General features: G+C 39.7%; 1 protein-coding gene across 1 annotated transcript; it reads left to right on the plus strand.

Moving 5' to 3' along the window:
* Nucleotides 1-39,414: 39,414 nt before the first annotated feature.
* CAV2 (caveolin 2) lies at nucleotides 39,415-47,713 on the plus strand. The gene is made up of 3 exons (XM_080666449.1): nucleotides 39,415-39,755; nucleotides 40,101-40,288; nucleotides 45,145-47,713. The coding sequence occupies exons 1-3, from the start codon at nucleotides 39,606-39,608 to the stop codon at nucleotides 45,293-45,295; spliced, it is 489 nt and encodes a 162-aa protein (XP_080522575.1). The 5' UTR covers nucleotides 39,415-39,605; the 3' UTR covers nucleotides 45,296-47,713.
* Nucleotides 47,714-61,232: the final 13,519 nt, after the last annotated feature.

Below are 61,232 nucleotides of genomic sequence, written 5' to 3' on the forward strand. Positions count from 1 at the left end.
TACCAACCACTCTCAAATTCATATCACAAGCACAGATCTCTGGCCTGAGTGTCTGCTCTTATATCAAAGTCCATATTTTTTATCCCCTTGCAGTTAGGTAATACCATGTGACTGGCTTTGATCAATTGGCAATTAGAAGAAGTGAATGGTGTCATTGGGATAATAGATTAGGAACCAAAGCATGACTCTCCAGTTCTTCTCTTCCCCTGTTCTATGACTCTGGAAGCCATGTATTTCCAATTCAGTTACAATATGGCAGTGCTTCCATAAGCTTTGGTCCCTGAGTATTATATGTGAAGCAGAGACTTCACTACCCATGTTTTATGTGTAACATGAGTGAGAAGTAACCCTTTAATGTGTTAGGCCACTAAGACATATTGAGTCTTAGTTTCAACTTCAGCATAATTTAGATTGTCCTAAATAAGATGTCAAATAGACATCTCAATCTTAACATAAACAATACTCAATTTTTGATGTTCCTCCTTAAAACTTACTCCATCTGTAGGTTTGCCATGTGAGTTAATGTCAGGTCCATCATCCTAGTTGCTGAGGTGAAATTATTTGAGCCATCCTGACTCTTCACTTCCTCTCACATCTCACATCCAATCTATCAGGAAATTCTATTGGTTCTGCTTTCAAAACATATTTACGATTCAAGCACTTTACAGCCCCTCCAAGTCCTAGCATTCCAGTCTGTTGGTTAGCATTATCTCTCTCAGATCACTATAATAAGCCTTCTAATGGTCTCCTTTCTTCCATTCTTGCCCTCTATAATATGCTCTAAGAGAGTCATTAGAATGGTCCTTTTAAAACCTAATTTAAATCATATTATTCATTATCAAACCCTTCCAATTCTTGACATGTCCAATTAGAATCAAAGCAAAATCCTATAAGACTTTACGTAATCAATCTATACTCTGATCCTCCTTATCTCTTTGATTTCTACTACTTTGTTCTCCATTCTAGTCACAGTGTGCTCCTTGCTATTCTGCCAACTCACCACATATACCTTACTGCCTTTGCCCTAGTGAATCCCCCAGACTGGAGTTGTTCGCTGATGACTGACTTCCTTATATCATTTGAGTCTTCTCAGATGCCACCTTCTCAATGAAGCCTACCCTGAAAACTCTATTTTAAATTGCAGTGAGCCCATCCCTCCCACCGGGAACTTTCTGTCCTGCTCTATTTTTTTCCATATTGTTTCCCATCTGCTGACTTGCCAATTTATTGTGGTTATTGTGTGTCTCTTACTCATTTGTGACTCTTTTATTAAGTAACATAAGTGCTTGACACTCCCAGGAACAAACTGGAATTACAACTAAAATATAGAAAAACTTTCTGAATAATCAACGGACAGCTTGCTAGAGAGAACCCTGATGCCCAAGGACCGAAAGTGGAGACTGCATAGAGACTGGCAGGAGGGGCAGAGGAGCAAAAGGGCTGGCCAAACGCCCACTTTAGACAGCAACTAAAGTTCTGGAGAGATATCTCAGCTGTGGGGGGTTGCCACTGAGAATTCTGGGATCTAATCCTCAAGCTGGGCCCCCCAGCAGAGAGCACCAGAACTGAGAAGGGTACCCACATAACAGCTGGCTTTGAAAAACAGCAGGGTTGCTGTCTGCCAAGGAGAGACAGCTGGAAATTCAGGCACCCTTTTAAAGGGCCAATGCACAAAATTCCCTGTGGAGCCACCCACCTTGTGCTCTGACAGAGGGAGGGCAGAGTGGACTGGAACTGTGTGAGCAGAAGCCAGGATTGGGGACTCAGGAGTTAGAGCTCAGAAGGCAGACATCCCCAGTTCCCTGTGCTGAGTCATTCCCCCATGCAGCAGAGGACATCTTTCCCATACAGACATTTATTATACAGGTGGCCTTGCCTGGGCGGAAGATAGTTGACCCACCCTATTGGAAAAGACCTTGCCCCACACTGCAGAGTTTCTGAGGCCACTTAAGAGACTAAAAATAACAATTAGCCTCCATGCAGAAGCAACTGCCCCACCCTGTTGAAAAAAAACCTTTCAGCACACCTGAGGATAATTGCCTGAGGGCAATTCAAGTCTGAATCCTATCAGTCTGTAGGTAGAGGTAGTCTCTGAAGGCTCTGAGTCTTTGCCTGATCTACTACTAGGTGTACCAGTTAATAATTCGGATTTTTTTCAATAGATGGAGTTACACATATGTTGATATATATGCGATTTGATATGTATGCTATTTTGTTGCATTGACAACAATCTTCAAAACTTCATATGTCACATTTGCTGAAGCTGTTAACATCATAGATATTTTTACACTTAAAAATGTCAAATTTCATACCAAAAAAAAAAAAGAGCATTTGCAGGAAGTTTTAATTCTTTATTTTGAAGAAAAGTGCTGCTAAATACTTCAGGAAGCTTATGGTGAACATACTCCATCTCAAGATACTGGTGAATGCTGGTTTAAATGCTTTAAAAGTGATGATTTTGATGTGAAAGACAAAGAACATCCAGGTCAACTGAAAAAGTTTGAAGACCAACAATTACAAGCATTATTGGATGAAGATGCGTGTCAAACTCAAAAACAATTTGCAGAAAAATTAAATGTTGCTCAGCAAACCATTTCCAAGCAATGGGAAAGATTTTAAAGGAAGGAAAATGGGTGCCACATCAACTAAATGAAAGACAAATGGAAAACCAAAAAGTCATCAGTAAAATGTTGCTTCAACAGCATGAAAGAAAGTCTTTTTTGCATCGAATTGTGACTGGTGATGAAAAGTGGATTTATTTTGAGAATCCCAAGTGCACAAAATCATGGGTTGATCCAGGTCAACCATCAACATTGACTGCAAGGCCAAATTGCTTCGGAAAGAAGACAATGCTCTGCGTTTAGGGGGATCAGAAAGATGTGGTGTATTATGAGCTTCTAGAACCAGGTGAAACCATTAATATTGATCACTACCAACCACAAATAATTAATCTGAACCATGCTTTGATCGTGAAATGACCAGAATGTGCCAGAAGACACAGTAATTTTGCTTCATGATGATGCACCATCACACACTTCAAAACCAGTTAAAGACATGTTAAAAGATCTTGCCTGGGAAGTACTAACCCACCCGCTACATTCACCAGACCTTGCTCCTCCAGATTACCACTTGTTCCAATCGATGGCACAGGTACTTTCTGAGCAGCACTTTAAAACATACGAAGAAGTGGAAAATTGGGTCTCTGAATGGTTTGCTTCAAAACAAGAAAAGTTCTATTGGGACGGTATCCACAAATTACCTGAAAGATGGGGAAATGTGAAGGTAACCATAGACATTACTATGAATAAAGCACTTTTGATGTTTTTCTTGAAATTATCGTGTTTTCTTTGATTACAAAATCTGCTATTATTAATTGGTACACCTAGTAATTAGTCAGAAACAGCTTTTGACACTGTCCTGCACTAGAGACTGAGAGGCATAGCACATCTATCTAATACATAGTCACAAACCCAAACAGGCAGCCAAAATGAGGAGACAAAGAAATGACCCCAAAATGAAAGAACAAGAGAATTCTCCAGAAGAGATAAATGAAAAGTAACATAAATGCTTAAAACAGTGTATGTCCCATAATAGAAGTTAAATAAATATTTACTGGATTAAAGTAGGTGAGGCAGACATATTTTTACATTTCACAGGTAAAAATTATAGACTCAGAAACAATGTAGAGATGTGTCCAAAATTCTTCAGTTAATAAATGTATCCAGACAAAAAGATATAAAACCACAATATCACAAATATAACAGAGGTGTCTCTAAATGTTAATACTCTAAATTTACTACATAGTTTAAACCTTGAAACTACAATTTTTAAACTACCTAATTTTCTAGCTTATACTCTGTATTAAAATGCCAATTTAGCATGCGCTAGTGGTTCCATTTTACTTGAATTAACAATTGATTTCATAAAAAACAATTCTGATGTAAACAGACAACAATTTCAAGACAAAGCTAGTATAAAGATGTGCCTTAAATCAATTTGCATATTCATTTCTTGTACCATAATACAAATTGCTTATTTTTAGGAATGCTACAATTTGTTCATAATCTAACTTTCTATTCTTCAAAGTTTCCACCAGGGATGGAAATAATAAACAAGCCAGTATTAGTCATTTGTGGTCTATGCTCATAAACCACATGTGAAGATCATGCATCACTTAAGATTTTTATTTAATGATGCCTTTCTTATAGCCAAGATTAAAAAGAAAACAAATTTTTTAAAATATGCTAGCCATATGCAAAATGTAATTCAAATTCATTAAAATTTTCTCCACCCAGCAGCCTTAAATGACTTACTAGATCAGATGGATTTAATTGATATCATCAGAGAATTCCACCCCAAAGCAGCAAAATAGATATCCTTTTCAACTGCACATGGAACTTTTTGTAGGATATACCACATGTTAGGACACAAAACAAGTCTCAACAAATTAAAAAAAAACAAAACTGAAATCATATCAAGCATCTTCTCTGACCATTATAGTGTGAAACTAAAAATTAATCACAAGAAAAAAAAACAAAGACATGGAGGCTAAATAACATGTTATTAAACAATGAATGTGTTAACAATCAGATCAAGGAAGAAATCAAAAGACACCTGAAAACAAATGAAAAAGGACATGCAACAACTAAAAATCTATGGGACAGAGCTAAAATGGTCCTGAGAGAAAAGTTCATAACATTACAGGCCTACTTCAAGAAATGAGAAAAATCTCAAATAACAAATCTAACCCTACACCTAAAAGAACTAGAAAAAGAACAGAGTAAGTAGAAGGAAGTAATAAACAGCAGAGCAGAAATGAATGACATAGAAACTAACAAAAAAATACAAAAGATCAATAAAACCAAGAGCTGTTTCTCTGAAAAGAAAAATGAGATTGACAAAACTTGAACCAGACTCATCAAGAAAAAAGAGAGAGAACCCAAATAAATAAAATCAGAAAATAAAGAGAAGATACAACTGACATCACAGAAATACAAAGGAATGTAAGAAAATATTATAAACAACTATATGCCAACAAATTGAACAACCTCAGTAAAATGAATAAATTCCTAGAAACATAAAATCTTCCAAAACTGAATCGGGACGAATCTGTTGTTTTCTAAACAACAGATCAAGGAATCAGATAGTGTATGACAACACCCTCATGTTGCTATTTTAAACATACCATATATCTCTTGGTTTTCATTACCATCAGGAGCACTGTGGAGATTTCTATATTTAGGGATTCTTTTTACTTATACAGCACAGGTTTTCTTCATGTCCTCTTCAATGCTTAACAAAGCAACTCTATATGTTCAAAAACTTTAGATTGCAATGTACATTTTAGTGATTATTTCAGAGACAGAGAAATGCACTGAAATTCACTCAAATATTACTTGTTAGACATATCTCTTTTCCCATGCCCTTCAACTATCAGCAGCTAATATTTCTTTCAATCTCAGTTTCCTACCCTCCCCAAACACCAACCTCCCTCTCTCTCCGTTCATTTTTCCCATCAACCACTCCTTCTCACTGCTGGTCTCTTTTCTTTACTACTTTTCTCTCTCAGTTTTCCTCATGCAGAACCTTTTTATAACCATTCGCACTCAATCTTGAACATCCCACCTTTTACCTAACCCTTCCTTCCTTCCTTCCTTCCTTCCTTCCTTCCTTCCTTCCTTCCTTCCTTCCTTCCTGCCTTTCTCCCTTCAGTAAGTAATGTAATACAAAAGAAATAAAAGATGTGCTGTTGGGTCTTCACAGGAAATAACACATGCCTATATAAATCTAAAGAATTCTAAAATAATTTTTGTACAAAAGACATCTAAAGGAGGGGGGAAAGCATACTAATTGGGGTCTTGTTTCCATTGTACTATGAAAAGTAACAAGTTGTTATTTAAGACCTTGTGTTTTACTGGATAATTTTTTAATGAATGTATTGACTGAGGGTGAGTTTTTGATAATAAAGTCAATTGTACAATTCAAACACAGATATTCAATTTAAGTACATTTGTTTTATAATCATAGAGCAATGCCTAAACTCAGGCTTCATAAATCTCAGGTCAAACCAACAAATAATTCCAATTTGCACTAGAAATGCCAATGGACACTAAATAATGAACTTCTAAAAGCATTATTTTATATATAGTTTATGATATAACTGCCCATAAAAAAAAAACAAAAGCAAATAAACCACAATAAATTACAAAACAGAAAATAAAGATAAAGAAAACACTAAGCGTGGGTTAGGTATATTTTTCTTGAAGTAGATGAATTCTAAGAAAGTGCTCAAAAAGAATTATATTAGTCCAGTAGGGCTAGTGTAACAAAATATCACAAACTGCGTGACTTAAACAGAAATTTATTTTCTCACAGTTCTGAAGGCTGGTAATCAAAGATCAAGATCCTAGAAGGGGAAAAAAAATGGCGGCAGAATAGACAGACGTGTTCCGAGCCTTGTCCCGGAGCAGAAAGAAAGAACAGCTGAGGGTCGCACTAGGAGTGTTTGTTGGCAAGTTCTGGGACAGCTGAACTCCAGAAGAAGGTGGGAGACTGCTAGACAGGGTTCCCCTGACCTGGCAGCTCCCACTGCTGCTGGGTCCCCTCACGGAGCTGCAGGCTTGGACACAGAGTCTGCGCCATCTGGAACCGGAAAGTGGAGCTTATCAGAAGCCTGAGAATCCACAACTGCGGCGCCCACGGAACAACTGCGAGCCCCAGAACAACGCTCCCCAATTGGCGCAAACACACGGGTTCAGAGGAGCTCTACACTCCACCAGGGAAAGGTCAGATTTCGCCTGGGATAAGGCGAGGTCTCTGGTCCCAGCGCGAGAGAGGAACGCGCATTTTGCGGGAGCTGGAGGACCAGGGAAGTCTGTGCCTAGAAAAATCCCTGGCTGTTTGGGCTGGCACGATCTGTGAATGTGGAAAGGGGTCCTCAGAGCTGCTAACAGAAGGGATCTCTAAAAAGCAACCCATTTTGATCTGACGTGCAGGGACACCCTAAGAATTTCAGGGGTGTGCTAGACTTACGCGCAGCCACGGAGTGCACACACTTGGGCTTTTCCCTCTTGAAATTCTTGCTTCTGATTACTAAGCCCAATACATAGGATCACCCAGTTGGGGACACCCTGGGAGACTGCAGGGGAAAGTTGTTTTTCTGGAACCTGGGGATTGGAGCGGGGAGTGACCATCGGAGAGCCAACTCTGAGGCAGCCCACTCCCACAAACCGGTAGTGAGTGCCACAGGGAAAGAAGGCTCTAACACTGCCTACAGAGGCCATAGATAAACCCGGAAGTCAATCCAGAAACATTGCCACCCAGGGGCTGAATCACAAATTGACTCTTGTGTAATCAAAAATAAAGGAATACGAATTAAGACACACCGCCTGCTTAAAATCAGGACTGGCTTACATCACTGAAGAGCAGTGGAACGCAGGGAACTGCAATACTGTCCGGACTGAGAAACAGGCGTGCCAAACAGAACAACAGAGGAAGTGAATGACCTTCACTACTCCACATTTTATTTTTATTTTTTATTTTTTTATTTTCATTTTTTGCATCTTTTACTCAAGAAACTAATTTTTTTTTCCTCACTTGAGTTTACCTTTTTAAATATTACATTTTTATTTTCAATTCGTATTATTACTACTGCTATTTCATCTTAAGTGTCATTTTATTTTCTCTTCATTTTGTTTTGGGATTAATGTTCTACATTCTATTTTTATCTTTCCTTTAGCATCATTTTACTCTATCTCAACTCTACCTTTATGCCATCACTCTCTTCCTCACTTTTCCTTTTTCGGTGTCCTGTTTATCTTACCCCTTTCCTTCTTTAGATTTTCCCTATTCTTTCTGTTTACCCCCTGTTAAAATTTCACCCTACTTATATATCTAATCTCCAATCCCCTGCTCCAAGTCCATACACACCTCTCTCTTTGCTGTCTTAACTACCCAAAAAATTGTTTTTCTCTCTGTCCTTTTGTTGTTGTTCGCTTGAATGTAGATTATATGGAATTTTTATGCTTTTTTGTGAGATTGTTTTGCTTATTCTTCTTTTGTTTATTTTTTTGTTTGTTTAGTGCTTCTGTTTTCCCTTGCCTCACTCAATATTAGTTGGTGTTGTAGTTTGTATTAATCCCCAGGTACTTGTTGCTGGCATTGCTGGGATAAGTGATTGTTCTATTGGAATTTTATCCCCAATATATATAGTCTGTTTCCCTTTCTCTCTTAGTCTCTTTCTTGTCTCTCTTACTTTTTTTTTCTTCTTTTTTTCCCTTTTCCCAATTTCATTTTGACACTCCTTTTTTTCTTCTTCTTTTTTCTTTCTTTTTCCACTTCTTTCTCTCCTATCCCCTAATTTGCTTTTCTCTGGTGGTCACCTTTATTGGAGGTTATTAATATCGTGAATACATTTCTGTTCAGTGCCTTGTGTGTTGTACCTGGTAGTGCTGTATTTTGTGCCTTTAAATCAACACAGGAGAGAGAGAACTACATAACCAGACACCCAGAGAAGAGAGACCATGGGGAGACAAAGAAACAGCCCACATATGAAAGAAAAGCAGGCATCACCAGAAAAGGAAGTAAACGAAATGGAGGCAAGCAACCTTCCAGAAAAAGAATTCAGAGAAATGGTCATAAGGTGGATGAAAAGAATGGAAGACAAATTCAACAATATGAGCAAGAACCAAGAGGAAATGAAGAAGAACCAAGAAGAAATGAAAAATTACATTACTGCTGTAAAGAACTCAATAGAAAGCATCAAGAGTAGACTAGAAGAAGCAGAGGACCGCATCAGTGAGCTAGAAGACAAGATGGAAAAAAATACCCAAGTAGAGCAACTTCTGGAAAAAAAAATTAAAAGGCAGGAGGAGAGCCTAAGGGAACTTTGGGACAACATGAAACAAAACAACATCCGCATAATAGGGGTTCCAGAAGGAAAGGAAGCTGAGCAAGGAATAGAAAACCTCTTTGAAGAAATAATGACAGAAAATTTCCCTGATATAGAGAAGAAAAAACCCACACAAATCCAAGAAGCTCACAGAGTCCCAAGCAAAATGAACCCCAAAAGACCGACTCCAAGGCACATCATAATTAAATTGGCAAACACCAACGACAAAGTAAGAATCTTAAAAGCGGCAAGAGAGAGACAGAAAGTTAAATACAAAGGAACCCCCATCAGACTAGCAACTGATTTCTCAACAGAAACTCATCAGGCCAGAAGGGATGGAGTGAAATATACAAAGTCATGCAAAGGAAGGGTCTGAATCCAAGAATACTGTACCCAGCAAGGCTGTCAATCAAAATTGAAGGAGAAATCAGGAGCTTCACAGACAAAAAAGGACTAAGGGAATTTATTACCAACAAAATAGCAATGCAAGAAATGTTAAAGGGTCTGCTGTAAAAAAAAAAAAAAAATAGGAAGCGAAGAAGGAACACAGTTGTAAAGAATAGGAATGGTGACAAATAAGTACCTATCAATAATAACTTTAAATGTAAACGGATTAAATACCCCAATCAAAAGACATAGGGTAACAGATTGGTTAAGAAAACATGACCCATATATCTGCTGTCTACAAGAAACCCACCTCAGAAAAAAAGACGCACACAGACTGAGGGTGAAGGGATGGAAAAAGGTTTTCCAGCAAATGGAACTGAAAAAAAAGCTGGGGTAGCAATACTTATATCTGACAAATTAGATCTCAAACTGAAGGACATAACAAGAGATAAGGAAGGCCACTTCATAATACTAAAGGGAGCAATCCAACAAGAAGAAATAACTCTGGTAAACATATATGCACCCAATACAGGAGCACCCAAATACATAAAAAAAACTCCTGGAGGATATCAAGGGAGACATTGACAGCAATACAATCATAGTAGGAGACTTTAATACCCCACTATCACCAATGGACAAATCCTCTAAACAAAAAATCAGCAAAGAAACATCAATCCTAAATGACTCACTAGACCAGATGGAATTAATTGATATCTTCAGAACATTTCACCCCAAAGCCACAGAATATACATTCTTCTCAAGTGCACATGGGTCATTTTCAAAGATAGACCATATGTTGGGACATAGGCAAAGTCTCTTCAAATTCAAGAAGATAGAAATCATATCAAGCATCTTCTCACACCACAGTGGCATAAAACTGGAAATCAACTACAATAAAAACAACCCAAAGAAATCAAACACATGGAGGCTAAACAGCATGCTATTAAACCATGACTGGGTTACCAGAGAGATCAAAGAAGAAATAAAAGACATCATGGCAACAAATGACAATGAAAACACTACAATCCAAAATCTATGGGACACAGCAAAAGCAGTCTTGAGAGAAAAGTTCATAGCTCTACAAGCCTACTGCAAAAAACAAGAAACAATGGTAATAAATTACCTAACCCAACAACTCAAAGAGTTAGAAAAAGAGCAACAAGAAAAGCCCAGTGTAAGCAGAAGAAAGGAAATAATAAAGATCAGAGCAGAGATAAACGACATAGAGACCAAAGAAACAATACAAAAGATCAACAAAACCAAGAGCTGGTTCTTTGAAAGGATAAACAAGATTGATGAACCTCTAGCCAGGCTCACCAAGAAGCAAAGAGAGAGGACCCAAATAAACAAAATCAGAAATGAAAGAGGTGAAATAACAACAGAACCCGCCGAAATACAAAGGATTGTTCAAAAAATACTACGAACAACTCTATTCCAATAAACTGGACAACCTGGAGGAAATGGACATATTCCTAGAAAAATATAACCTTCCAAAACTCAATCAAGAAGAATCTAAACAGCTCAATATGCCAGTAACTATGGAAGAAATTGAAGCAGTCATCAAAGAGCTTCCGGCAAACAAAAGCCCGGGGCCAGACGGCTTCACAGGAGAGTTTTACCAAACATTCAAGGAAGAACTAAAACCTATCCTCTTCAGACTATTCCAAAAAATTCAAGAGGAAGGAACACTTCCAAGCTCCTTCTATGAAGCCAGCATCACCCTAATACCAAAAACAGATAAAGACAACACAATGAAAGAGAATTACAGGCCAATATCCCTCATGAACATAGATGCCAAAATCCTCAACAAAATTCTAGCAAATACGATCCAGCAGTACATCAGAAAGATCATACACCATGACCAAGTAGGGTTTATCCCAGGAATGCAAGGATGGTACAATATCCGCAAATCAATAAATGTGATACGTCACATAAACAAATTGAGAGATAAAAACCACATAGTCACATCAATTGATGCAGAAAAAGCATTTGACAAAATCCAACACCCTTTCTTGATAAAAACTCTCAACAAGGTGGGAATAGAAGGATCATACCTCAACATAATAAAAGCTATATATGATAAACCCACAGCTAACATCATACTCAATGGGCAAAAACTAAAACCATTTCCCCTAAGAACAGGAACAAGACAGGGATGCCCACTCTCACCACTCCTGTTTGACATAGTACTGGAAGTATTATCCATTGAAATAAGACAAGAAGAAGAAATAAAAGGCATCCAAATTGGAAAAGAAGAAGTAAAGCTGTCCTTATTTGCAGATGACATGATATTGTACATAAAAACCCCGAAATACTCCATCAAAAAACTAACAGACTTAATAAATGAATTCGGCAATGTAGCAGGATACAAAATTAATGCCAAGAAATCTATGGCATTTCTATACACCAACAGTGAACTTACAGAAAGAGAGACTAAAAAAGCAATCCCATTTTCCATCGCTCCAAAAAAATTAAGATACTTAGGAATAAACCTAACCAAGGAGGTAAAAGACCTATATGCTGAAAACTACAGGACACTGAAAAAAGAGATAGAGGAAGATGTAAACAGATGGAAGAACATACCATGTTCATGGATTGGTAGAATCAACATCATCAAAATGTCCATACTACCCAAAGCAATCTATAGATTCAATGCACTCCCCATTAAAATACCAACAGCATATTTCACAGACCTAGAAAAAACTCTCCAAAAATTCATCTGGAATAAAAAAAGACCCCGAATAGCCACAGCAATCCTGAAAAAGAAGAATAAAGTAGGAAGGATCTCAATACCAGATTTCAAGCTGTATTACAAAGCCACTGTCCTCAAAACAGCCTGGTACTGGCACAAGAACAGACATATAGATCAATGGAATAGAATAGAGTATCCTGATATCGACCCAAACCAATATGCACAATTAATATTTGACAAAGGAGGCATGAGCATACAATGGAGTCAAGACAGTCTCTTCAATAAATGGTGTTGGAAAAATTGGACAGACACATGCAAAAAAATGAAACTAGATCACCAACTTACACCATACACAAAAATAAACTCATAATGGATACAGGACTTAAATATAAGACGGGAAACCATAAAAATACTAGAGGAATCCACAGGCAGCAAAATCTCAGACATATGCCAAAAGAACTTTTTCACTGATACTGCCCCTAGGGCAATGGAAGCCAAAGAGAAAATAAACAAATGGGACCACATCAAAATAAAAAGCTTTTGCACAGCAAAAGAAACCATCAACAAAACAACAAGAAACCCCACTGTATGGGAGAACATATTTTCAAATGTTATCACTGATAAAGTTTTAATTTCCAACATCTACAGGCAGCTTATACAACTTAATAAAAGGAAGATAAATGATCCAATAAAAAAATGGGCAAAGGACCTAAATAGAATCTTTTCGAAAGAAGACAGAAGGAAGGCCAAGAGACACATGAAAACATGCTCAAAGTCACTAATTATCCGAGAGATGCAAATCAAAACAACAATGCGATACCATCTCACACCTGTCAGAATGGCTATCATCAACAAATCAACAACGACAAGTGTTGGCGAGGATGCGGAGGAAAAGGAACCCTCGTGCACTGCTGGTGGGAATGCAGACTGGTGCAGCCACTGTGGAGAACAGTATGGAGTTTCCTCAAAAAACTGAAAATGGAACTCCCATTTGACCCAGTAATCCCACTCCTAGGAATATATCCTAAGAAACCAGAAACACCAATCAGAAAGGATATATGCACCCCTATGTTCATAGCAGCACAATTTACAATAGCTAAGATTTGGAAACAGCCTAAGTGCCCGTCAGCAGATGACTGGATCAGAAAAACATGGTACATCTACACAATGGAATACTATGCTGCCATAAAAAAGAAGGAATTACTACCATTTGTAGGCACCTGGATGGAATTAGAGAACATTATGCTAAGTGAAATAAGCCAGTCAATGAAAGAAAAATACCACATGATCACACTCATTTGGGGATAATGGAAAACATTATAAACTGATTAACAAAAAGATAGATACAGAGGCAGTAAAGCATCAAACAGACTGTCAAATTACAGCGGTAAGGTTAGGGAGAGGTGGGGGAAATAAGAGATCAACTGAAGGACTTATTTGCATGCATATAAGAGTAACCAATGGATGCAAAACATTGGGGGTGAGGGCATGTATGGGACTGGGGTGGGGGGGGCAATGGTAAGATATGTACACATATAATACCTTAATAAAAAAATTTAAAAAAAAATAAAAATAAAATAAAAAATAAAAAGATCCTAGAAGGGTTGGTTCTCCTAAGGTCTCTCTTGTTGGCTTGCAGATGGCCTTTTCTCCATGCATGCGCACTCCTGGTGCCTTCCTCTTCTTATAAGGGCACTAGTTCTATTGGATTAGGGCCCCCTACTTATGATTTAATGTGACTCAATCACCTCGTTTAAGTTCCTATATCCATATTCAATCATGTTGAAGGATAGGGCTTTAACATACACATTTTGGAGGAACACAATTTAGTCCATAACATGAAAAATGGACAATGATTTAGATGAAATTAATACAGGTGAATGTATTTTATTAAATATATCAATATATTTTTATTAAGAAAGAGAAACATTATGGCAACTTTTCTTCACCATCTGTATTTGCTGAGAATCAAAAGGGTATTCCAGATGAGGGAGTAATATAAACAAAGGCAGAGGTGAGAGCAGGGCAAACAGGCAAAAGAAAGGCAAGAAGCCCCATCTAGACAAGAGCAGAATGGACAAGGACAGAGTAAGAAGAAGCAGGAATAAAGGATTATATTTTTAAGTTCAATATTAATTAAAAGCAGACATTTTAGCTTAAAAATCAAGGCTTTGCCTTTCACTAGTTTTATGACTTTGGACAGTAATTTTATCTTCTGTGGCCTCAGATACTAGGAAAAGTAATTTCTATGTGTTTAGTGTTCTAAGATTTTGTTACTTAATTATCCTACTATTCAATGGTATGCTTATGTTCACATACTATTTTTATTTCACAGAATAATTGTTTTAATTCAGATGATTGCTTAAGTTACACTTCAGTTACAACAAACTGCAAAAGACTGGACCTGTTTCCAAGATGAGCAAGACCATGCCAAGTTAATTCAAGGATGCTTTCACTTCAAACCAGAAATAAATACTATTAGTATATGCAAGATCAAGAATAAAATTAGTGAATGAGTGCAATTACTTTCTCACCATAGTTACATATTTCTGTACTCTGCTTCTTGCATTAAACAAGTTTAAGGCAGTCCTGGCCATGTTTTCTATCAGACTCTTCAAAATTCTTCCATTCCTTAGCTAAATAGAACTAAATTACCTTCCTTTCTGTTTTACTGATGACATATTTTCAATCAACTTTATGGAAGTGTAATTTACATATGTAAAATACACCCATTTTAAATGTGCATTTCAATGAATTTTGACAAACATATATACCATATAACCACTGTTGTCAACATACAGTATATATCCATTGTCCCTGAAAGTTCCTTGGGTCCCAAGTGCTGAATCCCAGGCCACCCAAGCAGGCCACTCCCCCCATCTTGTTCTCAGGTACTCATTGATCTTTATCTTGTCACTTTAAATTAATATTGTCTTTTCTATAGTTTTATATAAATGGAATCTTATAGTATGTACTCTTTGGAATTTTGTTCTTGTAACTCAGCTTAATATTTTTGAGATTTATCAATGTTGTCGCATGTACCAGTACTTCATTTCCTTTTTATTAATGAGTAACACTCTATGTTATAAATATAGTATCACTTATTTATTTATCACATTTTCATGGACACCAGGGTTATTTTCAGGCTATCCTATCTAATAAAAGAGTAATATGCAGATTGACCATCACTCCAACACACAAGATGGCTGCCCCCATGTGGACAAAGATGGCTGCCCCCATGTGGACACAAGATGGCCGCCACAAGATGGCCAGCAAGGGAGGGCAGTTGGGAGGGATCAGCCCAGCAGGGGAGGGCAGTTGTGGGAGATCAGGCCAGCAGGGGAGGGCAGTTGGGGGCGATTAAGCCTATAGGGGAGGGCACTTAGGGGTGACCAGGCTAGCAGAGGAGGGAAGTTGGGGGTGACCGGGCCTGCAGGGAAGGGCAGTTGCGGGGGGACACAGGCCTGCAGGGGAGAGCAGTTGTGGGGGGACCAGGCCTGCAGGGGAGGGCAGTTAGGGGTGACCAGGCCTGCAGGGGAGGGAAGTTAGGGGCAATCAGGCTGGCAGGGGAGTGGTTAGGGGGTGATCAGGCTGGCAGGCAGAAGCGGTTAGGGGCAATCAGGAAGGCAGGCAGGCGAGCAGTTGGGAGCCAGCAGTCCTGGATTGTGAGAGGGATGTCCCACTGCTGGTTTAGGCCCAGTAGGATCGGACCTAAACGGGCAGTCGGACATCCCTCGAGGGGTCCCAGATTGGAGAGGGTGCAGCCTGGGCTGAGGGACACCCTCCCCCCCCAACCCCGTGCACGAATTTCATGCACCGGGCCTCTAGTTGTATGTAAATAACGTTGCTAAAAACATTCATGTGCAAGTCTTTGGGAACTTAACTTTTCATTATTCTTGGGTAAAAAGCTAGAAGTAAAATTCTTAAATCACTTTATAAGAAACTGTCAAACTACTTTCTAAAATTACTGTACCATTTTTATTGCCCAAAGCAATGCATGATACTTCCAATTGTTCTACATCCTGGCCAGCACTTGGCATTGTCAGTCTTTTTAAATGTAGATAATCAAGTAGGCATGTGGTGACATTTCATAATGGTTTAATGTTGTATTTCCACATTGATTAATGATGTTAAACTTATTTTCATGTGTTTATTGGTCATCTGTATACCTTCTTTTGCTTCTCCCTCCTCTCCTTTCTGCTGCTATTGTTATAAATTTTATTTCCACATATTGATCCTCCCCCAAAATACATGGCATTATTTTTATTTTAAGCAATTAAATACTTTTAAAATATGAAAGTTAAAGGGAAGGTTCCTTATATTTAAGTATATATTTAGCTTTACTACTGCTCTTTATTTCTTTCTATTGATCCATATTTCCATCTGGTATCATTTCTTCTCCACCTGAAGAACTTCCTTTAACTTTTATTGTGTTCAGGTCTGTGGAAAACAAATGTTCTCTTTTTTTTTTCTTTCTGAAAATGTCATTATTTGGCTTTATTTGGGGGAGCAATGTTGCTGCTTATAAGTTTTTAGATCAAAAGCTTTTTGTTTTCATTCAGCACTTTAAAAATGTATTTCCACTATCCTCTGGTTTATACAATTACTAGAGGCCCGGGGGTGGGGGGTGGGGGGAGGGGGGTCCCTTAGCCCGGCCTACACCCTCTCACAATTTGGGACCCCTCGGGTAGGGTCCCTAGGCCTGGCCTGAGATCAGGGCCTATCGGGGCTTTCCTTCCCTGGACTGCAGGCAGCTGGCCCCACCCCCGCCGCTGCCACTGCTTGACATCTGTGCAGCGCTGCCACCCTCCCCTGCCACCAGTGGCCTCCCTCTGCAGGCGACAGGCTGGGGTGCAGTGGCTTGGCTGGCCTGGGCCTCCCTTTTTCTTTGCTGGGGGGAGGGGCCAGCCCTGCAAGAGGCCGTCTGCCTACCTGATCACCCCTAACAGCTGGTCTGCTACCTGATCACCCCTAACCATTCTGCCTGCCTGCCTGCCTGATTGCCCCTAACTGCTTGCTTGGGGGCGGGGCCAGCCTGGCAAGGGGCCATCTGCCTACCTGATCTCCCCTAACCACTTGCCTGCCTACTTGATCACCCCTAACCGCTGGCCTGCCTACCTGATCTCCCCTAACCACTTGCCTGCCTAACTGATCACCCTTAACCACTGGTATGCCTACCTGATCACCCCTAACCCCTCTGCCTGCTTGCCTGATTGCTCCTTACTGCTTGCTTGGGGGCAGGGCCAGCACTGACTTCCAGTTGGTCAGCCTCCAGTCATTATTGGTCATTACAACCCAGGGTTTTTATATATTAGGATAGATGAGAAATCTGCTATAATTTCTGTCTTTATTTCTTTGTATATCATGTCTTCTTTTTGGTTGCCTTTAAAATATTATTTTTCATGTTTCAATATTTCTGTATCTTTTTTGTTCATTTGTTTCCTCTTCTTGGGCCACATTTTCCTTCTTTTTGGATTTATTAATTTTTTATTGTATACTGGATATTGTGAAAGATATGTTAAGTGCTTGTATGTTGTTTTCTTCCTTTACAGAGTTAAATAAGTTAAGTTAGAGATCAGTTTCATCACCTTTGAGGTATATTTATACTTTTTTTTTCAAATCCTCACAGAGGATATTTTTCCCATTGATTTTTGTTAGAGAGAGTGGAGGAAGGGAGAGAAGGGGGAAAGAGAGAGAAACATCGATATGAGAGAGATACATCAATTGCTTGCCTCCTGCCCTGACTGGGGCCGGGGATCAAACCAACAACCAAGTTACCATGCCCTTGGCTGGGAATTGAATCAGTGACCCTTTGGTCCCTGGGCCAATGCTCTAACCACTGAGCACTGGCCGAGGCTATTTATACATTTTGCTAGAGTGGGTGTAGAATAGACTCTATTCAGGGTGTTAGTTCACCCCTGCTTCTAAGGCAGAACTCCTGGGGTCTTCATTACATTTTCCAGATGGTCATCAAGAGCTCTCCATACTGGTGGTCCAAACTCAAAAGTCTTCCTGTCCTTTATGAACTCTGGGAATATTTCCATTTATAGTTCCACTAGAGGCCTGGTGCATGAAATTCATGCACCGGGGGGGGGGGGTGTCCCTCAGCCCAGCCTGTACCCTCTCAAATCTAGGACCCTCGAGAGATGTCCAACTGCCTGTTTAGGCCCTGTAGGATCGGGCCTAAACGGGCAATCAGACATCCCTCTCACAATCCAGGACTGCTGGCTCCCAACTGTTCACCTGCCTGCCTTCCTGATTGCCCCTAACCACTTCTGCCTGCCAGCCTGATCACCCCCTAACCACTCCCCTGCCAGCCTGATTGATGCCTAACTGCTACCCTGCCAGCCTGTTTGCCCCTAACTGCCCTCCCCTGCAGACCTGGACACCCCTAACTGCCCTCCCATGCAGGCCTGGTCCCCTCCAACTGCCCTCCTCTGCCAACCCAGTCACCCCTAACTGCTCTCCCCTACAGGCCTGGGCCCTTCCCAAGTGCCCTCCCCTGCTGGCCATCTTGTGGTGGCCATCTTGTGTCCACATGGGGGCAGGATGTTTGACCACATGGGGGCAGCCATCTTGTGTGTTGGAGTGATGGTCAATCTGCATATTACTCTTTTATTAGATAGGATAGAGGCCTGGTGCACAGGTGGGGCCCAGCTGGTTTGCCCTGAAGGGTGTCCCGGATCAGGGTGAGGGTTTCCTTGGGGCATAGGGCAGCCTGGGTGAGGGGCCTGTGTTGGTGTGCAGGCCGGCCACGCCCCCTGGCAACCCAAGGGGAGGCCCTGATATCTGGGATTTATTTATCTTCTACAATTGAAACTTTGTAGCCTGGAGTGGAGCCAAGCCTTCTGCTCACTCCATGGCAGCAGCCATTTCTGTTGGGATTTATCTTCTATAATTGAAACTTCGTAGCCTTAAGCGGAGGCCTGGGCCAGCCAGGGTGTGTGGAAACTTGGCTTCCTCCATAGTTGGGGGCAACCCTAGCCTCCTTCCTGCTCTCTCCATGGCCGCAGCCATCTTGGTTGGGTTAATTTGCATACTTGTGGGCATGGCTTGTGGGTGTAACTGAGTGATGGTTAATTTGCATATTACTCTTTTATTAGATAGGATGGTCATTCTTTGCCCATCTTTGTGAAGCTCTATTCTACTCATGGACAGCCTAGCACTTAATAAAGACTGGATCCCATGCATTTCTATGGAACTCTTTTCTTATAGAGTGCCTCCCTTTCCAAAACTCTGCCCTGTAGCTTGCAGCTGCCTCAGCCTCCCCAGACAGATTTCCATCTTCTCAAGCCAGCAAGGCTTCCAGGAGTTGTGTGGGTTTCCCTTTCTCTGCCACAGTTGGAAATTGACTCTGGGTAGAAAGCCAAAAAGATCATAAGATTTATAGCTGCTTTCTTTCTCACAAGGATCACAGTTCTGTGCTCCTTGTTCTCCAACCACTAAAAAGAGTTGTTTCACTATTTTGTTCAGTAGTCTTATTGTTTACTATGTATGGGAGGTTAGAGCTGGTCTTTGACAATTTGTTTTTTAATATAGTCCTGGTACAGGATTTAATCCTGGGTGGGACTAAATAGTGAGTATAGAATAATACTAGATGGAGTTTATGTGGCAACTTCTTCCAGAAATTGCTCCCTGAAGCAATGTGTTGTAATTACAACTTGAATGTCTCAACACAGACTTTTACTGTCATGTCATAACTTGTTGTCAGCAATCACCTCTAACTAAACACTAAGCTCAAAAGTCCCATACATCCTAAACAAAAAATAGGACGATTTAAAATTAATTCAATTAATTTAAAAGTCATTTTATAAGAAATGTATTATTCCAAAGAAATTTCCAATTTCACACACACACACATACATATGTATTTATTATTATGGTACAAATGAATTGTCACTTTGTTTCACCAGTGTGTATATGTATATACCCAAATTGTGATGGCTCCATTAAGAATGCTAACCCACTCAAAGGTGTTATCTGGTTATTTCTAACTAGAGGCCCGGTGCACGAAATTCGTGCACGGGTGTGTGTGTGTGTCCCTCAGCCCAGCCTGCACCCTCTCCAATCTGGGACCCCTCGAGGGATGTCTGACTGCCCGTTTAGGCCCGATCCCACTGGGCCTCACAATCCTGGACTGCTGGCTCCCAACTGCTCGCCTGCATACCTTCCTGATTGCTCCTAACCGCTTCTGCCTGCCAGCATGGTCACCCCTAACTGCCCTCCCCTGCCAGCCTGGTCACCCCTAACTGTCCTCCCCTGCAGGCTTGATCCCCCCCAACTTCCCTCCTCTGCCAGTTGGGTCACCCCTAACTGCCCTCCCCTCCTGGCCTAATCGCCCACAACTGCCCTCCCTCCCTTGGAGACCTGGTCCCTCCCAACTGCCCTCCCCTGCTGGCCATCTTGTGGTGGCCATCTTGGTCCACATGGGGGCAGCCATCTTGTGTGTTGGAGTGATGGTCAATCTGCATATTACTCTTTTATTAGATAGGATAGAGGCCTGGTGCATGGGTGGGGGCCAGCTGGTTTGCCCTGAAGGGTGTCCCGGATCAGGGTGGGGGTTCCCTTGGGGCGTGGGGCGGCCTGGGCGAGGGGCCTGTGTTGGTGTGCAGGCCGGCCACGCCCCCTGGTGACCCAACTGGAGGCCCTGGTATCTGGGGTTTATTTATCTTCTACAATTGAAACTTTGTAGCCTGGAGCAGAGCCAAGCCTTCTGCTTGCTCCGTGGCAGCAGCCATTTTTTTTTGGATTTATGTATCTTCTATAATTGAAACTTTGCAGCCTTAAGCGGAGGCCTGGGCCGGCCAGGGGGTGCAGAAAGCTTGGCTTCCTCCATCACCGCGGGCAACCCTACCCTCCTGCTCTTTCCAGCTCCGTGGTTGCCACCATTTCTGTTTGGGTTTATGTATCTTCTATCATTGAAACTTTGTAGCCTTGAGTGGAAGCCTAGGCCGGCAAGTGCAGGCGGAAAGCTTGGTTTCCTCCATTGCCGGGGAAACCCAAGCCTCCCTCCTGCTCTCTGTGGCCGTAGCCATCTTGGTTGGGTTTATTTGCATATTTGCTCTGATTGGCTGGTGGGCGTGGCTGGTGGCGTGGCTGGTGGGTGTAGCGGAGTGATGGTTAATTTGCATATTACTCTTTTATTAGATAGGATACTCCCAAATAGATGGCACCAATATTTTCACTTGACTAATCTTCATTAGTTATAGTCATCTCGTGGCAACATCCTCTTCCCCACCATTTCAATGAACCTTACTGAAGAATCTTAAAATTGTTCCTGCTGGTGATGCCCACCAACCCTAAATCTATGCAAAATGTGCTGATTTCTGCAGTTCTCAAAGACATTAAACTTTGGGTTGCCAAGCAGAACTGAACTTCACAAAAAGTCAAGGAGAATGGTTCCCAAAAGAGGTCTAATATGTCCAGAATTTTATAAAGATTGTCATGAAAGCAGCTTGTCCAACTTCTAGCTCTTCCCTTCTCACCCCAAGGGCCCAATTCTAGTCCAAAAAGCCAAGCTGTGACATCCTGCCATCCTCCTGCTTGCTCTATTTCTTATGATCCCTTCCTTCAACCAAACTAAGAGCTTGGCAGCAAAATAAAAGCTCCATAAATGCCAACAGATCATAGACACACTGGTGTGTTTGTGTGTGTGTGTGTGTGTGTGTGTTGACTGAGGAGTGTTACGGATGTTTTATACTGCAGAAATATCTGCATCCCAATCCAGACAGTGAAAAATATCACTTATTGTGCATTAAATACTCATTGAAATTTCAGAGACCATCAAAGTGGTGCCTACATATTTTAATGTATACATTTTCTTTTCAAATCCTTTTAACATTGTTAAAATCCCAAGGACTCTAAAATGTCCTAAAATAATTATCATTCTAAGACATTATTTAGAGTAAAAATCTGCTCAATAAGATGTCATCTTAATACAAAGGATTATAATGGATTACAGAATGGGCAAGTTAGAAGACAGCAAAAATTTGAAAAATACATCAGAGAAAATGACTTTTGGAGAACACTATAATAAATTCTACAGTGCCATAATTAAAGTAAATAAATACCAAAATTTATCATTCTGTGTAAAAGATGGAGAACATCTAACATTTGTTTTGCAAAGCATTTACACTGCTTACAGAAAATTTATAATTCATAAGAATCTTTTTAATAAAGTTTAATTAAATTAAAGTTATTTTATAATAAATGTATTTTTCCAAAAATACTAATTTTAAATTACACACACATATACATATATACAAATGTACACTTAATGTTAGTGTTATATTACTGCTAGTTAGCCACAATTTGATAAGTAGAAACTCCAGAAAAACTATAGTCATTTATTCACTGACAGATTTAAGTAAATCAAAAAAATGGGAATTTATGATAATATGTATTATCATAAATATAAGCAAGCTTAGTACATTCATACTGAAAAACAAGATAATTTAATTGATACAATCAGGTTGTGACAAGAAAGGTCATCACACAATTACTCTAAGATCACTGAAGAACTGGGAGGACAAGAACACAAGTACAAACTCCCCTGTTCTGGATTTCTCTACTCCACTTCTCATAATCAGCTTGGTAGATACCAGGTGTGCTTCATCCCATTGACAATGGAGTTTGGAATACTGCCTCTAATCCAATCCACACCAAAAGCTCACTATGGCCACAAAAATACACCACTCAGATCTCCTGCTTCTTACACTATCTTCATATTTTTAGATTCTTTTTGCTTTTTGCTTTTCCAGTTGGGTGTTTTTTGCTTCTTCGTATTTCAAATCTTTGACTTGATTCTTGGGATCCTCTAGTCTTTTGTTGGATCTCTGTATATTATTCTTTATTTCAGTCAGTGTATGCTTAATTTCTAGTTGGTTCTTTTTCATATCTCACTAAATTTCTCAGAGTTTTCTAGAAGATTCTTGAGTAACCTTATAACTGTGGTTTTGAACTCTATATCCAGTAGTTTGCTTTCCTCCATTTCTTTCATTAGTGATCTGTCTCTGCATTTTGGCTGTTTCCCTGTGTTGATAGAGTGGCTTTGTGTGCTAGGTGTCTTAAAAGTCCCAGTGGCTCAGCCTCCCTAATCACCTGAAGTAGATACTCTTGGTGTACCCCTTTGTGGGCTGTGTGCACAGTCTTGTTGTAGTTAAGTCTTGATTGCTGTTGGTATCACTGAGAGGAATTGACCTCCAGGCCAATTGGCTGTGAGGATCAGTTGTGTCTATGATGGGAGAACTTCTGTGCTGGAGACACCCTTATGGGGCAAGACTTGCTTCAGTGGGGCTTTGGCGCTCACTGAGTCAGCCCCCTGAGTGTGTCTCTTATGGATGTGAAGAGTTGTAATCTGGATGGTCTCACTCTGACCACTGGGTACACTGGCTCTTGGATCTCCAAGAAGGTGCAAAGTCAGCCACTGCCTGAGGCCACCCAGCAGGAGCTACAGAGAGATCTGCAGATTCCTCCTCTTTGTTTGGGGTTTGGAGGTGCCCAGATGAGGGCCAGCTGTGATGCAATGCAAGCTGCTGTCCAGCTTTGGGCCTTCTTTTGAAGGCTCTGGGGCTCTCTGACCCAGCTGCAGCATGTTAGGTTTTAGATTGCAAAAGGACAGGCCATTCATATGCAAAAGCCTCTGCACACAGCTTGTGTGGGGTTATAAATTGGGTGGGGCAGAGTCTCAGGAAATCACCAGGGCGGACTGGCTGACAGTCAGCCCTGCCCTGAAGAGGTCCCCAGGTCTCTGTGTCCCATGGCACTGTGCAGGAACAATGATCACTGCAAGCACCTCTGAGAGAAAGCCACCCTCGCGTTCTGGCCCGATGCCAGACAATCCAATTTCTCCCCGTATGAGTCTGAGTCCCCAGAGTCTTGCCCAGAACTGGAGTTCAGAGCAGTCAGGAGCTTGTGTCTCCCTCCCAATTGAAAAAGACAACAGCGTACTCAGTTGCCAGCCCTTTTCCACACACGCCTCCATACCTCCGCACTTCACTTCCACTCCTCCACACCTCCTCCGAGTCTCAGTGTGCTTTTCTTTTTCCTTCTAGTTGTAGAATTTCCACTCAGCCAGCCTTCCCATGATTCTGGATGATATCCGTTTTGTCTTTTAGTTGTAGTTTTAAAGTGGTTGTGCTAGGCAGCAAGTTCAGGTGTTTACCTATGCTGCCATCTTCAGAATTTCGATGCTAAACTCCAAAGTTTTCTTATAACTCTGCTGCAGTCTGATACTTCCTAACCAACTCTTCTTCCCATCCTGTTTCCTTCATATTGCTCTGTGATCTGACCACTCTCACCACCACCTCTAGGCTTCCTTCCCTTATTTTCTTAGAGGCATCCTTTCTCCATTCTCTCTTCCCCAGAGGCTTAAAAGCACTGAGCTCAGCAGCATAATGAATTCAGGATGGTTGAGAAGTCTTCATTTCTTTGCTGTAAAATGGAAAGGGGGCAACTTTGAAAGGGGAGGTGGGAAAGGAAGACGACAGATGAGTTATCAAGCAAATTGATTTTGTTAGAGGACATACGGAGGTGGAACAAATGAAAACTGATTCCCTTCAAACTACTTTTACTCATGTCCCGCTTGGTAAGCCCCCAAATATCCCCAGTACAACCATGAATGTGATTATATTTTTCCTATAAGAGAGATGAGAAAAATTCCCCACTTAACTCTACGAAAACCTGTGCACACCCTCCCTTGCAGGGACTCACCCCAATCTCCTTATCATAGGGGTGCTGTTTTATGTAATCATCAAGCTCTGTTAAGTTATGAATTTAAAAAATTAATTTGGAAAACTCCGTTACCCAATAGTTGATGACATTTGTTTTTTGTGGATATTGATTCAGTTACTTTCTTTTGAACTTTACGACAATTTAAACCAGCCTAGCAAAAATGAGCAATCAACTGAAATAGTCAATAAACAAATTCTTAGTTAGACCCAATCACATGCTCAACTTTCTATTTGGTCTTAAAGGATCTCAAAATAAATACAAGGCAAATCCTTGTCCTCCGAGAGTTGCAGTCTTCCTCAAAAAAATAATATATTGCCCCAGAAAATATATAACTAATAAGACAGTACACTATAACTTAATATAATATACAGGGTGGGACAAAAGTAGGTTTACAGTTGTGAGTATGCAAAACACAGGGTTTATTCTTGTATTATTATTTATTAATTATTGTATTATTTTCCATACAAACAACTGTATACCTACTTTTGCCCCACCCTGTATATAAATGCAATACGATCTATTATGATATAATAAATACACTATAACTTAATGGTTACATGACAGATCCAGGAGAAAGACATAATTATAAAATATGAGTTATATGAAATAAACAAAGAATTTTTATAGTTTAGTTGAGAAAATATTTTGGAATAATATTATTCAAATTTGTATTTTAGAAATCTAATATTGCACCTTAAGGGCATATATGTTGGCTAACATTCTGGACAAAAAGTGACATCTATAATCAGAGATCAGAAAAATTATAATTAATGAGTGCTATTATCTAAATGTTTGTGTCCCCTGAAAGTTCATATATTGAAATCCCAATGCTCAATGTGCTGGTAGTAACTGGAATTTGGGGAGATCCTTAGGTCATGAGAGTGGAGCCTTCATGAATGGGATTGTTGCTCCTATAAAAGAGGTCCCATAGAGCTCCCTAACCCTTTCCACCATGGAAGATAAAGCAAAAAGAAGCATGTCTATGAACCAGGGAGCCCTCAGTAAACATTGACTCTATCGGTGATCCTGGACTTCCCAGCTTCCAGAAATGTGAGAAATAAATTTTGTTGTTTATAAGCCACCCAGTGTATGGTATTTTGTTATAGCATTCCAAAAGGACTAAGACAATGAGATACCACTTATCATCCACTATTCAAAAATATAAATAACAAGCATTGATGAGGATATGGAGAAGCTGGAATACTCAGACACTGCAGGTGGGAATGTAAAATATGCAGCCACTTTGGGAAAGTTTCGCAGCTCCTCCAAAGACCAAACATAGTTTTATGATGGAACCCAGCAATTCTACCCCTAGGTACACACGCAAGAATGAAAACACATCTCTATAAAAACCTGTGTGCAAATGTTCATAGCAGCATTATTTATTATAGCTAAATAGTAGAAACAGCCCAAATGTCCACCAATTAATGAATAAATAACATTACTAAAAGGAAATATTATTCAGCAATAAAAAAAGAAAAAATACTGATTTGTAATGCAACATGGATAACCTTAAAAATATTATTCTAAGTGAAAGAAGCCAGACACACACACACACACACACACACACACACACACACACACACACACACAAAATAGAGATTGTACAAATTCAATTATATGAAACACCCAGAATAGACAAATCTACAGAGACAAAGTGGTTGTCCAGGGCTAGGGAGATGAAAGGATTGTGGGATGATAGCTAATGTGCAAAGAGTTTCTTTCGGGGTGATGAAAATGTTCTACAATTTATTGTGGTGATGGTTGCACAACTATGTGAATATACTGAATTGTAAACTTTAAATTTGTAAATTGTATGGTATGTGCATTATAGCTCAATAAAGCTATTACTTTTAAAAATAAACCTAAAAATATGTCTAAATTTTTTCCAGATGAATTTCATATTCATTAGACCATTCTCCCAAATCCTGCAAGTACATGTATTTTCTTCTCTCCTTTTAGTCCAGTGTTTTCTGAGGCACTTCAAAGCTATTTGGGCTGAACCTGCAACAATGTGGGTGGTCCCTTCCCTCCCTGTGCTCAGGGTCAGTCCATCACCTTAGAGAGGCATGAGCCACTCCCATTGACTTGGAACATTGTCCACCTTTTTCCCCTACTTTCCTTTGTTGTTGAATATCTAGCAAAGTTCTGACTACTAAGCTCCAAAGGTTTTAGGATTAATTCTCACTTTTTCCTGCTATCAATTAAAGAAGGCACTAAACAATAGTTGACCCATGATTTACCTTTTATTTGCCTTTGAAATAATTTATGTGCTTTTTATCACAGATAGAAATTATTAATTCTATTTTGGATGTAATATCAGAATTCTCAGAGCATAACTGCTCTGACTGGGTAGAGGGTTGAAGGAAAACTATATGAGGTATATCTAGCATTCAGGTAAAAGCAGCTGCAGAAATGCAGATTCTGAAAGGATTATGGTTTTATCCTTTAGCTACTTCCAGAATTATAATCAACACCTCAGTTGTGTCAAAAAATAAATTAAAGCATGTCATACAAACAAATACACCTTAAACATTTTATTAAAATTTTATTTAAATTTTTATTCAAATCAGGGTATTATCTCAAGCCTGGAGACCAAAGTTAATTCACCAGAGTCAGGTAGAACCAGGCATATTAGAAAAAACCCTCGACCAAGACTCAAGAGACTCGGATTTACATCCTGGACCTAACATTTAACCATGGAAAGTTTCTCTGAGCCTCACTTTCTTTGTCTCTAATATGGGTTTAATAATAATTGTCCTGCCTAATGCACAGGATAGCTCTTAGCAACAAATGTAAATGTATCAAGAAAGAAGGTATAGAGAAAATATAAAAGAAGTATACAATATTAAAAATTATGAGTTGGGTCAGAGAATTGGACTTTAATCAGTATGAGGTCACACCCCCTTCCTTCAGTTATCTTCTTATCTGCGGATGATAAAATGCATTGAGTATCCTTTCTGGTAATAGCAGAGCTAAACACTTTCTCCTGCATTCTATTTCATTCTTACGTCATTACCACCTTACAAAGAAGAACCCAAAGATAAGAGAGGTTGAGTAGCAGTTAGTGATTTTTAGGACAGGAATTAAAACTTAACTCTAAACTTATGTTTTTTTCTACTACATGATACTTTGGAGGGGTGATTTTTCTTTCCTCAGTCTTCTTAACAACCCCCATTTCTTTAAGGTAAACAAATTATAGTGTCCATCATTCATAGTCCCTGAAAATTAGGAAAGATGGTCTGAGGACTGTAACCAAGCTTTATGACAATAGGTCCCAATTTCCCCAAGACAATCTCTGTCTTTGCTGGTTGTCCTAATGTAATATCAACAGAAGCCTCCTTTCATTCTCAAAACTATTTTTATTTGAACCTAAGATGCTAACACTGGCTTTACATCATGAAGATTAATCAGAACCATCAAGAAATTAGAGCAGTACTTCTCAACTGTCAGCAATAGACATCAAAATGGTAAATTTGTGCCTGGGCAGTGTGGCTCAGTGGTTGAATGTCGACCCATGATCCAGCTTCTCAATTAAGAAAAAGCTAAAGGAGTTCATCACCTCCAAATCAGTAGTATATGAAATGTTAATGGGTCTTCTAGAAGAAGAAGAAAAGGACAAAGAAGAAGAAGACGGAGAAGGAGAAGGAGAAGGAAAAGGAGGAGAAGGAAAAAAAATACATATCAAGAACTGAATCTAAAATAAACAAACAAGCAGAATAGAAACAGACTTTAGATACAGAGAACATTTTGATGGTTGCCAAAGAGGAGGGTGGTTGGGAGAATGGGTAAAAAAGGTGAATGGGATAAGAAGTACAAATTGGTTGTTACAGAATAGTCATGGGGATATAAGTATAGCATAGGGAATACAGTCAATAATATTGTAATAACTAGGTATGATGTCAGATGGGTGCAAGATTTATCAGGATGATCACTTAGTAAGTTATGTAAAGTCTAATTAGTAGGGTGTACACCTGTCAACTATAATTGAAAAATTAAAAAAAAATTATTTAAAAACAAAGAGAGAGAGCTAAAGAAATAAGTAAGAGGCAGACTTGAAGGGTCCTACAACCAACAAAGGTTCTTTGAAAGGGAATGGAGAGCATCAAAGGATTTAAGGAGGAGAGTGACCTTGAAAAGACTCTTTGGCTACAGTGTGGAGAAAGGATAGCTACAGTGTGTGTACAGGTTGGAGATAAGGAAATCAATTTGGAGGCTGCTGCAGGAATTCAGGAACTAATAAGAGCCTGAACTAAGTAGAGAGAGGAGGCAAAGAAGAAAATTAGAGAGGTATGTGAAAGTAGGATTGACAAGGCTTGGTGACAAAATGAATATGGGGTTAAGAAAAAAGATTATCCCCAAATTCCTGTCCTGAGCAGCTTAATGAAGTACATTTTCTAATATAAGGAATGTAGGAGGAAGAAGAGATCAGGGCAAGATGATGATACACTACTTACTTGACATGTTGATATTCAAGTGTCTGTGGGACAAGCCAACACACATGTTAAACAGGCCTGGAGCTCGATGGTGACCAGCAGGGGCTGTAGTTCAGTTCAGAAAAGATTTATTGAGCACTTGAAATAAAGGTTGGTGCTCAGAACCCAGACCATATATTATACCTTAAGTGTGATTTTTGAGACATGAAACAGGTTCAGTGAGAAAAATTATTGTAAGTATTTGAAAATAGTGAAATGTGAAGAACAACTAAAGAAATTAATCTGGCTAGAAATGAATCTCAATAGGGTCAAGGGCTGACATTTTACACTTTTAAATAAACTGTCAAATGCAGAAGATGACTAATGGGGTGTGGGAGAGAGACAGAAAGAAAAGGAAAGGAAGGAATGAGGAAGGAAGGAAGGAAGGAAGGAAGGAAGGAAGGAAGGAAGGAAGGAAGGAAGGAAGGAAGGAAAAGGAAAGAGAAAGAAATTCAAATAGATGATATTGGCACAAATAATGAAGAATTTTATAACAGATATATTTCGGTTGCTTTATAAAGTAATCCCCCTTTGCTAAATATTTCAACACAGCCTATATGGCCACTTAATGAAGAGTCATTGATTGATGATCACTGATCTAGAACCTCCAAAATTCTTCCCAACCCAGAGATATTGTTAATGAGCATGACTGGGAAAAATTACATTTTGGAAAAGGAGAGAATAAGAAAGCAAGAAAGAGAGAAAGGAAGAGGAGGGGAGGGGAGGAAAGGGGTAACAGTTCTATTATGGAAACACTTTTGCTGGCAGGAAAAAACAAACCAACAAGAAAACACTGAAGAAATTTAGGGAGAAATAAGATCCACAACGGGAGTGTGAGCTTCGAAAGTAGGTTTCAATATCCTAAAACATATCCCTAAACCTAAAAGAAACTTAACTGCATTTTAATCTTTTCCTGGAGGACAGCCCAACTCTGCTCCCTGGCATCCTGTAGTTATAAATAATTTAAACCTAAGTTATTCATTATTTCTCCTATTATATTTTTAATGAAAAAGACTCGCAATATATACATAGAAAATTGAATAGGTTTTTACATAATGATAAAATAATAACTATTTTTTGCCCAACCATGTAGCTATTTTGTACTCCATTCCTTCAGAAAATACTTTGCTTTCAAAGTAAGATTCTTCAGAACCAAGTAATTTGAGTAGCATGCCCTTTACGGCAACATTCTGCAAATTCTACTATTCCAAATAAAGCAGTTTGCAGTTTCTTAGAACCAGAGTGTTTTACTATCTAAGTTTGTTTTCAGTGACTTGTTTATCCAATGACCACAATCGTTTTTAGAAAGGAAAAATGCATAGTTGTTGGTAAATTGTGAATGTATACAGAGTGATAACAAGTGCCCTGCAGAATTTTATCTGCATTCCTTAATAAAGGGAAAATAGGCACTCTGTGTCTATTTGGCAAATAATTGCTATCATTTCCCAAAAGTTACATACTGACATAAATACAGATGTTATGGGAATTAGTGCATATTTCAATGGAAACTTTGTTGTTTCTCTTGAGGTTAGTAAAATGAGAGTTTTCTGAATGCTCTGAAGGAATCCTATTTTTTTAAATAAATTCAAACATCTAATAAAATTGCTTTTGAAATGGACATTTATTTGCTTCCTAATTATCTAATTAAAGAAGAAATGTCTTCTTCAGGCACACAAGAATGTCAATAGTCTGACTTACAATGTATTTAATAGGGTATCCTTTTAAATATCTACCTTTATATCCAAACCTTGCTGTTTTAAACAAGGAACCCGGAAGTTACTAAGCAGTTGACAGATAGTGAGGGCCCATCTGGGCTTCAGTGGCCCAGAATGAGTGGACACAGGCATCTAAGTTGTCTAACCTATTTTATGCTCTTAGGTAATGTAAAAATCTGCCCTGCAGTTTCATGTAACCACGGAGCAAAAATAGACAAACATTATTTTAGTAAACTTTCTGGAAACAAAATTCTTCCTAGGTGTTTATGAATAGGAAAGTATAATCCAAAAGTTCTTCTGCAAAGCCCCTTGGCAGCATCCAACTCTTCGCTCTGCACTCCCAGGTTACTGTCTCCAGCATTCGAGGTTGCCTAAGAGACACCAAAAAGCAATTTACAAGAACCAGGTGGAGAGCATTCTACATTTTTGCCCTTATTCTTCTATTGGAAATATGCAATAAAATAAAAATACTTCCCATCCTTTTTCTCTTGACTAATATAGATTAGCTATGTTCTTTTTTAAAAATTGAAATTTGCTCTAAATGAAAGTAGAATAACATTTGTGAAAATAATTACTAGAGAAAACAAAGACTTCAAATTGAGCCATGATAATATTTTTTGTCCAAAATAAAATCTTTAATCAAGAAATCAACCTCCAGCTCTATTGTTGTAGTAACTAGTGATCTTATTTTGAACATTTCCATGGGTATTTGGAAATCATTTAACTATGCAGCTTTGCAGAAATATGTTCCCATTTAAATATAGAGGAAGTTGTGCTTATTAAGAGTTTAACTTGAGCCCTAGCTGGTTTGGCTTGGTGGATAGAGCGTCAGCCTGTGGACTGACGGGTCCCAGGTTCAATTCTGGTCAAGGGCACATGCCCAGGGTTGTGGGCTTAATCCCCAGTAGGGGGCATGTAGCAGGCAGCTGATCTATGATTATCTCTCATTATTGATGTTTCTATCTCTCTCTCCCTCTCCTTTCCTCTCTAAAATAAATAAAAATATATGTTTTTTTAAAGAGTTTAACTTGAAAGTTAGTGCTCACCGGAAGTTAATTAGTGCCTATTTCATTGTCTGGAAAGATAAAATATCAAAGTTCTATGGATATGTTTTATTTATATATACAGAATTCTAGAAATCGATGGGATATTCAAACTATAAAATAAGAACATCCTTTACTTTTGGAAAATAAGATAAAGTACATCTAAAATTAATTGTCATACATTGTTTCAAATAGAACGAAATGACTTACCATATCAGCTCTAATCATGAATACAGACTTCAATAGTGTGCCTTCTTCCCCATCTAATTTTAAGAGTGAAATATTCCCAAATAATAGTTAATTCTGAAAATTCTTGTGTATGAAAAGAGGTTTTTGAGAGGAAGTGCTATTTGAAACAGCCAGAAGATTAAACTGGCACCAATTACCAAAAAAAGCTACTGTACCTTAAAGTTAAATTAAAAAATTCCCTGGTTCACCAGTACTGGGCTAATTTTATCCCGAATGTGGACAAAAAGACAAGTGATAGGCAAGAAAAAAAATAAATGAACAGGCTTTAAGTGACATTAAACTCCCTGGCACAATTCCACAAAAGTTTGATTACCGAATAACTTTAATAACAGACTCTTTTTTACCTGTTCCTTTAAGCATTTTTATCCTGTGCTTTGGGTAGTGGATAACTATCGGGTGAGGGTGGAGAAGAGAGAAGACAAAAATACATATTGATGAAGAAAGAGTAATAGTTTATGCAAAGCCCACTCTCCAGAGAAAACGGATCCTATAGGATACTTCAGGTTTTTCCAAATTCTCAGGCTGTGTCCTTGCTGGAAGCAAGCACGTTTGCGAAGGATGCTTAAAGCACATGCTAAGCAGCTACCTACCTGTCCCACTAACGAGCCCATGGACTTCTCAGCTGAGATCCCCTAAACCTTGCAAAAGATATTTAGTTGCTAAAGACTGTCAAAACCTACTAAATTTTACAGTCCTGAGATGAAATCAGGAAGTCCCAAATCTCTGTTTTCCAGCTATAATTATCCAAACCATCCCAGCCTCTGTGAGGGACATGCAGGAGGCTGCAAGGTAGCCAGGGCCTAGCAGCTGTTTCCTGATGGTATCTCAATGAGGTATATGTATCACTCAAATAATAACATCATATTGAAAAAATGCAATTAAGCGATGGTAACTGGTTCTTCTAAAATTGTTACCTGGCAAAAAAAAATATATCAAAAATCCCTGGAGTTTCTGACAAATTGGTATTACAATTCTGAGATTTCAGCATGGGTTTATAAATGGACAACTGGACCTTGACTTTCCCCATTCACATTTAGTAGTTTCAACATTGTCTTATGCAATAATTCTCAGCCCAGGAAAGGAGGGGAAGGTGATTTTGGCCCCTAGGGGACATCTGGCAAGGGCTAGATGCATTTTTAGTTGTTATGACTGGGGAGTGCTATTGGCATCTAGTGGGTAGAAGTCAGGGATGCTGCTAAACATCCTGCAATGCACAGGATACCCCCCCAAAATAAAGAATGATCTGGTCCAAAACATCAATAGTATCAAGGATGAGAAACCCTGTCTAATCCCAATGCTTTAAATATCATTAGATCATAATGGTGAAATCAAGAAGTCAGTATTATTTTAAGTAATAACAAATTTGCACAAGGCAGCTTGAAAACAGACCTGCCTAATATTATATATAAACTATACAGGAAAAAGAAATGACACATTTATAATTTGAAAAAAAAGAGAGAACTTAGATATTTTACTCATAAAAGCATTCACATACAATTTTCAATGAAGAAGAAAAATACCCCTTTTTCTTAGATACATGGTGAGAACAGTGAGTAACCAAATAATTATAAACTATCCTACTCACAAATACTAATCTATTATTGTTAACAATCGGGGTTACCAGCTGGGACCTCGGTTCTTCTTGTTGATGCAGAAAAGATTTTAAAATCAATGAAGATGAAAGTAAAGCAAAGTGGGATTTATTGAAGATACACTCAAACCAAGGCCAATTGAGAGAGACAATGGCCCCAAACTCCTGGGTTATATAGTTTAAATGAGGGATTTTCTGGGTGGAGACTTTCTTTTTTTTAAATATATTTTATTGATTTTTTTACAGAGAGGAAGGGAGAGGGATAGAGAGTTAGAAACATCGATGAGAGGGAAACATTGATCAGCTGCTTACTGCACACCCTCCACTGGGGATGTGCCTGCAACCAAGGTACATGCCCTTGACCAGAATCGAACCTGGGACCCTTCAGTTCGCAGGCTGATGCTCTATCCACTGAGCCAAACCGGTTAGGGCTGGGTGGAGACTTTCATTTCCATTCAGGGATGGTTGACAGAAAGGGGTTATCTATATATATATATAAACCCTAATATGCAAATAGATCGAATGGCAGAACAACCGAACAATCAGTTGCTATGACGTGCACTGACCATCAGGAGGCGCACACAGAACAAAGTGGGTGCAGGAGTAGGCAGCAGAGTGTGGAACATGGCGGGCGTTGGCCGCAGAGGGATGGTGGAGCAGGTGAGTAGGGGCACCAGACCAAGGTGGGGTGCCAGTTGCTGTCAACGGGACGAGCCTCTGGTGGTTACTGAAAATTCTTTTGCTCCTGCACACCACAGTCCTGCCCGGTGCTTGTACCTGCTGCTGGCACCGACCCCGCTCGCACTCGCTGCTGGCACTGGCCCCAATTGCTCTGCGCCATCAGTAGGTCAGTAGGTGCGAGCAGCTGGCAGCAGGAGCGGGGCTGCCATCAGACAGGGGACTGGGGGCTGCAGTGGGAGGGGCCGGGCAGGGGTGCAGAGGATGGGCCGAGACCCACCCCTGTGCCCACCGCAGCCTCGCAGCCCACAGCTCCTTTCAAGGTGCACACATTCATGCACTGGGCCCCTAACATAACTATATTTCTTCTAAGCATGCCCTTACCCATAATGCATACAGAAAATAACATGGGAGGACCAAAACTGCAATGCAATTTTTATTAAATTAGTCCAGGCCCCTAGTAAGGTGGTATTGAATCATGTCGTTTTCCTCTGAGCTTGCGCCAAGAACCCCCGGGTTCCGAACCTGCCCACTGGCAGTCTGCTGGCTGCTGGGCCACCCTTAGGGAGGCAGTCTGAAGGCAAAGTTGGTCTGACCCCTGTTCAGGACCCCAGGGCAGGCCCCACCCCAGCCATTCATATCTAACTTCCTCAAACTATGGGAACCCAATTCTTGAAAGGCCTTTGAGCAAAGACCACTCTGGCTGCTTCAAGCTGATTGGGGTCATTGTGGGCTTTGGGTTCCCATACTTGCTAGGAGCGGGGTGGCTGCTGATGTCTGTCCAGAGGCCCAAAATAAGGAATCTGTCCTGTGGGAGTGAGGGCTTGGTATCCTTCAGACAGTACCATTTGGAGCTGTATGGCTGCTATACGAGTCACGGCACCAAATGTATGTTACCAGGGAGATGTTAAGATTTCACTTCTTGTCTTCTTGAAGGAAAGATTTCAATCAAGAGACAAAGTGTAGCAAAATAAGTGAGAATTTATTGGCCGCAGCAAAAATATACTTAGGACAGTGACACAAGGAAGGGCATAGAAGCAGCAACAGGAGAGCCTAGGCTGGGCTGCTTTGGCTCACTGAGAAGTCAGAGAAAAGGGGGCCTTGGAGACAGCTCAGGACAAGATGCAGCTGCCTGCTGCTCCCCTGATTGCAATTTTGATGGGGTCCCTTGGAGGAAAGAAGGTAGAAGAAAATGGCAAGGGTGTGCTCCCGTGGGGGAGAGCGTGCCCTGGGTTCTTCATCCTGAGCATATTTATCTCTCTTGCAGGTGGAAATCATAGGGGAGTCTCAGGGGAGGGTCTCAGTAGAATATTCAACAGTTTATCAGGTGTGTTCTTTCAGGAACGTGGTCTCCACTGATTGGTCGGTGCCAAGGCTGCGCGTTATTAATCAATGTAGCTGTTTCTGAGGTAGCCATGGCATCACTTATCTGGTTTTCCTGCTTTTCTGGGCTAGAGCTGAAATATAACTGAGGCCTAGAAATTATCTTTAGGGGGGAAAAGTTCAGGGGGTCTAAACTGCCTGACTAGTGATATGAAAAGACAGGAGGTCCAAATCGCATGACCAGGAGTATGCTAGGGAAGGATAGGTCTCCCTGGGGGTGAGGTTCTTGTTTTCCCAGTTTTGCCAGGCATCTGGGGCTGTCTGCCCTGGTGAGTTTCTATACCTGGCTCATGGTCCTTGCTCTGCTCATGTCTGTCTAACTGCCTATAACATTATCAAGTTGTTAATCTTCAACTATATTAATAAATCATCTGAAAAACAGCCATCTTGTCAGAATCTATGATAACAGCCAGAAGATGAATGCACTGGTATAGATTTATTACAAAATTTTTTATTTCTGTGAACGAAAAGAGGATACATGCTAACCTGACTAGCTCGGGGAAGGCCTGCATGGTGGCTTTGCAAACTCAGAGACTTAAAGTAATCATAAAGGATGGACTGAAATTAAAGCTTTTTTTTTTTTTTAACTAAAAGCAGTTTATTGTGGGTAGTCATGTCCTAAGCCAGCATCTTCCCTGACATCTTTACGTTATCTGTGCCTGTCTATTGTCTTTTTGCATCTATGATAACATATCATTGGAATGTCAAAGTAATTATCCTTTTTCCGGACCTCTCAAAGCACAGGCACCGCTCTGCACAGACCACTAATCCCCTCATTGTTATTGAGTTAGTTGTTGACTGTTACCTATCCTGCACTCACCTAAATAAAAGAAGTGTTTATCATTTTATTTTTTATCCAATCCCAGAGGTTTCCCTGCTTTGCTTTCTCCCACTTTTCTAATCTATCACCAATGGATTTTATGTAACCAACATAGGTCTTCTATTTTGATTATACTCATGTGTAAAATAAGGTGCAAAACTACCATTCTCTGGAGTATTATCTCAATCCATTAAGATTTTGCTTCTCGGCAATTGTTGACAGTTTGGGCTCAAATAAACTCACAAAAATTCTTTACAGGTTTGAATGTTTCTTACGTTGACAGTTCCCTTGGTCATAAGGCAATTTTTTTTTTTTTTTAATAAAAGAGGCTTTATTTGGAGAGAGATACTAGAGTGTGCTCAGACATATAGCTCCAATCGACCTCCTCTCTTCCCCCTTTCCTGGTAGATCTCTCCTCCAGTTAGTGGAGATAGGATACCCTTTGCTGTAGTAATCACTGGTTTAAACTCCTTGAGAGCAGCAGTAGCTAACATTTTTCTAAGCGTTTACTAATAGGATAAGAAAAATCATTTTGATAGCTCCTCTCAAAAATCTTATGTATTAAAATGGTGAAATGGACAAGAATTTCATTAAAATAAGAACCTCACACAGACTAAACCCACTGAGGGGCGGGGGCAGAGCGCTCATTTACTGATAAAAAATTGGTAAATGAATGAATTCATGCATGCATTCTACTCTTTTAAATTCTGTGCTACATGCAACAAACCTACATGGGATTCTTTTAACAGGTTTTAGAGACACTTTCATAGATAGCTATCATTTTACAAATAAATCTGTAATCTAAACTGTCTCATTAAAACCATGTTAATTTCACCTTTTTGGTCTCCTAGTCCACCACCTGAAATAATAATAATAATAATAATAATAACGCAGTTACTTGTGAAAATGATTGCAAAGGTCTTACTAATCCCACTAGAATGTAAATGTGATCAGAGGACAAAAAACAATAAGGAAAGAAGCCCTAATGCCAGATTTTCAGCCACTGCCTAAGAACACTCTATCATTCAGGAATGACTGTCTTCTTTGGATGAAACATCTTAAAATCTGATGTTATAATTTAAAGAAAACTAAATTTTTACAAAATGTTAGTTAGCTGTAAACTCACTTCTTTTCCATGTCCTGATAATTGATATTACAGATTTCTTTATGGATTAAAGTCTTCTATTCGTGTTGATAAATAGATGTTGGGGGGAAAAATATCTAGAAGAGTCCCAACTCTCACAGTCGGCCTCTTGGGTGAATGGAGGAGGTAGAGAAGGACAGAAAAGGCAATAAATAGAATGTCTAACTCATCACTTTGGAATTAACCAAACATAAATAAAACTGGGAAAGAACAGTAAGAAAGAAGGGAAAGGGTAAGCAGGACCACCCCTGGAAAAGAAGGGGCCCAGAAAGCACGAGATCCAAGTTAACCCTCTACAGTGCTTCAACACCGCCCTCCATACGCAGCAATAGTGGTGGGTCAACTTTTTACCTAATTATTAGAAATCCTAAGGTTTGGCTCCAAAATAGTTTTCGAATTGCAGTCCTGTTCTTTTTTTATAATTGTTATTGTTTCAAAAATAGCCTTTTTCTTTTAGAAGAGGTCATTCTTCAAATCCAGTTCACACGAGAGGATTTGGTATGGACAGCGAGTTCCAAATGCACTGTATTCAGCAACACTAGCAGGTTCCCACTGCGTCTTAGGCTCTGAGTAGGCACCCCCTCAAGTCTAGAACCCATTATTTAGCTTTTGGCAAGTTTTTACTACTCCTCCTCCTCTCCAATCACACATCTAAGTCCACCAGACCTTATACCCTTTATGAACATTCAAACCCCTCCCTTCTAAAAGCTTTTGAGTGGGTAGTTAGCAGACTGGTTCATCCATTGCAGGTGGCTTTTATGCTAGGGGGTTGTTTACATGATTCCCACAAAGCAGTTACAGAAGTGATTCCAGGAATTTTTGACAGGGTCTGTCTGATTCAAAGGAAACTTGAGTTATAATTTAGAGGAGGGGAAATCAGACCTTCCCTCCGGGTCTGAAGGTGCAAACTCCTAGGGGCAGGAGGAGGCTCACCTACCCAACGCCATACCCTCACACACTGTGGGCAATGGACTCGCTGGATAGCTGATGTGCTTGCGAGTCCCCTGGTGCTTGCGGGGTTGCCTGGCAACCCGGTGGATGGCTCCTCATCTCCCAGTGCGACGACACCACGCGGTTTGGGAGCCTACTGTGTGTTAGGGACCGTATGCGAGTTTTACATGAATTAACTCCTTTAGTTCTCACGCAAAGGCTCTGTGAAGCAGGTATCATTGCTTCCGTGGCTTAAGGAGGCAGCTGAGGTTCCCAGACGGGCCGAGGCTCACACCGTGACCAGTAGAGACAAGAGATGAAACCAGACCTCGGATACCATTCCCCGATCTTCATCTCCAACTGGCCCCCTTTGTAAGTCCATCACCCTGGAAAGCCGGCCAGGCCTGACGCATCCCGGTTCTAGCATCCCGCGGCGGGCCCCCGGCCTCCGGCCCCATCCGTGGGGCGAGTGCGCGTCCTCGTCCCCGGGACACGCCTCGCCGCCTGGGCAGGCCCAGATGTGCCAGGTTGGAGCGACTCCCCGCGTTCCCGGCCGGGGAGGGTGCGGGGGGGGTTGAGGGGAAGGCGGAGGGCGGGGGGAGACCCGCCAGGGAGGACGCGGGTCGCGCGAGGCGGGAGCCTCTGTGCCGCTGCGTCCGGGCCCCGCCCTCCGGGCCGGGCGGTGGGGCGGCGCCCGGGCCGCTGCCGGATCGGAGCCGGAGCCCGCGGCGGAGCCGGCAGCGGGAAGGGCCGCCGCCCGGCCGCGCAGGGGAGGCGAGGCGCGCGGGGCGGGGCCGGCGCGACGGGAAGGGGCGGCCGGGCGGCCGGAGCCGCGCCTCGCCAGCCGGGTGCAGCCGCCGCGCGCCGAGCGCCACGATGGGGCTGGAGACCGAGAAGGCGGACGTCCAGCTCTTCATGGACGAGGACGCCTACAGCCACCACAGCGGCCTCGACTACGCCCACCCTGAGAAGTACGTGGACTCGGACCCGGATCGGGATCCAAACCAGCTCAACTCGCATCTCAAGGTGAAGCCCGGGGTGGGTCAAAACCTGGGCCTGAGGCTAGTCCCAGCCCCACCCGGCCTAGGGGGTGCGGTCCCCCCCCCCCCGCCCCCGCTTCTACCTCTGCCAACCCCAGCCCTCGCCACTGGGTCAGCTCTGCGGGGTCCGGGGACCCAGAATCCACCAGCCGCGGGGCCGCCTGCGGAGCCAGGAATTCTTAGCCACATTTCTGGGTGCCGACCTTGACCCTAAGAGAAGGTGGGCACCCCTGCCAAGCCCTTCCTTTCTGCTCTCCCCGCCCTGAGAGCGCCTGGTTCCCGGGGGCGCGGGTTTGGTGACAATTCAGAATCCCCGCGCCCCTCTCCGCAGGTGGACTTCCAGGATGTGATCGCAGAGCCCGAGTCCACGCACTCCTTCGACAAGGTGTGGATCTGCAGCCATGCCCTCTTCGAAGTCAGCAAATACGTGATTTACAAGTTCCTGACAGTGTTCCTGGCTATCCCCCTGGCCTTTGCTGCGGGGATTCTCTTTGCCACCCTCAGCTGTCTGCACATCTGGTGAGAAGGGGCACCCCGGGGGGTGGACCAGCTTTTTGAAACAGGGGAATGTTCCTTGCCACCTGCCCCCTGCCCGCATCAGCTCCTAATACCCTAGCGAGAATGGGAGGCCTTGAAAGTCTGTGTTTTCTTTAAGATCGTAGGGTGGGGGTGGGGGTGGGGGTGGGGGTGGGGGCGAGGAGAGGCATAGGCTGGGTTAGAAGTTTAAACAGAGGGAATGTCCCTCTGTCTGAAGGCTGGGCCCCAGCTGCCTGTGGAGGTGGAAACCTGGAGGCCGTGTTTCCTGCCACAGGCTGCTCTCTCTCATAGCTGTGTTGGGACTTGTGCGTCTGGTTTTGGGCAGGGCTCTTAGTTTTTTCCATCACTTTTTATGCAGTCACCACCTATGCTTGGGGTAAAACAAAAGTGACCTCGGAGCAGAATGCCAGTGACAGTATCACTGGAAAAGGATGTAAAACCTGCTTCCTGCCAGGGGCAAATGGCAAGAATGAGACCAAATGAATGAAAATTCGAACTGCGGGATAATGAAATGAGAAGGCCTCCAGATTCCTTTTTCACTTATAAACAGCAATTCTGGTTCAAGGGAAAATATATACAGTAAACGTACTGGACATTGATAGGATACTTTGAGTAACTTTATTCACACTCAAAATGCATCATAAAGCTTTGGAGAACAGTTTTAAGCATCAAAAAATTTTAAGGGAAAATGCCATATTTAACCAGTAAGTTTTGTTGTTGTCGTTTTAAAAGATACCCACTTTATTTGAGAGGCAGCAGTTGCCAAGCTTGTGCTTTAGGTCCATCCTGGTCAAATATGTAACCCCAGATGCCGCCATGCCTTTCCTAATCACTTTAGATGGTATTGCTGCACCCTTACTTATAGTGTGTTCCTTGTTAGAAGTTACAAAAATTAGTCTCCATTCCCCTTTACCATCTGAATCAAGTTCTTTAGTCAACTAGGTAGCTGTTTAGTTCAACCAAGAAACTTTATTGAATGCTTAGTTTGTGCAGGGCACTGGGCCCATCATGAATAAGATGCAAGGTCTGCCTTCAGCTTCTTCACAGCACAACAGGGCACCTGGCTGGGTACAAAGGTGGATGCTGAGAAAACTCTCTTAAATCTGTGGAGGAGGAGGGAGGCACAAGGAAGGCTATGTGGACAGAGAAAATAGTCTAAAAAGGGTAAATAGAAGTTCACCAAATAGGCAGAGGATAAACAATGAACATCAATTCAGTTTGATCACTAAAGATTGTAAACAACTAAACTGTTGAAAATGCCGAAAGACTGCTAAAGGAATGAAAACCTTTGCCTTTATATATCAGCAGATCCACAAAGGCCAGATGTATAGTTAGTTCATATTCTGACATTAGCACATGGATTGTTTTTAATCTTCGCTCAAGGATATGTTTGTGTGTGTGTGTTTTAATTTTGTAGAGAAAGAGAAAGGGAGAAAGAGAAACATCAATGAGAGAGTGAAACATCGATGGGTTGCCTCCCATACTCACCCCAACCAGGGATCGAACCCACAACCTTTTGGTATAAAGGATGATGCTGAAACTAACAGCCACCCCACCAGGGCAATAAATGGATTTTTTAAAATTCAGCATATAAAATTTTGGATTCCTAATTAACCAAAACCAGTCATCTAACCTCTGTGTTAGTTTTCTCACTTTCAAAAATGTGAAAAACTGAGAAGCCACAGCCTATTGTGAAATGTTGGCTATGAAGCTATTTGGAAATGTAGAGTGCCATGTTTATAGTCAACAAAGCCAGGTTTTCCTAAAGCACTTGTGGAAGACTTGAAAACAAAAAGGTTTTCATTTTCTAAATGGTGGAAAGATATAAGTAAAACTACAATTAACTAAATGATGCTTCTCTCCACCTGGCTGTCCTGAGACCCATGGGGGTTTTTTGTGTAGGGTGAGTCATCAAACCAAGTTCTTTTTCAGCCACATGAAATATATTATTTAACTCCAGCTTTCTTCTCATATTGCATTCATGTGGGACATTAATATTTAACCATCATACATTTGTCATCAGACAGCTTTGATTGCAAGTAGAGAAGTCACTTCAAACAAAAATGCTTAAAAGTTAGTTTATACCTGGATAAAATAGATTAATCTTTAGTGGCTTACATGACATGATAAGAATGGATCAAGTAGAGACCTTAGAGAATATCAAATCTATTTGAGTAAGCTTGTGCACTCTCTCTCTCTCTCTCAATCGCTCTTGCCTCGCTCTTTCTCTTTTTTTCTTTTGATAGGGAGTATGTGACCAAAGCTATGAAAACATCACATGATCAAAACGGGTCTGATTTTTAAATTCTTTAAAGAAACAAGTGAAAATAAGAACAATAACAACAAACAAACAAAACAAAAACCCTGAACTCAGTCTGGCGATGTATCCAAGACCAGAGTTCAGGTCATTAGGACCCAGGGAATTGATTTGATTCCACACCACGCTCAGGCTGAGGTAGCCACCATTTGGCAATTGCCAGTTATTGATCACAAGTAAATCATACCAAGAAATGTTGGCTGGAGCTCCCTTACCCCTTATATTTGCTGGGATACAATTCAAATACCCGTTCCTGTGATAGGAATGCAGCAGTATCAGTCTCATTTTCTGGAAGATTTTTTAATAAATCAAATTGCTATGACAATTCAATCTGCATGACACTATTGTTAATACAAAGCTAAATAAAAGTCTCTGTCCTAAGAGCTTTATTATCGAATGGAGGAATATATACTCTTATAAATTATAAGATTTATTTAAGAAGTTTTTGGCCCTGGCCAGTGTGGGTCAGTTGGTTGGAGCTGTTGTCCCATACACCAAAAGGTAGTGGATTCAATTCCCCATCAGGGTACATACCCAGTTTGAGAGTTTGATCCCTAATCACATCTCTCTCTCTCTCTCCCTTCTTCTCTCTAAATCAATTTTTTTTTTTAAATGGAAGAAGTATTTAGGTTGGCCACATTGAGCCTCAACCAAGTTTTGGGTTATTCCAAATTGCCTGGAGTTTCTGAAGGGGTACTATTTAGGATGTTGAGGAAACAGTTTGTTTGATATCAGAAGATCTTTGGATTCTTTGATCCAACGGGAGAGAACAACAACTTAAAGAAAATAACATTATAATGAGTTCAGCATGTCCTATGAACTAACATCCTCAAGTGTGAGCTACTGCAGTCTGCTGAACTGGAAAATCCACTTTTGTCCCGAGCTTAATTCCCTCTTAAGATATGGAAATCTAACAAGTTATGAAGATGATAAATCTCTTAGCCTAAGGAAGAAAGGCAAGTTAATTATATTTTGAATGAAGTGGATTTGATTAAGAAGTTTTCTGATCTAAAGTTAAGTCTTGTAGGATGTCAATTTGAGATTATTTTGTTATAATTGTTTTCATTCTGACTTCAAAATAGTTCTATTTATTATAATGACAGCACCATTTGGACATTTCAAGGGCACATAATCCTGATAGCCACTCTCTACGATTTCCAAGTCATACTTTAATTTATAGTAATTTTCCCAAAGCCACACATAAAATGAGAAACTAATGGAATAAGGAAGCCGAACGTTGCCATCATTCAAGTTTCTATTCAACTCTTTAGCTCTGAAACACCTAGTAATTACTTTTCTTTCAAGATTGCTTCAAGTCTTTAGTACTAGAACAAAACACAAGATAAATATAATCTAATATAATCTGTATAGTAAACAGTCAATATGAATAATTCAGTATTCTAAAAATACTGCAATCAGACAGTTGCCTGATCTTTCCTTCTCTTTGGAATAAGTACCACAGACCTTTACTTAAGTCACATTTTAAAAGCAAGCCAAGAAAATCAACCCTACTTCCTGTGCCCACCCAGGTAATAATAAAAATTCCATTGAGGCTGCCGGCAAGGCCTGAGAATTCACAAACACCACTGTGCTCAAAGAGCACCAAGGCAGCAGGAAACATTCTTCAGAGGGTGACAGAGAAAAGCCATGTTCAGAGGAATATGAGAATATGCAGTTATTTCAAGAAAAGGCATATGAATAAAATAATTTCAATGTTGTCTAGTTTTTCTTGTCTAAGAAATTGCAGGGCTCTTTTAACTATACCACACAACCCTTTTCAGTACATGTAATTATTGTGAAAAATTAAAAATAGAGCCCTGACCGGTTTGACTCAGTGGATAGAGCGTCAGCCTCCGAACTGAAGGGTCCCGGATTCAATTCCAGTCAAGGGCATGTACCTTGGTTGTGGGCACATCCCCAGTAGGGGGTGTGCAGGAGGCAGATGATCGATGTTTCTAACTCTCCATCCCTCTCCCTTCCTCTCTGTAAAAAATCAATTAAAAGATTGCTAAATTCACTTCACCTCAAACATTTACTACGGATCAAGGATGTCCTCACTTAAGAACTTAAAGTTTGTTTGAATATGTTAGACGTACAAACATACACACGCAAGCATTCAGCCCAGCCTGTCCTAAGGGGAAGGGAAGTGGAATAAGGCAACAAGAAAGGCTACCAGGAATTAGAACCACAGAGAAATGTGAAGAGTTAGCAGGTTAATGTTTAGGGGTAAAGGTCAGATAAATTTACGGTTTGGTTTATTTTTTGTTTTACTGATTCAGATAGCATACCACCAAAAGAAATAAGATTACTGTTTGTTATCTACCTGCACGTTTATTTTTTAAGCAACTTACCTTCTGTGTATCTTATTACTATGTGGGTCACTTTCTTTTATTTGTTTCAAAAGTTCAGCCAAATTTAGGTGAGTTAGGCCATTGTTATATCTTTTCACACACGTGCAAGAGCCAGTGGCCTTATTTGGTAACACCAATAATCCTTACACATCTCTCTTCCTCCATTCCAGGATTATAATGCCTTTTATAAAGACCTGCCTAATGGTCCAGCCTTCAGTGCAGACAATATGGAAGAGTGTGACAGACGTTGTCATTGCCCCATTGTGTATGAGCGCAGGACGCATCTTCTCTTCTGTCAGCGTGCAGTTGAGCCACGACTGAACACTTGGTCCCAGGTCTGGAGATTTGGATACTGTCCTACTTCTTTGTTGTTACAGCATAAAGCGACTACTGTTCTGTTCATTCCCCAACTGTGCTCATTAAGAAAACTGTTAAAATGGACAGCCACATTTAGAAATGTTTATTGGCAAATTTTTTTCAAATAATGCTTTTATAATTAATAACCACTGATTTCATATCTCACTTTATAACCAGAATTATACAATAGGTTGACAACACTATTTTTAAAGGCAAACACTTTTTGCTTTAGTACAAAAGTATATCTTTTATCATGATGAATTTATAATGATCAAGATACATTTCTCTCAAATACTACAGTGGTTTTTTGCACAACTGCCATAAAAATACGGGATTTCTTATTTTTTTACTCTGGAAGTAATACTTTTAAATTACCTTTGCAGATAAAGTCATAGGGATTCTTAGCAATAAGATATACAAAGATTCTAGAAATTGCAGAAATGAAAGCATACAGTAGTGATAGGGGCTATCAAATATAATAAATGTGAAAATTGATTCATGCAAATGTGTTCCTTTAAATAAAGTATTGTTAATCTATAATCCTATTTAACAAGAAATTTCATTTTACTGTATATTTTGTACTTAATGTAAATGTTGCTCTAATCAGATTGCTTTAAAGCACTTTTATTATATTTGTGTTCTTGTCGAGCTAATATATAGAATGAGTAACTATATCTCCCACAGGAATTTTACTGCTGAGATTGCACTGTCTTGATTATGTAAGCGTTTATATCTCCTTTGGGAACAGAATGTAAAAGACCAATGTACTGGCTTTTCTTTCAAACTTTACAAGCAAAACCCTGAAATGTTTTATAAGTAATGTTTATCTTAAAATAATATGTATCCAATTCTTATTTTGTTTAGGATATGCTTTCTTTCTTATAGTTAGAAATTAAACCAGTATGCTGCATTCCTGTTAATATTTCACTTTACCTTCAAATAATATTGGTGCTATTTAATAACATTTTACAATAAAGCCTATTTCTTATACTTAAATACCACAGTGATTCATGTAGAGAGACTTCCAAGAAAGTTGTCAATTTGTTGGGTCCATGCTACTGAGCTATTATTTATAAATTAAACACTAACAGCTATAAACTTTCCATATGTTGTCTAACATGGGTTTTGTTACACAGTATAGAATTATTCTTATCATTGTGAACTGTAGAATCCTATTTTAATGTTATGCATTGCTTTTGTTTTAGAAATCTCATTATTCCAAAATGATAACTTACACAAATGTTGTCTATGATATGAGTAGTTACTACAATTTACGCATCTTAAAAGTGTGAAATGCTCAAATTTCAGGATTACTAAAAGAACCTGAATTAACATTCCTTTAAATATCTTCATAGATGACAAATCTTCATTCAAATATTAATTTTATTTTTCCAAATTGCCAGGACTGGTGAAATAAAGGATGATTTATTGGAATACTATTGGGTACCAAAGCAAATTAATGATTAAATTATGAGACTTGTATTTTTCTGAAAGTAACCTCAAAAGAGGCTTGTAAAGCTGTCTTAGGCCATGATAGGATCCTTAGAAAAGACGCTTATGATCATTACCTGAAAGCATTTCCACTCATTTGGCAAGTTTTAAAATCAAAATATATACACAAAGTCATATAACAACCAAGTAACTTTTAAAAATGATAAATATGAACTCCTTATTTCTTAATAGCATTGGATACTTTCAAAGTGAATTTTTATTGAGATTTGCCATTAACTATTTCAAAAACTGAAATTTTGTACTAAGGTGATCCAGGTCACATGTGCAAACATGTTTGTTCTTTAGCTGGGTGTCGGTGAGAGGTGGGTGATTTGGAGACTTTCTCAATATCCATAAAAAATTTTCTAAAAATCCATAGATACATTCATTGCTTTTCTTACATTAAATATAGAACTGATCAATAAATATTCTTTTCAAACTAATTACCTTCTTAAAAACTCATAATACATTAAAAAACATGAATTATTGCTTATTTGGGAATGTATTGGTGAAAAATTATGAGATTGGTAATTTAATTCTTTATTTTTCCAGCACTTAAAGAGGTCTCCTATTAATTTTTCTATCATTGGATGAAAAGTATGGAATAGCTTGTTCATAAACCCACTATATTTCATCTTCTTCATGAAATAAAATCTCTTCCTAATCCTGAATAAACTAATATTCTGTTTTCAATTTTTTTTAATGAGAAAGTAAAACAATATAAATCACATGTTCTTGGATACTGGTACCATGAAGCCAGACTAGAGTCTAAAATTATTTCTAGAAAGTGAGTATGTGAAGTGTATTTGCTGATTTAGCATAGATTTTTTGTTGTCAGTTTATTTGGAAAATTGACCAACTTCTAATAATAAAGCAGATGTCTAGCTTTTTAAAATATTCTTTATAGTTTCAAAGAACTTTGAAAGTCCCTCTTTTCAGTCATCCACATCCCATGAATTTATTTAGAGGCCTTTCTTGGGAAGCTATTGGATGTAATGAAAAAAGATCTGGATTCCAGTCTCAGCACTGCCTTTACTGAGGTGTGTCACCTACTGCAAATGGTTTAATCTCAGGGGTCTCAATATTCTTATCTTTAAGGGGAGGATTGAACTAAAAAAATCTCTCAGGAGCTTTCTAGCTCCTTGTTTTCTGTAGCTTCTGTCAGATAAAGACTTGGCTACATATATGAAAACCAATCTATCTGTTCAGTCCAGCAATTTTTAAAAATCATGGATTTTCTATCAATTATAGGGCTGGGTGCTATAAACATAATAAATAATGCATTAGTTTTTCATTCTTCAGTTGATTGTGAAACTGTGTATGTGGCTTTGATTCTTCATGACAGGGATTCTTAGATTTATAACAATTTTAAGTCTTTATCATCATGACATTTTACCCCAAAATAATGTTACTCTATATTTAAATTAATTAAAATTTATTTTATTTGAAGGTTTCTCTGCCAAGATCACTGCTATACTGTCATAATCATTGCTATCTTCATCCTTTGCCCAGCTAGTTGCTACAGCCTGTTAACTGGCCTCACTCCCAGCCTTCAATATGACCTTCTCCAATCCATCTTCCCCTCAAAACAAAGTGATCCCATCAAGACTTCCTGCTCAAAATTATCAATTGCATAATTTTATTGCCCTTACAATAAAATCCAGACTCTTGAACAATGTACACAAGACCTTCACTATTGCTCCACTGTCATCTGCAGCCCTCACTGAAGTGCCAGCTCTTTCCTGCCCCCATGCCAGGATCACTCTTCTCCTCGTGGCAGTCCCAGCCGTGGGCAAACTACGGCCCGCGGGCCGGATCCAGCCCGATCGGCTGTTCTATCCGGCCCACGGAGCCAAAAGAGCGGAGGGTTCTCTTGCTCTCCCCTCCGCTCCTTTACTTTGAATTTATATTCGTTCACACAAACACTCCATCCATGCTTTTGTTCCGGCCCTCCAGTCCAGTTTAAGAACCCATTGTGGCCCTCGAGTCAAAAAGTTTGCCCACCCCTGGAACCCCTTTTGTTTCTAAAACTCCTCCACATTAAGTGCCTCTTCTGTGTCTTCATATAAAATCTTGTACAAACTCCAAATATCACTTACCACACAGTAAAACTAACCCTTGTTAACTAACCCTACATGGTTACTAGTTAGATTTAAAAGCATGACTTCATCTTTGTTTCCTGCGATTCTGAAATGGTGCCCCAACACATAGTGAGCTCAATCAATATTTTTGAATGAATGACTATGTGAATAAATAATTAAAGAAAACTTGGGATGATTTCAGAGCTAGGGTGGAAATCATGTTTTAACTTTAAAAATTTCTTCATTTGCAAGAGGAGTTTGAAATTTACTAATTCTAATTACTCCCAATTCTCTTATCTAAAACTTATTTCACATCTTTAGGGATATAAAACACTAACACTTAGAAACTAGTTTGGAAGCATACTTTCTAGGATTTTAGGATGTTGCTATTTCTTTATCCTACCTCCCATTTTCAAATTTATAATACCAAAGCATGTGTTTATAGCATTCTACACTTTAGAAAACACAGGCCCATACATTGTCTCATTTAAACCCAGACCAAATTAAATTGCAAAGCAGAGAAATCATATAAATAATAGCTCTAGCCCTAACCAGTTTGGCTGAGAGGATAGAGCATCAGCCCTCCGACTCGGTTTGATTTTGGTCAAGGGCATATAACTTGGTTGTGGGCTCAATCCCCAGTAGGGGGCTGCAAGAGGCAACTGATCGGTGTTTCCCACTCTTCAGTGTTTCTAACTCTCTACCCCTCTTCCTTCCTCTCTGTAAAAAATCAATAAAATATCTTTTTTTTAAAATCAATAAATATGTATTTTTTTAAAAAAATAATAATAGCTCTATTTCTGTAGCTTGTAACTTTGTCATTTTAGAATGTTTATTTAAGATAACAATAACTTAAAGAATTTTTACAAGGTTACAAATTACTCTAAGAATTATTTTTTAAAAATTATGTAGTGCTGCAATAAAAAATTACCAGGCTAATGCAATTTATCACAAATCAGGGTTTGGTATATCTTTTTCCTTCAAGGTATGTATTATATAGGGAGGACAAGGGAAGGAATTGAAGCAGGAGGGAACGCAGGATAAGGATATACAAGATATTCAAGTTATTTTTTAATATATTTTTATTGATTTCAGAGAGGAAGGGAGGAGAAAGAGATAGAAACATCAATAATGAGAGAGAATCATTGATTGGCTGCCTCCTGCACGCCCCCTAGTGGGGATACAGCCTGCAACCCAGGCATGTGTCCTTGGCAGGAATTGAACCTGGGACCCTTCAGTCCACAGGCCAATGCTCTATCCACTGAGCAAAACTGGCTAGGGCACAGGTTATATTTTTTAGGAATATAAACAATTTGGGCTCCCATAATTTAATCAACCTAATTCCCCACCCCACCCCCATTCACCCCTAAATAGCCAAATGAGCAAAAGCAAGCACTTGTTGTATTTTTAAAAAATATTTTGTACCCACTCCTTAGCTACTTTCTTTGGACTGTATCTGAAATGCCACCTTTGGGACCTTATACCTTGATGCTTTTTTAAGGAAAAGATATCCTTTGCGTGGAGTAACATTTCCCTCTATTAGCAGTCATCCATTACTTTAATGTGAATGGATTATCTGAGAACGGGATGTTGAAAAACTACATAAGGGACCCAAGTATGAGGGCCTTGAGCTGCGAGCCATATGAGAACACCATGCCCTGATTAAAAGGCATGCCACCAAACAAAATCAGGACAGAAAAGGGGAAACAGGAGTTTCCTATGACACAAACGTCATCTTCACAGTTTTGCTGTTGGATACTCCTGTCCCAAACGCCTAGAGAAGGGGGCAATGGAATTAAACAGGGAGTTGAAGTCGGCTAAAGACTTTTCCATAAAGAAACATTACCTATGTCTAATTGAATAAAAAGCGCCCTGGGAAGAGGTGTGAGGGCTCTACTAAAATTATGTATCCGAAATACAATGGCAGAAAAGCAAAAGTTAAAATGAAAAGTGAACTACAGGTTGTGACCATTCATCTCTTTTCCACCTCCCTTCCTTGTGTTGTTGACTGTTGCAATGTATCTGTGGCAAAGAAAGGAGACCACGCAGCATGAGAGAAATCAGAGGATACCACTTCAACAATTATCCAAAAATAGGACAGACACCTATCTGCCTGCACAAGGACATGCTAGGTCACTCAGCTTGGCTGCACACCCCGAGAAGTCATTTTGCCATTATCGGAAAAGGTAGGCGTGGAGAATAATGAGAGAAAGGAAGAGATGTGACTCAGAGCGGGAAACAGCACGTAACCAAGGGCAAATATTTCTCCCAGACACAAATGGCTGAGAAAGATTGAAGCAGCAGGTCATCTGTGGAGCATTCTTTTCTCTCCCTGACTCTGGGTAGCTTGTCATCGAGCACCTGCCTGTAACAAAAGGGGAGAGAAGGGCAGTAAGCAGGGCCTGCCTCTCTGGCTGAATGGCACACCCAGCCTGGCTCCGCTAACTGGGACAGGGAAACAAGGAGTCACTTGGAAAGTTTCGTAGATAAACACACCATTTCCCAGTGAGGCAAGTGGCAAGGATGAACATGCTTCTTTGACAGAGAAGGAAACCGGTTGGAATCCTGATCTCCTGTACAAAATAAATAAATAAATAAATAACCTTTACAAATTGGTGAACATTTATTACCTGCTGGGCATGTATTTAATCTGTACAATAATTCTATGATATGCGTTCTATTATCATGCACATTTTTCAGATGAGGAAACTGATGCCCTGTAGTTAAAGAATTTTCCCAAAATCACATTGGGACTCAGGGATTTGAGCCAAGAGAATCTGACACCAGAGTTCTGGCTCTTGATCACTATAGAGATTATCTGTTATTTCTAGAATATGTGTATGGCTGTTCCAATAACTTGCTCTCCCTTCTTTTTCACTCCTCATTCATCTCCCCTTTCACGCTCTGAGAAGCATTTGTTTTCCCTTTCTTCCACTAATGGAGTCAGTTCTGAGCCCTCAGTGCTGAGAGTTCCCCTCCTCACTCTGTACCCCTCTAATACTGAGCGCTCCCCCAACCCTATACCCCACTTTCCTGGGCACCCCTTTCCTTTCCTATATGACCTGTGCTCTAGACCCTACATTCCAGGTAATGTCAAAAATATTTTTTCAGCCGAAACCGGTTTGGCTCAGCGGATAGAGCGTCGGCCTGCGGACTGAAGGGTCCCGGGTTCGATTCCGGTCAAGGGCATGTACCTTGGTTGCAGGCATATCCCCGGTGGGGGGTGTGCAGGAGGCAGCTGATCGATGTTTCTCTCTCATCCATGTTTCTAGCTCTCTATCCCTCTCCCTTCCTCTCTGTAAAATATCAATAAAATATATTTTAAAAAAAATATTTTTTCAAATGCCATTATTGCCATGTTTCACAAATTCTATAAAATTTACTGCCTTTAACAAAGACTTTTTAATATGTATCATAAACACAATGTTGATATGTCTCCTCAATACTAGACATCTTCATACATAAAATATTAATAATTATAGTAATACTTTCTATTTAGACTATGCATATATTTTTCTAGAGGCCTTGTTTTGTATTTTTCTTCATTTAGTTGGAAATTTATTGTCAGTTTGTACATCTTTAAATATATTGTCCGTTATTTTATCTTGGAAGTACTATGGGAAACCATATACAAATTTATTTTCCTCCTATAGGGTAATGTGCACATAATAAATTTTCAAAAATAGAAAAACTGGACTAAAGTGAACAATTATATTAATAAATTGCCATAGTTTTATACAATTTTTAATCACAATAGTAAGTGTGATGGTTTGTCTACACATTATCAGCATTTGTATGTATATATATAACAGTAAAATTTATATATGTACATGTCTATATAGACATATATAATTTTTACTAAGGTATTGGGTGGTGTTATAGGACATCATAGTATTCAATTTTACACATTTAAAATCTAACAAACACTTTTCTATAGGGATAAAAATTTAATAAACACTTTTCTATATCATTGTGATGCCCATACTCATTTTTTCTCTAATTTTTCATTCACATCTAAATAGTAATGCTCTCTGTTCTTTGCAATAGTGATTCTGTTGGACCATTATAAAGTACTGAGGGCATGAACTTCATCCTTCCCATCGCTGGCAATGGCTACCACAGATCCACCCACTTTTCTCCTCTCCCTTTCCTCTTTCTCCTCCTCACTGCTCTCATGCAGTGCCGATAATTTAATATTTTAGATGGCTTTGAAGGGTAAAGGTTTACAATATTTTGCTATGAGACAAAGAAAAACTAATTGCAACACACAATATTATCTTGATATCTTGAGAACTTTATCTTAAATTATTTAGTTTAATATTGTCTCTGATTGAAACTTTATAAACTGCAATGCACCAAAATGAAGAAATCACCAAATGAAAATGTCTGTGATGGCAAATATTTTTATGTACATGTTTTTCACAAAATGACAGCAGTAAATACCAAAATAGGGAGAAATATTGAAAATGAGAAGCCATGACACTGAAATATATAAAAAGAAGCACAAAATGCAACCAACCTTGCCTATCCAGGTTAGATATGACTTTGCTGAGGCAGTCACCAGAATAACACACATTATTTAGAGTTACGTAATATAAACAAAGTGAAAATCTCAAGAGTATGTAGCATACTCAATCAATTTCATGGACTCTGTGTGTAGAGGTCATGAAGGCAGTGGAAGGAGTATCGGGGAAGGGGCATAAATAAAACATTAGAAATAAACACACGACATTTTATCATGTAGAAGAAACAAGTGAGCACTGTTAACGTAAAAAAATAATTCAGACCTGTAAAGAGTTTTTGTGAGTTTATTTGAGCCAAACTGTCGACATATGCCGGGAAGCAGAACCTCAATGAATTGAGATAATGCTCCGGAGAATGGAGGGTTACATCTGTATTTATACATTGCAATCAAAGGAAAGGGACGTAGGGGAGTTACATGAAATTCATTGGTGATAGATTAAGGAGGTGGGATAAAGCAAAGAGGGGAAACCTCTGGGATAGGGTAAAAAGTGAAATGATGGACATGTGCTCTTTTACAGAGATGGATACAGGATACTTTAACGTAATTAACAGTTGACAATTAACTTGATAACAATAACAATGAGGGAATGTCCGGGGTGCCATTCGTTGTGCCTTGAGGGATCCGGGGTAAAGGAAGTTACAAGTTACCCAGACATCTCACAGATACGTTATCTTAGAGGCAAAAAGGCATATGGGCTCAGTAAAGATCTAAGTTGATCTTTGTCAGGGAAAATATCGGCCTAGGACATGACTACCCACTATAACCTGTTTGTAGTTAAATATTTAATTTTCAGACCATCTTTTGTGGTTATTTTAGGTCTCTGAGTTTGCAAGACTGCCCTGAGCTTGTCAGGTTAGCATGTGGCTCCTTTCCTCCACAGCACTCAACTGACTTACATGCATTTTATTTAGACAAGAGAAAAATTCTATAATGATTAAAAAGAACCAGGGTTATAAGCATTATTTGTTCTAAAGGTGATTAAACTGCCTCATGAGACATGAAAAATATTGTACAAAAAAGTTTTATGAAAACTATTTTTTTTCTGAGAGAAAGCCTCAGTGGAGTTATCTTAAGTGATCATTTTATTAGAGTAAGCATACAAAAAATGTGATAAGAAATATATTCAAGCAAGGGGAAATGGTCAAAATAGATTATAAAATATTCCTGGAAAAACTTTGAGAATGTTGAGCATTAATCTATTTGAGACAGTTCAGATGCAAGCAGGTTCTATACGGCATAATGAACTAGGTTTTCATTGAAAGATTTTATGATTCTTAGAGTTGAAGGAATAGTCAGAATTAGAAACGAAAATCCCCCCAGTCCTAAAATCTGCAATGAATTCTGCCCAACATGAAATGCTTCACATGATGGGCTTGGGCTACTTTGAAGCAGTCCCTAAGGAACTTCACTGTCTTCTTAAAAAGTAATAGGCCACTGCTACCTCAACTTTTGCCATGGGCCAATACCTTAAGGGTGTGAGAGTTTAATATAGCTCAGGCCCTTTCAGAGAATAAAGAAATCACCTTGGCTGCTGCCCAGTTTGTAATTCTTGATTTCACATTCCAAGAAGCCTTCAGTTTATAGAAATGAAAAGAACTGCCAGTTCCCTGCAAGCAACTTGGCCAACTTAGCCTGTAGGGTTCCCCCTTAAATGATGCTTCCTTCAATTTGCTTACAAATATTTCTTTAATAGTATGTTGCTTCCTCTTGTGGAGTTGGTATTCCCCTGCAAATCATTCAGGCTGCAGTTCTACTGCTCTTTCCATGATGTAAAGGCTCTTTGATGCATGTATTTATGGCGAGTTTGTCTTCACTCATGGTTCTTATAGAGGACAATGGTATTTGCTGGCATAACTTCTGCCTTTTAAAATGCCTTCAGAAAATGTGCCTTTTCAAGTTTCCCCTACATCACTGATGCTCAGAGTTTAAAGTGCATACAAATAACCTGGGGATGTTGTCAAAATGTAGATTCAGATCCAGTCAATCTGGAATTGGGCCTGAGATTCTGGTTCCTAACAAGCTCCCAGGTATGCTGATGCTGCAGTCCCCAGACCATAGTTTGAGTACCAATGAAACAGGAATTTTAGGGGTGAAATAGGACAGGTTTAGGAAATTTTAGAAATTTTGGAAATTAAGGGGACCATGGAGGAAGCACAGGGCTGCAGAGCAGCAGAAGGTATATTTCCATAGAATAGGAAAGCTGAAAAGCTGCAACAGGTACATTTCCATAGAATGAGGGAGCTGGGAACAGCAAAAGGTCTATATTTACAAAATAAAGAGAAGGAAGCCCTTCTGAAGGAGAGGAAGAAAGCCCAAAGGGAATTGAAAAAACAAAAAGGAAGGAGGAGGGGAGAACCTCACATGTCCCATGTGAGGTTCAACCTTTGAGCCCAGGAGTTACTATAGTAACCAGTCCAAGGGAATAGTGACCAATCAGAGGGGATATCAAGGCACCAGGATCTGCAGCCTTTATAAGCCATAGGGAAAAGGAACTCAGTGGGACCCTTTCTCCCTCCCAACGTGGGAGTCCATTTTGTGGGACTCTTTCCCTCTCCCCATGTGGGAGTCTGTACTTGTTCTTCAATAAATCTCTACCTTTGCTATACCACTTTCTGATCCTGGATTCATTCTTTGATTCCGGCAGACAAAGAATCCGGGTTCCAGTCCAAAAATTCCATTTCACCAAGACCCAAGGAACTAGCTTGAGCAAGACAAGGAGAGAGATGCAGGCAAAGTAGTTGCAGTCAGAGAAAAGAAGAAACTCATCTGATTATAAGAAAGTAAAGTTCTCTGTAAAGACCAGACCACTTAAAGACCAGTCAATATAAACTTAGATATACTTTTTACAACGTGAAATACTTCATAATTAAGCATCATTGCCTTGAAGGTAGTGGTTGTAGAGATAAATTTCCCCCAGGCCAAAGCAACTCTTGATAAATAGTTTATTTTATAGGGGAAGGGCCAAAAGGAAAGACAGTTTCCTTTGTTAAATAATGGAGCTCTGACTTAAAGCCAGATGGGTTGGTACAAAACAATAGGCTTTTGTGGAGGAGTCCTCCCAAATATTTACATTCATTAACTTAGGAAAAAAGCAGAACTTTTATATATAGTTTCATGTTACATTCCAGGGGCTAAAATCATTTTTATTCTTTAAAATTTCATTATAGTTAAAATGAAATGTTTAAATTATTTGTTAAAATAAAATGTGATGCTGTTTAAACATTCTATTAGTATACCATAAAATGGTAAATATCTCAGATTATATTGTCGTACATTATATCATACCATGTTATCTACACTAATAAAAGAGAAATATGCAAATTGATCATCACTTTGCAAAGCCCACCAGCCAATCAGGAGTGGGTATGCAAATTAACCTCATCACCTCCGTGGAGACTGACAGCAGGGAGGAGGCAACTCCCAGCACGGCCTGCTTGGCCTTTGCCGTGGTGACCCGGGAGCAGGCAAGCGCGGCCACAGGCAGCACCCAGCATGGCCTGCTTGGCCATTGCCGCGGTGTGGAACAGGCAGGCCCTGCAGAGAGTAGAGAACCACGAGGAGTAGGTCAAAGCCATCAGTAGGACATCCCCTGAGGGCTCCCGGATTGGAGAGGGTGCAGGTCAGGCTGAGGGACACACACCCCTGTGCACGAATTTCATGCACCGGGCCTCTAGTATTATATATTATAGTTTGTTGTCCCATTGAGTTTTCTGAGAGTTAGTCACATTTGGGATAAGAATTATGGAGTTTCCTTATGTCTAAAGGATGGTCATAATTTTGTTTTGCTTGACTAGAAAAAAATACAGTCATTGTCCACATATCTAAAATATTCTTTCTCTCAACTAGATGTAGTGTAGTAATCTGGTTCACCACTTGAACCCAATTTTTCTGAAAATTGATATGCCCAAGTCTTATATTAATATTTTTACTCTTGAATTAGCTAGAACTGTGATTATTATTGATATAAACCTACCAAAATTTTTAAAAAATGCCAAATATTTATTTACCTCTCATTTCATGCTTTCTGAATACATTATCCCTTCATCATATTAATGTTTGGAGTAAGACTTCTTCTTTTTAAAGGATGCTAGAACAGTTATTTTGATAGGGTTATTACAATCCAGTTACTAAAATAGTCAAGGAAGGTAGATCACTCAATTCATGCAGTATGTTTGATTTCTTATATGTCATCATAATGAGGTAATGGATTGACCTGGAAATTTGTATGGGCTTTACACACAATTAAAAAATAAAGTAATTTCTGTTTATCATTTAATATTTTTCCAATATTTAAATACACTTATATGCTAACAAAACAGATTGTATTGTAATATTGATTCTTATATAATTTGTGGGGGGTAAACTCAAAGAAAAAACTTACAGATAAAAGAAAAAGCAAGCCCTAACTGGTTTGGCTTGGTGGGTATAGTGCCGGCCTGCGGACTCAAGGGTCCCAGGTTCAATTCCAGTCAAAGGCATGTACCTTGATTTCAGGCACATCCCCAGTGGGAGGTGTGTAGGAGGCAGCTGATCAATGTTTCTAACTCTCTATCCCTCTCCCTTCCTCTCTGTAAAAAAAAGCAATAAAATATATTTTTTTAAAGAAAAAGCAAGACTATAAATTTTGAATACTACTTTTACAGATAAAATCTTGCTTTATTTTCAAAGAAAAATCACAAATTTCATCAGATTGAGTTCCAAATTCAGAAAAAGAATAATTATAATTGTTATGCCCAGATTTCGTGATCCCCAAAGACCACCAGGGAGCCGAGTCCGATGCAAAAGCAAAGAGCCTTTAATCGAGCTAGCTCGAACTCAGTCCCACACACACACCCCGGCGCAGCGGCGAGGTGGAGAGAGAGCCCCAGTCCCCAAACGCGCTGATTTATAGGGGGCCTGGGAGAGGTAGGAGGGGTGAGGTAGTGTGGCCTCCGCTGATTGGTCGGGGTCAGGTTGCACATGGGGGCAGGGCACGGCTTACTTTCCTCTTGCATTTCTATTGACTAATTCAAAAATGTGGGTTGGGCTCTTGGAGAGGTTCTAGGGCGGGAACCTGACTCCACGAGGTGGAGGACATGGAACAAAAGGAACACCCGCCCTTTCAATAATGACATAAGATGATGGTCTAAATTTTTGAAAGTAAGATAAATTGTCAACTACTTTGAAAAATCACATTCTATTTTAAGGCAAGAGAATATGTCTTGTCACATATCATATTTGAGAATCCTCATACAAAAGTTTGCATTTGTATCAAAATTAAGGGATTTTTTTGTTACCACAGTTCAATTGAAAAGATTTTTAAAACTATATAAACCTTCCTGAGGATAAAATAAAAGATGGGAAAAAGGTATATCTCAGAAATTAGATTAAAACATAAAAAATTGCAAGCCAAACACCAGCCCCTGAAGACCAACACATTTTATGTAGATTTGGGCTCTTCACACCCTTGCCAGGGCCTCATCATTTAATTCACTTCCCAATCCTTGGCTTTTGCTGGGTCACATGACTTGCCTTGACCAACAGAAAGGAGCAGAATTGGTGGTGTGCCATTTCCAAATCTAGGCTTCTAGGAGCCTTGCTTATTTTTCTTTGTCCTCTTGTGTACCTGCTACTTCTTGGATCATGAGAAGAACCTGCCCCAACTAGCTTGCTGGTTCAAACAAGATAGGAGACATATGGAGCAGAATCAGCCCGGACCTGCAGTGAGAAGCAGAGCTGCCCAGCCAGTCTAGATCAGCCACGCCCTAGCCCACCCAATTCATAGATCTGTGAGAATAAATGATTGCTCATTAGATCCACTGAGTATTGTAGTAATTTATTGTGCTGAATTACTGTAGCAATAATTGATTGATATGCATTAAAATTCAGTTTTAAAATGTGTTGGATATATGATGACAAAATGTGTTTGTCACATCATCTTTCACTTTTAATTAGCTGTAAAGATTTATCTGCACTAATTTATTACTTACAATACCTTTACCAATTATAATTAGGACCCTGAAAAGAATTGTACTCTTTGAAAATTTATCTTTATTGTTGAAAGTATTATAGATGTCCCCTTTCCCCCCCCCCCCCCCCCATTAACCCCGTCCTCTCTACTCCAACCCCCTTCCCAGGCCTTTAGCACACTATTGTCTGTGTCCATTGGTAATGCATATATATATGCATATCAGTTCTTTGGTTAAGCTCTTCCAATTCCCCCCCCCCCCCCTTCGCTCTGAGAATCATCCTTGTGTTGCATGCTTCCATGTCTCTGGATCTATTTTGTTTGTCAGCTTATTTGTTCATTAGATTCCACACATAAGTGAGATCATGTGATATTTGTCTTTCTCTGACTGGCTTATTACACTTAGTATAATACTCTCCAGGTCCCTCCATGTTGTCTCAAAGGGTAAGACATCCTTCTTTTTTACAGCTGCATACATTTACACAATGGCACATTCCATAGTGAAGATGTACCACAGCTTTTTTATGCACTCATCTACTGAAGGGCACTTGGGCTGTTTCCATGTCTTAACTACTATAAATAAGGCTGCTATGAAGATAGGGGTGCATATTTTCTTTCTGATTGGTGTTTCTGGCTTCTTTTGATATATTCTTATGTGGGATCATTGGGCCAAATGTAAGTTCCATGTTTAATTTTTGAGAAGACTCCACATTGTTTTCCATAGTGGTTGTACTAGTCTGCATTCCCACCAGCAGTGTACTAGGGTTCCTTTTCTCCACATCCTCGCCAGTAGTTGTTGTATGTTGATTTATTGATGGTAGCCATTCTGGCAGGTGTGAGGTAGGTAGTACTTCATTGTCATTTTAATTTTCATCTCTCTGATAATTAGTGACGTTGAGCATTTTTTCATATGTCTCTTGGCCATTTGTATGCCATCATTGGAGAAGTGTCTATTTAGGTCCTCTGCCCATTTTTTAATTGGATTGTTTGCCTTCCATTTGTTGAATTGTATGAGTACTTTATATATTTTGGAAGTTAACCCTTTATCAGATATATCATTGGCAAATACGTTCTCCCATACAGTGGGTTCTCATCATTTTGATGCTGGTTTCTTTTGCTATACAGAAGCTTTTTATTTTGATATAGTCTCATTTGTTTATTTTCCTTTGTTTCTCTTGCACAAGGCATGGTATCAGTAAGAATTCTCCAACATAAGATGTCTGATATTTTGCTGTCTACGTTTTCCTCTAGGATTTTTATGGATGCACAACTTATTTAAGTATTTTATCCATTTTTAGTTTACTCTTGTTATGGTGTAAGTTGGTGATCTAGTTCTTTTTGCATGTACCTATCTAATTATCTCAAAACTATTTATTAAAGAGACTGTCTTTATTCCATTGTATGCTCTTGCCTCCTTTGTCAAAAATTATATTCAGCATAATGACTTGGGTTGACTTCTGTGTTCTCTGTCCTGATCCATTGATCTGAGTGCCTGTTCTTCTGCCAGTACCAGGCTGTTTTTATTATAGTGGCTTTACAGTATAGCTTGATATCTGATATTGTGATCCCTCCAACTTTGTTCTTCTTTCTCAAGATTGCTGAGGCTATTTGGGGTCTTTGTGATTCCATATAAATTTTTGGAGTGTTTGTTTTAAATCTGTAAAAGATGCCACTGGTATTTTAATAGAGAATGCACTGAATCTGTAGATTGCTTTGGGGAGTATGGATATTTTAATGATGCTAATTCTACCAATATATGAACATGGTATATACATCCATGGGTTTACATCTTCTTCTATCTCTTTTTCAAGGTTCTATACTTTTATGATTACAGGTCTTTTACCTCTTTGATTAAGT

The sequence above is a fragment of the Plecotus auritus genome (assembly GCF_963455305.1).
Source record: "Plecotus auritus genome assembly, chromosome: 4".
NCBI lineage: Eukaryota > Metazoa > Chordata > Mammalia > Chiroptera > Vespertilionidae > Plecotus > Plecotus auritus.

Coding starts and splice junctions, on each gene's coding strand:
- CAV2 (XM_080666449.1), top strand. CDS start 39,606: ATGGGGCTGGAGACCGAGAAGGCGGACGTCCAGCTCTTCATGGACGAG. Junction 39,756..40,100: donor AGCTCAACTCGCATCTCAAG/GTGAAGCCCGGG, acceptor CCCTCTCCGCAG/GTGGACTTCCAGGATGTGAT. Junction 40,289..45,144: donor CTCAGCTGTCTGCACATCTG/GTGAGAAGGGGC, acceptor CCTCCATTCCAG/GATTATAATGCCTTTTATAA.